Source organism: Talpa occidentalis, unplaced genomic scaffold, assembly GCF_014898055.3.
Source record: "Talpa occidentalis isolate TD23 unplaced genomic scaffold, MPIMG_talOcc4v2.1 talOcc4.5, whole genome shotgun sequence".
NCBI lineage: Eukaryota > Metazoa > Chordata > Mammalia > Eulipotyphla > Talpidae > Talpa > Talpa occidentalis.
The window spans coordinates 135,078,814-135,143,189 of NW_023604861.1; the positions used below are offsets into that span (position 1 = coordinate 135,078,814).

At 49.3% G+C, this 64,376-nt stretch overlaps 1 protein-coding gene across 2 annotated transcripts; it reads right to left on the reverse strand.

The window, feature by feature from the left end:
- Positions 1-21,434: 21,434 nt before the first annotated feature.
- TRIB2 (tribbles pseudokinase 2) lies at positions 21,435-60,729 on the reverse strand. 2 transcript variants are annotated; one of them, XM_037528502.2, is made up of 3 exons: positions 45,984-47,027; positions 41,037-41,329; positions 21,435-23,871 (listed from the first exon to the last, which is right to left on the reverse strand). In XM_037528502.2, the coding sequence occupies exons 1-3, from the start codon at positions 46,251-46,253 to the stop codon at positions 23,403-23,405; spliced, it is 1,032 nt and encodes a 343-aa protein (XP_037384399.1). In that variant the 5' UTR covers positions 46,254-47,027; the 3' UTR covers positions 21,435-23,402. The 2 variants fall into 2 exon arrangements, with proteins under 2 accessions (XP_037384399.1, XP_054557340.1); XM_054701365.1 differs by lacking the exon at positions 45,984-47,027 and adding an exon at positions 60,711-60,729 and having other exon boundaries at positions 21,436-23,871.
- Between the last annotated feature and the right edge of the window lie 3,647 nt (positions 60,730-64,376).

The following is a 64,376-nucleotide window of genomic DNA, read 5'->3' on the forward strand; positions in this document are numbered from 1 at the left end:
CGGTGGGCAGCGGCGGGAGCTGCCTCCCCAGCTGTCTGTTCAGTGGAAAGAGCAGCCCCAGCTCCGGCAGCCACAGCAAGTCGCAGGCGGGTCTCCATCTGGCCCAGCATCCTCCGTCTGGGCCGCGCCGCCCACGCGTCCTCTGCAGACCCAGGAGTCGGCTCGCAGTGACTCAGGTCTGCGGCCCACTCACGAGGCCCGTGTGATGGGTGAGCCGGGGGTGCGGCCTGCGGTGCTCCCAGGGGTGCGGTGCCCTCACACCTGGGTGCCCAGGTCTCCAGCCTTGCCAGTTTCTCAGGAGCTTCGCATGAAGTGCAGGAGGAAGCAGAGCAGGCCGGGGAGGGCGGGCGCAGACAGCCCCGGCCAGGTCCAGCGCTGCCCCTGGGCACGGCGCGGGGCTGTGTTGGGGAGGTCATTGACCTTGGGGGTCTCCATGTCCTTGCTTCTGTCATGAGTAGGATGACAGGGACTTAGCAGATAGTGAGGGAAATTAGGAAGGACAAGCAGAGTCCCACCGCTGCCCACCGCCCCTCCAGGGGTCCCTCTGCACAGGGGGGACGTGCGCTGCACCCCTTCCCGCAGAGGCTGTGGCTACGCTGAGAAGGTGGGGGTGGCCGTGAGAGCTCACTGTGTTATAGGACAGCCCTGATACAAAACGGGGTGCCTGGCTGTGGGCCCTCACCCGCGCGCTTAAAAGGACTTATCAATGCTCTGCTGCAGGCACACGCAAAAGGTTAATAAAAGGTTTATTTACAAGGGCAGGGGAAATGAGGAAATGGACAGCTCAGGGAGAAATGTGGGAGACAGAGTTTTAAATGCGTCCTACCCGATCCGCCGACCTGGAATCCCAAATGGCGCTCTGAGAGCTGGCCCCGAGCCAGGGGCCATGAAGCCAGGAGGCGAGCAAGAGAGCGAGCCCCAAGGCCCATGTGTTTGGTTTTTATACCAACCCTGGCTGCTGAACCCCACCCTCAGGTCCCAGCCGCCTTCCCTTTGGTGGTGACGGGATGTGTCTTTCCCAATGTCCTGATGGCTTTGGTCTGGAGTGGGAGTGGAGTCCACAAAGCCTGCATGGGATTAGGGCAGGACATCATTTCCCCCTAACAACTGCTGGCAGCAAACCGCCATCACACAGTTGTTGCAACCTTGCGGCGCCTTTGTTGGGTGGGGGGGGGGTGCTGGGGGCGCGGAGGCTGCGGGGGGGTGCTCGGATCCCACGTCGCCTCTCTACCTGGGCAGCCCGCGAGAATGAGCCTCTCCTCAGGCAGACACGGGTGCTACAGACCAGCGATGCGAAGTCTCCGGCGCCAAGAGAGTGAAAAGGGAGACAGAAGTAAGAAATAAACGCAGATATGGCGTGGGAGGCCGCCCGATCAGGGAGCCGAGGAGCTGGGCGGCCACAGGGCCCGCGGGGACCACCTGGCAGCTGTTCTGCGAGGCTGGGTCGCATGGACCGACAGGTGTGGAAGCTGAACCCAAAGGTAGGAGACTTGCTTTAGGTCAGAAATCACTAGTGGGACAGCCTGGACGCAACTTCCCCGGGCGTGGGCCAAATACTGTTCTCTCTCCACTGCATGGCCTTGAGCAACTACTGGAGGAGCTGATGGATTTTAAAAAACAGCAACAACAACACAACAAGGAAGCCTTGGTTCTTGGAGTGAGGAGGCCGTGCTCTTCCTCATATGCAAAGCCCTGCACTCCCGGCTCCTCCCTGTGGGAGACTTCATCTTCCACACAAGACTCCAGCTCTGCCCGGGAGGCCTTCCCGGGGCTAACCTCGCCTCTGCCAATGCAGGTACATTCTGAAGATGCCCTCAGCTCAGCTCTCCTGGATGGAGTGCAAGCTCTTCAGGCTTCTTCGGGGTCTTCTAGACCCTCTCCTTTCACTCCACTCTCTCTAGCCTTCCCCAACTTTCTCCTAAGTTCTCCCAACCAAACTTGACCTCTGTTCTTATCCACTCAGGGGCCTTGTTCAAGGTACAAGGAATAAAAACACATTGTCCTTGGAACCACAAGATCCGGGCTCACCACCCACCTCTGCCTTGCGACCTTGTATGTCAACTCCAACACGGTCACTGAGGTCTTGGGGGCCCTTCTGCTTTGTCCCCAAAATAACATCAACTTCGACTCCATAGGTTTGCTGTAAGCTTAAATGGTGTGATCCATTTCTGAGACCCCAAGGAAAGGTAATGCATCTGATTATTCTCAACACAGCAGTACAGAGGCCTCTGATCCAGAGTTGACTTTTTTTTTTTTTGCTCCAAAATTAATGAGGTGTCGTTGACATAGAACATTGTGTAAATTTAAGGTGTAGGGCGTGTGACAATTAGGATACACACATATGTTGTGAAATGGTTGCCAGACAGGATTAGTTAACTCACCCACAGCTCCCATGGTTCCCTTTTCTTTGGAGGGTGAGGAGAACGTGGAAGAACTTTGACTCTGAGCTCCTTTCAACTCCACAATACGGTGGTGTTAACCGCAGTCACCGCGCTGTGTGTTCGGTCTGTTTAGACTTCCAGTTATAATGGGCTCTTTATCTTTAAGGAAGAACCTTGTTGAGTGTCTTCAATTCTGTCTTCAATTCTGGAACTTTAAAATCATGTCTTCTGCACCCAGCATCTCTCTGGCAGCTGCCCCATGCCCCGTAAGCTCTGAGAGTATAAATCAGTTCGATCTGAGACCAGGCAGCTGGCAACCCATGCCAGGCTTTTCACCTCTTCCCCATCTCCCCTCTGCCTCCTTCCCCACTCGTCTCCATCCTGTCTTCTCTCTCCTTTATCCCTGCAAAATGTGTTTCTCTTTTCTAATGAAGATTCTTGCCTGACATTAGCTGTTTTGAGCCCAAGAATCCAGCACTTGGAATGAGGCTCTGTCAATCCACGCTGGGCCCAATGTCAACATCGCTCGCCTCCAGCTCCGTCTAGACTGCAGCCCAAGGCTCAAGGGGAAGCGATGGCAGCAATGCTGCCTGAGTCACCTCGCTCTGGAGCCGGGACCCAGGCTGGGAGCAGGCAGCATGTGCTGCGGCAGTGTGCTCTCCAGCTGGAGGACCGGCACGGGATGACTTTACCACGGCGAGCTTCTGTCTCCCATGTCTTCGCATCTTCCCCTTGTATCACATTGCTGCTGGCTGAGGTTCCTCAGGGCAGTGCCCCTGGGAGATCTGGACATGGGAGAAGCCAGCCCTTGTCCGGTTCTTCCTGTTGCCTGCCTGTCTTTAAACCCAAGCTCGCAGAGAAGCCTGGAAAGATTGGCGCACAGCTCCACCCTCCAGCTAGAAGTCTGATATCTGCCATAGTTCCCCGAAGCATCCTGGCTCCACTGTGTGTCCTGAGCAGCTAGTCTGTGGAATTTTCTTTCAGCACGAGGCTAGTAGAAGGTCAGGAAGATTGGTTTAATTACAGTGTCTGCCACCTCGAGCTGGAGATCAGACTTCCCTGAGCTTATTTCCTTGGCTGCAAAAAATGCATAATAACGTTGCTTTTAATTGAATCCAAGATGTCAATGTTTCATGCAGTTCTGAGAAAGAAAATAAAATGCTGCCAATTAGCCTGACACACTATTGACAATACAATACACCTGAAATCAGAGACAGTAAAGTGTTAAAAAAAAAAAGTGTCTTAGAACAAATGTAATGTGACACCTATCTCACAGGGTTCCTGTGAAGATTAATTAAGATCATGCATCTGAAAGTGTCTTGAAAACTGTCAAGTACCTGAGATACACTGTGAAAAGAGAAACCCTTGGTGGTGGGAACACGAGGTTGGAGGTCCGCCCTTCCCGCCGCTCAATCCCAGCAATGTCGCTTCCTCGCTGTGTCTCCCTGGACAGTTTCTTCACCCCTTGTGGACCTCAGTCTTCAGCCTATAGAATGGAAATAGTGGTTCCTGCCTGCAAATGCAGGATCCCAAGTAAATGCAGGACATACTTTCACAAGACATCATGTATTTATCAGAAATGTATAGTGAAGCTGGTATCCAGTGTTTTTAGTTGCTAAATTTGGTAACTGCGTAAACGAGAGGGATCAAGAAGGGTAAAGTATATGTTGCTTTGAGTCAAGACCCGGATGTTGCTTTGGAACAAGACCTGGGAATTGTCAGTAGACAGAGGTCAAGGCAAAGGAAAGATGACCGCAGGCTAGGAATTCCCCTAGGCATTCTGAGGAGGGCTGGAGGCAGCGTGGGTTGGGGACAGGCTGGGAGGGACCGTCTGGGCGTCCAACAGGCAGTAGGGGGTTCTGATACATAGCAAAGGCAAGTGAGCCTGTCCTGAGGGGTCGGGGGCTTAGGTGGCTTGAGTATGCAGGGTGTCTAGGAACAGTCAGGAGCAGCTGACTCCAAAGAGATGTCTTTGAAAAAAATGGTGACGAAGTGAGTAATGGCTGTAGGAAGAGAACTCAAGACTCGCATTGAGTAAGAGCATGTTCCAGTGTTTTTCAATAAGTGAAGGAAAAGCTGTAAATTATTCATTTGTTATTTTTGTAAGATTTTCAAATCTCGGATTTTTTCCCTGTTTGTCTCCAAATTTTGTATCCACAAAAATGTTTCTCCTCCACCGTAAGTAACCCTTTTTTCAAATGGAGTCTCAAACCACACCAAATTTGCAAGTGTAAAGTTTGCTTCTCCTGCTCAGTCCTCACTGGATAGAATCCTAGGTACCTGGGCCTTAATACTGAGCCCTTGTTCCCGCAGAAGGCAGAGTCTGTGTGGCTGGGGTGTGTTTTGACTTGAGCAGTTGCTAAATGCAGGTCTTTGATATTTGACCACGTTTCTGAGCTATTGAAATACACTTGGGTTTTAGTCAATGAGAAATGAATGGCATTTGTGTTTTCTGAGAACACATAACTACCTGTGAATTAGGAAGACGAGTTATGGTTGCCTGCTTAGCGGCGGGGAGGCAGTCCCAGGATATAAAGGGCCTGCCCTGCCTTTGGCGCCTCCTCAACAGCTGTCTTAGCCCTGGAGTTAGACCCTCCCTCCGCCCCTGGTGCTTCCTCCAGGAACCTACTGAGCACTGCCTATTTGCAGAGGTATTTGTGAAGATCATCAGAAATAATCTGTATGCAGGATATTGCAAATTTCAAAATGATATGGTATTAGCAAGTCTTATATACTTGGTTTTACTGGCAGAACTGGGAGAAGAATCTCAATCTTTACACAGGAACTCATTGTGCCCCATCTTCAACAACTGCACCCCCATGTGGGAGGCAGAACCAACATCCCAGTGGTTCCCCCGACCCTACCGTCCTCATGTAGGGTCTCTCCCATTTTCTCTGGAGGTGAGGCAAGTCAACCTTGACTCTGGGGTGCCCTCTTCAAGGCAGAATGGGGTAGAACAAGTCTCCCTGGTGACTGACACATCCAAGTTCACATCCCAAAGATAAGTTAGAGTTAGAGGATCTTTAAGAAAAATTTGAATTTTCTTTTTTGTACATTGAGGATTTGGGTTATTCATTCAGAGCAAACTAGAAAGAAGGAGCTATTTAAACTTGTTGTCAGCAAAATATAAGTCTCGAAAAGAAAAACAAAAGTATTTTAGAACTACAACAGCTTGCTGCCAATTAACAAGACCAATTTCCGAAAACTACTTATGGAAAAAACATTGGGCACTTAATACTCAGTGGGGCATAGTTTTCTAGAACCTGTCGTATTAAAAAATACATTGTACATATGGATATTTAGAGGCAGAAGCGACCTTTGTAACTCTATGAACTGAGAGTTACACTTTCAGAGTTTGAAAATAAAGTCCAAATAAGCAAGAATTTTGAGAGTACCACATAACAAATTAGGACAGAGCCAGACATGGAATTGAGATTCCCTGGCTCGACAGGCCATCTGTGCTTGGGTGCACCAGGCCCTTTTTGCCTTACTTTAGAATTTGCATGTCTTCTCCTACCTGGAAATCCATGGTTTCTTATTTTCCTTTCTCATCCCCAGCATGGGAAGGCAGCAACAATGCACCCAGCATTAGTCCTGCCAATGTCAAACTTTTCTGGACATCAGTGACTTTCTCAATGAAAGCGCCTTTACTTACAGTGAGCGCTAAGGCCCCCCATAGTCTCACTGAGACAGAAAGGAAACAATTCCCTTTGAAAAATAGAGGGTTGCAGCTGGTCCTTCTGGTGCCTCTGAGCCATCTCAATTGACCTTTGACCCTCAGTGTAGCCATCCCTTCTCCTCACACTCAGTTTCCCCAAGTAGCACAGCACATCTTTAAAAAGTACTGGCTCTATTTATTTTTCACCAAAAAAGACATCCAAGGTTGTACAGACTGGGTAGAAGAATTAGCTGCGGGCCTTTTTCTTGTTAATATTACATGAACCCCCATAACCAAGTGTCTATACCAAATTAAACTCAGATTGCAGTGTCAGAAAAAAGTGTGTTACCCCTTGGAAACTAGATTCTAACATTAGACAGCGACAGCTGTGGGCCTGCTCTTCCTTTTTCTTGGCTGAGAACCCAAGGCTAAGATTTTGTTTGATGCTTATAGCTTCTCTCAGACGGGGATCTGGGGATAGACCTTTTGACCTTTACGTTGAGTTGAGAGGTGGAGTTTCATCTTGCCTACACTTTATTTTGAACTGCCTGGAATCATCTTTGCAATGAGTCAACATTAAAGAGAACATGTTAAATAGAGGAAGGTGCTAGGCCCCTGAGGACGCATCTATATGAACTTCACAAGAAAGGAAGGGTCTGCCATAGTTGGGTCTTCTCGTCTGGAAAGTCTTATTCTTTCTACGAAAGAATTCGGCCTTCCTCTGTGATACTGATGGGACTGTCAGCCAGGCACCCTTCTTAGCATCGGCACTGGTTGAGCAGCAGTGATATCACTATGCCACTGGCTCTGCCGATTTGTCCCAAGACAAGCAAAAGACCCAAACAGAACCAACAATATTCTTCCCTGGGGTGGCTATATGAATATAGGGGGGAAATATTTCTTTCTGCTGGAATGTTGTAAGTCACATCACATCATCTAGAGTTATTACCTGGAGGTAGATTATGATGAGTGAAGTCAAAGAGATATAAACAGAGTAGAGAGAACAAATACTGAGACCCTTATTTAAGTTCTCGACTCTAGGCTTATCTGAAGTCAAAAAGAGGGCGCGACACTGTCGTGACCTGAATGAACCTAAAACTGGATGTATCCAGAGTTCCCATAAAGTCGATGGTTACCAAGAAAATGTATGTTATGTTTGGTGCTTATGGTTGAAGTTTTTCTGAATGGAAGCCGATGGGAATCAGCTTGGTGGATTAATCAAAGGAATCCTACCTTCGAATGAAGTCGCAGTCTAGAGAGAAATAACTTGGCATTGCTATAGTCGATGTGGGGTAGGAGGAGTCGATGATGCTATAGTTGATGTGGGGATGGGTAGGAGGAGTGAGGCGGAGCTCATCTCACCCCCTTTTATGCCCTATAGTAGACCTCAAGGCACCCCTGTACCACTCTTGTGTTCAAGCAGCCAGCCTTCAAACCACCCGTGTAGAGCATACTCCAGAACTTGCTAGACCACTAGACCATAAACTCAGTGAGAGCAGGGGCCATGTTTGTCATTCTCCACCACATCCCAGTGCCTAGTACAGTGGCTGGGGAGCACACACAGAAATAATTTTGATACAGAATGAATGATAGAGTTATGTTTACTTGTATCTAGCTAAACACCATATTCCCCTCCTTAAATATGAGTGTCTTCCAGAGCTTCTGAGAGGTTTAATTGGAACATGATGTGCATGGCTGCCCCAGAACTCTGCAGGCATCTGTTGCATTGAGCAGAATCCACATCAGACTTGGAACAGGGGGCCTGCGTTTTAGGCCCAGGTCCAGGGTGGTATGATTAGAGGTAAGCCCTCTTCTTGGGGCCTCCATCACCCCACTGGAAAGTGAGGGGGCTGGACAAGATGAGCCCGTGGTCCTTCCAAATCTGCCATGCATGGCTCGGTGTGGAGCAGGGCACTGATGACTCACTTAGCAGGATAAACAAGTTCTCTCAATGTGCAGTCTGCTGAAGTAATGAGCAATGAGCGGGACTCTTTCTAAACAGAAAAAAAATTTCACACCAGACAGAGTCCAAAACCTCTGAGGGTTAAATGAGGAGAACTATAATACTAAGCAGATGGATCCTCTAAGATAATATTGCGACACCTCCTGGCACCCACAGCCCTGTTTCCATAGGATCTCTCCTGAGTGATTGAACTGCTATGCACGGGGACACCTGAGGTCACCTCCAGCCCCAGCCCTGACCCCACCCAGCCCAGCACACCCTGTGCACTCTGCTGGGTCCGTGGAACACACAGACTCTCTTCCAAAGGCCTCCCAGGGAGCCACAGCTCCTCGCTGCCAGTGGGCAATCGTGCTGCTTTCCCTTTCCTGTAAGCAAATGTTTGTCCCAGAGGTTCCTAGGGTTCCCAGGAAGCAGAGTAAGACAGAGAGGCTAGCACTGCTTAATTAATAAGAAGGCCTGCCTACATCTCTCGCATGCACTATTCACATAAATATCACGGTAGATCTCATGAGGTAGGTAATCTCATCCCCAAATTACAGACAAAGTAGAGGAACCTCAGAGACCTGGAGTTTACCCGACATCATTCTGCTTCAAAGAGAGGCCAGAATTCAGATCAGGAACATCTTACTCTGTTCTTCTGTTTTCAGCTTCTAGTACATCTTCAGGCAAATGGAGCTAATAAGCTTTTGGGGAAATAAGAATGAGCTGTTTTCTCCATGTGGTACAATACTGCTGATGTAAACTGGGAGTCTTGGTGACATGGGGTCATTATGGTCATTTAGGGGTACAGAAGGAAAAGGGGTACAAGTGGACAAGGTCTGAGCCAGAACTCTGTCCGACACTCCTGCTTTGATTGTGCCCAGTTTGGCCTGTCAACCTGGGTTGCTGTGCAGCAGGAGGACCCCAAACCCAGCTGCAAGAGCCACTGCCAGTCCCTCTGGTAGAGACTGTGATCCTAGAACTTCAGTCAAGGTTCAGCCCTAGAGGCGTCCTTCCAGGAGCCTTCTGGGATGGCGTTGGTGGCTGCAGAGCTGTCTCATATCTCAAGGCTTCTGTGTCCTCTGGGAGGCGGGCCACCCACCTCAGTGACATGTGCACACTCCTAGGGCCTTGGACTGAGGAATGGTAAAATGTAACCTGACGCCATCTGCATCTATACGTGACAAAAAGGGACCCTGAAACTTTGTTCCTCATGTCACTGTCATTGCTGTCAATGCTCTTTCTAACACCTGAGAAAAGAAGTATTTCAGCATTTGATCACAGAAAATGTGTCTTTGCTGATTAATTACTAATGCTTTTTATTATTTTTAGGCAGACACAGTGCATTTGCTAAACATTCATGTTTACTTCTGGGTGTAATATAGCTCATCTCCTCCTGACAGGCTCTCGAAACTTCTACCTAACTTACCTACCTTTACTTCACAAATCCTTATTTATCCTTCATGAGTCAGTCTGGTTAAATTTGTTCCCAGTGATTCCTGCTGCTTCTCCCTGTAGATTAGATCAAGTGACCCCCTAACTCCTGTAACTCACCTGCATCCTGGGGAGTCTCTCAGGGCACGGTGCTTCTCTCCTTTCTTGTCATCTCCCGCCCTGCCCCCTGAGTTCCTTAGGGGCAGAAAGAACACATCCTTTTTCACATATGCATCTCTGAACAATGCAGGATGGAGAAATAGTCATCAGGAATATTTGCTGGTCTAATATCTGACTGAATAAAGACACAAAGGGAAGGAGGGAAAGGAGAGAGGATGGAATGAAAAAGAGAAAGAGAGAGAGAGAGGACTAGATTCATGTCAAAGCCTCAAGATTATCATCTTAGAGTTTTAAGCTATTAACTTCTTCCTCCTTTATCCTTGGTTGGTTGATTTCTATCCTTAGAGTTGCATAGTAATATCTTTTCAAGAAAGAGAGTGACATAAGTAAAGAAAAATTATAAAATGTGTAGTACCTCTATGAAATGACTTGACTGTATTCAAACCAATATGACTGACCAGATCCTGGGACTCAGCACAGCCCAGAATCACACAGAAGGGAACTGTTTGTGCACATATGTCACAGAGGTAAATAGGGCACAATCAATAGCCTTCATGGGTAAGAACTATAAAACCGTATGTTAGATCAAAGATGCAACTTCCAGACCCTTCTTCCCTGGGAAAGCAATATGTAAGCCGGTGGGAATGCTGTTGTCTTTGAGACTGTCCCTTGGGACAGTCTGCAAGGAAACAGCTCGAGCCAAAGAACCAGGGAGGCTGCTTGTCAGTCTGACCCTCCCCCATCCTGCTGTCTGCAGTTCCCACCACCACCGCCCCCAGGCCAGCTCCATCACAGGGTAGTTTAGAAATCAGCACAAAGTTGCCAATATTCCAACTTTATAAATCAAATATAGACTCCAAGGGTCTGAGCAATTTGACCAAATTCTCATCTTGAATGAGTAGCAGCATTGGAATTTGAGTTGTGATTGTCTATTTCCCCGCCATCCTACTGCCTTGTAATTGCTAAGGTCGCTGAGATATCTGTGGAACTTAGTGGTATGGGTCGTTGGGTCGGGGGTCTGTTCTGTGACCTGATGAGTGAAGACTTGCAGGAACACATCCACAGGGGGATGTCAGAATCCCATTTGGGGCGGATGATCCATATGTGCCTTTAAAAAGCATCTTAATGGCATAGCAAGTTTATACTTAGAAAATGATAGTCATTCTAAAAAAAAAAAAATCACTACGGAATATAAAGTTTAACAAAATTTTCTTCATCATGAAAATAAAGTGGAGATAAACTCAGAGAAAACATCCAGACTTCCAGGTGAACGGCTGGGATGGAGCGACGGCCAGACTCATGGCAGGCGCCCACCGACGTCACTTCCGGAAAGTGAAGCAGGCGCCATGTTGACGGCTCCGGAAGTGACAGCCGGCAAGATGGCGCCCTGGGCTTGGCTGGGTCTGGAGATGGGTTGGGCTGTAAGAGCCGCAAAGCCTGCTGAGGTCGCCTACGAGCTGACGCCGTCCTCACACGCATGTTTCAGGGCGCTCTTGAGACCCAGAAGCCCCCCAAATCAGGATGGAAGAAAAAGAAGGGATCATGCTTAGGAAAATAAGCCAGGAAGTAAAAGAAAAATACCGGATGGTCTCACCCATAGCTGGAATGTAGAAAACCTAAATAAGGGACCAGGAAAAAGACAAAGAAAAAAGGAAAAATCACAAGCAACAAGCGACTATAAACCAGAGACACCAACTGGGGGGAGGGAGGGAAGAGAGGAGGGTTAGGGCCAAAATAAGGGGCATGAGAATTGTACGGGGAATATAACCAAAGTGAAAATGCATACATTGTGCAAAAATGAAAAATGATGTAAGAATTACATAAAATGAAATATTAAAAAAGAAGAAGTAGCGCTGCTTCCGCCTGAAGTTTGACGGGTTGTAGGAGACAATGGCACAGCAAGGATCTTACTCTGCAGCCACTGGGCTGTCCTTGGGGTTCCAGTAGGGAGGCCATCTCTGCCCCCAGGGTACAACTCTGCCACTGAAATTGCCCAGAACCAGGAAAGCTGTGGTAAAGCATTTTATACCAATGTTCAGGACACAGAAGTGGAGGAAGGATGCAACAGTGCAAGAAAAAAAGCAGCTGAGGGTGGAGGAGAAAGAAAGGAGCCAGCAGAGAAGGAGAAAAAGAAACTCTACAAAAGAGGAGAAAAAGAACGAACTCAACAAAAGCGGTGCCACAGCTCTGTCAGGTAGACCAGGAACAGCTCTCCAGAAGCTGGGACGGAGCTGAGCTCCCAGCAAAGAGCCTGTCGCTAAGCAGTGTCGTGTGCCCTTGAGGGACGTGCAGGGGACATTTTCCAGCCTCATCCTCAGGAGCTGCTGGGGTTGTTCTCTTCATGAACTGGCCCAAAGAATATGCACAGTGTCTCAGTTGATTATTTCTTGCTGTTTTGTTTCTTGGTTCTCACCACCCACCAAGTGAGAAATTTTGTAAATACAATTCTTTTGGTTCTTAAAAAAAAGGGGGGAAAGAAAAAGCACTGTCGCTTGGAGCTTCATGTACCAGGGCTTGAATTTATACTGGAAAGGACATTCCCAGGTCATCCCCCTAAGTATCTTGACAGATTCCATATGGACAGTGGTGCACACAAGAATAAACGACGTTAGCGCACATTGGACCATGTGAGTGACTCTCTTCTAAGTTGAGCTATAGAATCACATCCCTGGAAGAAAGGTATCAAACTCGTCATGGAGTTCATGAGGGTTCAGCTGTCGGGGGAACATCATTGATTCTTCCCGTGAATGTGAAGGCCATCATTTACCAGATCTGGTAGAAGGCTCAAGAATAAGCAACGTGGTGCCTGCTCAGGAGGCCGGATAGTCTAGATCTCAGGCCTTCATGTGATGCGGGGTGCAGACCTCCCTGAATGTGGTTGTACTTGAGGCAGCACAACGTGCGCGCCACCCCAGCTGCCAGCTGGATTCAATCTATTAAAAACTACAAAGCTTCCTGTGTAATGAGGAAAATTGCCGGCAGTCTTGAGAAAGGGAACTTCCTCTAACTCGCCAGTTGCTCCTCGCTGTCCTCCCCACGGGCTCTCTTCCCCGCCCTGGCCTGCCCAGCTCAGCTGGGAGAATCCTGGCAGGCTGCCGAGCCTGGAAGCCACCTTGGCCTGGTTTCTCTGATCTCACCCTGAGGACGCCTCTGTCTCTCTTCCTTTATTCAACACATGTTCCAGGAGCACCGACTGCTCTGGGGGCCACCGGGACTGTGGAGGTGTAGGAGACTGAATTCTGCCCTCTAGCAAACTGCCGTCCAGGGTGGAGGCAAGGCCCCGGGGAGGGTGCCAGGTGTTCCAGTCTCAGCTTTCTGGCACAGGCAACCCCAGGGTCTTGAAGGTTGACGTGAGAACTGCTGTTTTTTTCTTTCCCTCCCTGACCTTCAGTGTCCCCATCCACGTAAATGGCGAGCCGAGCTGGATGTTCTTAATTTCTTTGCCATCCATGTCGAAAATATTTAAGGACAGTAGCTGTGCAGGGTTAGGCACAGAGATGACTTAGGATAAGTGTTGGGATTTATAGTTAATAAAGATCTTATTTTAAGGTTTCTCTTCACGCCCTTGGTCTGGTGAGGTTTGATGGGCAGTATACCGGGAGTCCAGAGACCTGGGCCTGGGCTTGGCTCCGTGTCTTACCAGAAAGGGGTGATAATCAGTCTCTGACAGCTGGCCCCACGGGGCAAATCTCTTCACCTCCCCACTCTGCTTCCCTGAGCACCGTGGTAATGGCAGTGCTGGCAGCAGAAGATACGCGGTGGGTGGGTCTCCTGCAACACCACCCCCCACCCATGCCACCTTCTCAGCTTCCTCCAAGGCCCCGAGTCTTGGCCTCCACAGCCAGGGAGGAGGGAGGGTCTGGGGCTTCACATTCCTGCCAGGCCCTGTCGATCTCCACTTCCTTACTGGAAGAGGAAAAGCTGGAGTAAGGATGTAACCTCGTTGTTTTTGCTTCTTCTGGACCGGCTTGTTCCAGAGATGTGACTTCCTTTTGAAGTCTGAATTTATTCCTTTTTCATAAGAAATGATCAGAGGACTGAGAGTCCCCCGGCTTCAGACATGGACTGCCTCTAACGTGTGTCTCTCCAACAAGCTGCTCAGCTCCTTCAGAGTAGGAGGCACAGCTCATGCCAGGCTCACACAGTGATCAGGGCATATTTAACTGGAAAGACTAAGAGTTCAGAGTGAAATTTCTCTTTTTCTGAGGGTTATATGTATGATCTCCCCCAAGAATGGGGTGGACAGAGGCTGGGGACCCAGGAAGGTTCGATTCAGACCCCCCTCTGGAAAGGATCACTTGAGTTGCTAGTTGGTGACCAGCAGCTGTTAATTCTTTCAGAGTCTTGCTTTTCTCTGGGTGGCCCAGTGAATGACTAACCAAGATGATGACACAAAGGTCCAGACTCTAAGGGCAGACATCGCCCTATGCCGCCTCCCGAGTTAGGCTCTGGGATTTTCTCCCAGAACCTCCAGATAGGAAGGCAGCCCTGCCGACACCTGTGAGGCCTGGGATTGACTTCTCCACACAGAGAAGATGATACATTTGTATTATTTTAGATCAGTAGGTTTGTAATTTGTTAGCAGCAGTAGAAAGCTATTCTGTGTCACAGCGAGGACCTTATAGGATGGGACATCATGCGGTTAGGGTGGTCTCTAAGGGCCTGAAGTAAGCGGTGCTCAACACAGATGCAAGATTAAGTGCCTTATTACTAAGGCAAATAGTAGAGAAAGGGGTTAATGCTCAGGGGAGAGAGCATGCTAGAATGGGTGTAGTGCAGGAAGCCAGGAGACCCACCAGAGGGTTATGTTTCATCGTGGCGCCTCCAAATCTCCAAGGTCACCAGGGAGGTGCTGGTGATAGATGTCACTGGGAAGTTCCTGGATGTCACAGCTAAGGAAGGGAGGCTGTCATGGAGATGACTTGTGGATAACAATAGGGATGGCGGTGCCCTGAAGCAGTGAGGTCAAGTGTGGACAACAAATTGTCGAAATTCAAAAGGTCACAATTACCATGATGTTTGTAAAGCATCGGAAGGAAAGTAAGAATGATACTCAGGAGCCTGAGCACAATAAAATGACTCTAATAAAATCTCATTTACTTTGTCCAGTGTCCAAACAACACCGGGGAACTGAAGTTTTCAGATCCAGACCCGCTGACATGAAAGAAGTTGGATCCTTGGCAGAATCACCCAGTCACCCCACAACAGGTAGAGTCTCATGATCTCAGCTGTTTCCTAGATGGAACTAAAGCCATTCATCGATGGGGTGACTATAACTGAGAATGCAGAAATCTAGACATTTGAAAGACCTCTGGACACAAAGTAAGACTGACACTGATAACCAGAGACCCTGGTGTCATTGAGGCTTGATTTTCGATTTTTTTTTAAATAATAAATTTTATTTTTATATTCCCCCATACAATTGCAAACCCCCCATTCTGACCCCAATCCCTCCCCTCCCAGCCCCCACCCCCCAAAAAGTGTCTCTGGTTCATAGTTTTTTGTTGATTTTGATTTTCACTTTCTTATAGTTATTCATTTTCCTGGTCCCTTATTTAAGTTTTCTAGATTCCTGCTATGAGTGAGACCATCCGGTAGTTTTCTTTTTCTTTCTGGCTTATTTCGCTGAGCATGATCCCTTCCAGCGCCATCCATGTTGCTGCAAATGGCATGTGTTTATCTTTTTTGAATGCTGAGTAATATTCCATGGTATATATGAACCACATCTTCTTGATCCAGTCATCTATTTGGGGGCATTTGGGCTGTTTCCAAAGCTTAGCTATTGTAAACAGTGCTGCTATAAACATAGGGGTGCAGGTGCTCTTTGGAATGGATGTTTCTGTGTCCTTTGGGTAAATACCTAGGAGTGGAATTGCTGGATCCTATGGAAGCTCTATGTTTAGTAGGTCCAGAAATCTCCACACAGCTCTCCATAGTGGTTGGACCAGTTTGCACTCCCACCAGCAGTGCAGGAGAGTTCCTTTTTCTCCACAACCTCACCAACATTTGCTGTTGCTAGTTTTTTTTAATATGTGCCATTCTCACTGGTGTAAGATGGTATCTCATGGTAGTCTTGATTTGCATTTCCCTGATTGCAAGTGATGTTGAACATTTTTTCATATGTCTGTTGGCCATTTGCATTTCCTCTTCAGAGAAGTTTCTTTTTAGCTCTTCTGCCCATTTTTTGACTGGATTATTTTCTTTGTTGTTGCTGAGTCTCATCAGCTCTTTGCAGATTTTTGTGATCAGTCCTTTATCATTAGTGTTGGGTGCAAAAATGTTCTCCCAGTTGGTGGGGTTTCTCTTTGTTTTTGTTATTGTCTCTTTTGCTGTGCAGAAGCTCTTTAATTTGATGTAGTCCCAGCTGTTTATCTTTGCCTTCACTATCACTGCTTTGGGTGATGTGTCTGTAAAGATGTCTTTGATATGCAAATCACGTAGTGTTTCGCCTATATTTCCTTCTATGTATTTTATGGTTTCAGGTCTTATGTCTAGTTCTTTAATCCATTTTGAGTTGATTTTTGTATATGGTGTGAGGTAGTGGTCAAGCTTCATTCTTTTGCATGTAGCAACCCAGTTTTCCCAGCACCATTTATTGAACAAACTTTCTTTGCTCCAATGCATAGTCTTTGCTCCTTTGTCAAAGATTAGTTGACCATAAATCTGTGGGTTTATTTCTGGATTTTCTATTCGATTCCATTGGTCTGTGTGTCTGTTCTTGTTCCAATACCATGCAGTTTTGATGATTATGGCTTTGTAGTATAGTTTGAAGTCTGGGAGTGTGATGCCTCCATTTCCTTTTTTTTTTTTTTCAGTAGAGCTTTGGCTATTCGGGGTTTTTGGTGATTCCATATGAATTTCATCAATAATTGTTCTATTTCTTTGAAGAATGACATTGAAATTTTGATTGGAATAGCATTGAATCTGTATATTGCTTTTGGAAGAATGGCCATTTTAATAATGTTTATTCTTCCAATCCATGAGCAGGGAATGTCTTTCCATTTCTTTGTGTCTTCTTCTATTTCTTTTAACAGTGTTTTATAGTTTTCTTTGTATAGGTCCTTTACCTCTTTTGTTAGATTTATTCCCAAATATTTGATTTTTTTTGTTTCGATAATAAAAGGGATGTTTTTTTTTATTTCTTCTTCTTCAGATTTATTGTTTGTGTATAGGAAGGGGTCAAGTAGTAAAGTCCTTGCTCACCTCATGCTGGGTCCACTGAGTCTGCAGATAGCAGACCATCATGTCCTCTTTATCCAAAAGTATAATTGGGTTTGACATACTCAGCATAAGCAATGACTCCCACTTTGGGCCTTCGCCCATGGGATAAAAGTTGCCATAGTCATGAATTTAAAAGGAGCCCTGGAAACTAGTGCTCCCTCCCCCTTACTGGTAAGATAAGTAAATAAAAAACAGCATCACATCCTCAGTCAGATGGTGGAAATCAAGGCATGCAAAGACATCTAAAGGATGAACGAGTGATGGTCCCTCTTACATATCCATTTAATGCAGAAATTTACTTCTTACTGAGCCAAATAGATGCTGGAGAATGCATTCATACTGCCCCAAGGTAGACCAGGAGCCTCAAGATGCTTTAGTAGATATGGTATCATGGCTAGAGTCTATTAATAAAGAAGATCTGAAAGCTGTTTGTATTGACATGGAATAGACAGCATTATGCATTTTCTGCTTCACCTGGAGCTGCATCAGTACCATTTTTTTTTTCCACAATCAAGTCTCTGAATAGAGCTGAACCAACTGGGAATCCCCCAGAACACCACGTTAATCCGTGACATTGATAACGTTATGATGATCAGGAAGGAAGAGCAAGGATGGGCTGGCATTATTAACATGCCCCTACATCAAGGGTGGGGAGAAAAGCCTCGTGAACATCCAGGGCCCTGACACTTCACCAAAGTTTTGAAAGATCCAGTGATCAAGGAGATCATCTTCAGATTAAAGAATAAATGACTACACAATTCATTCCCTGCTTGAAAGAAGACTGCACAGTGGCTATTAGGTCGAGGTAAGGTATTGACAGCCCATCATGGGATGGATGGAGAAGGGCTGGGACATCTTGGAGCTTCTGACAGGAATGGTCTGGTTTGTGAACTCAAGACCGGAAATAGTATCATAGGGGGAGGCAGCCTGATGATCAGCCTCCTTCTTCTGGAGCTTTCCATCAATCTCTGCTACTTCTCTTAGAGATCCTGGATATTTCTTGAGGCGCTATCAAGGGACCTTGAAGGAGTAACACATCGCTGGTGCAGCAGCTGCACCCTGGGGTGCGGCGCCGAGGGCCCATCCCCCACCATGGCTGATTCGCCCCAGTTGAGTCCTATTTTGCCTTCACCCTTGAATCCAACTTAGAATTTTAATTTTAGTGCCTAAAAGTTATCGCATTTCTCAGGCCATCTGTCCTGGTAAAAGCGTTTGTAGACTACTTTACAGTTTACATAGCATGTAACGTATAAGAGATTTGTTATCGTCATAATATCCCTTTGTTTCCACCTCACATATGAGAAAACCGAGATGAGTGAAGGAATCTGCCACTGATCACAGAGGAAACCAGTGGCAGGATGGGCACGTGGACTGAGATCTGCTCGTTCCAAACCCTCTTGTCTTTTCATTACGTCTGGATGCCCACACTGAAAAAAGGCAATAATCTGGGTGAAGAGAAACTTCTCTTTAGGGAAAAAAGGGAGACTCCTGCATACAAAGGCTTTAGTCCAAATCTGATTTAATTGTGATTAAGTTCAAAGACAAGTAAAATGTGCATTTAGCGTCGACTGTGCTTTCAACTCTTCATCCCTTGCTGTGGGAGCTGCAGAGAGACTTAATCGTTGAAAATTTCAGAGTGGGTGTGAGACAGGGAGAGAGTCCTGGTCAGAGCGGCCAGGTTTCCCCGTCCACACAGGTCTCTGCATGGGGAGACATCAGCGTTTATTTGGAGGCATGACAGGGATTGGAGGATTGCGAAGCGGAGTCAAAGAGAAGATTCAGTGTTAACCAGCTGGGTGACATCTTTCGAGTGATTTCCCGGGAAGGCCCTTCACGCTTTTACAAATTTGCTGCCTGCTTTGAAAGGTTGACCAGTAGAATAAGTAGATGTTTTCCTCTTTCCCTTCACCTCCTAGACCGGACCTAAGATTCAAAATTTCACTCCTGCAGCAACACCACAATTCCTGGGGTGCGAGGGACTCGTATCTCCAAAGTTGAGCTATTTGCCTGCTCTCGGGACACGAGTCAAATGTCCAACTTGGATGAGTGGAACCATCTAACAGGAATAGATAATGAGTAAAAAGCCTTTAGTTTAGACATTTCATTTATTTCTATAACTAATAATTTATAATCCTTGCAGATTATTAGATCATCTAAAGACTAGTCACTGGGCCAAGTCGTCTGGGTGGGGGCAGGGAAGAAGGTCGCTGTGGAAAGGGCCTGATCAGACAGCAGGTGGGTGAGCAGCAAAACCACTGAAGTTCCTTAGAGACACCCACCCGCCGCCCCCCGCGCCCCGGCCTTCCAGCTCCGGGTCCTTGACCTGTTCTGGGACTAGGCTTGATTTCGCTGGGTCTCTGGGGCTTGTCTATGCCTTATCGAGGGTGGGACTTCATCGTCTTCAAATTTCTCTAGCAGCTAGATTTTTCTCTTCCCTATAACTGCATTAGCACAACACACAGCAAAACAGTAGAAATGAAGTTTCTTCAATGAAGGAGGAGAGGGGAGGGCGCTCAGTGTATCCCTCTCACCTCTCCCTGATGGTTCTGGATAAATCCTCAGTTCCACGACCATCCTTCAGCCAAAAGAACTCTGCCCTGTTACATCCTTGGCTCGTAACAGGAAGTCTATTTTCCAGTCCACCTGAGCTAAGGTCTTAACATCCCCTGACACAACTGATCCCCACAAAACTCTTGGCTCTCATCAAAGTTGAGTATCACGGTTTATTTTATTTTTTATTTATTTATTTTTTTGTGTGTGGGACCCTCGCCGGTGGCCGGGTAATGAACCGGCTCTGCAGAGGCTGTGGGCAGCCCCGCAGCCCAGCGCTCAACTGCTGCGCCACCAGGGGAGGCCCCACAGTTTTTTTTTTTAAGATTTTCATTTTTATATAGAAGAACTGGGTGTACAGGCCAGAGGTGTGGGGTGTGAGAGGATTCACCAGAGTGGGGAACAGTACAGGCAGATCTACTGAAATACATTGCTGAGGGGAGCAGTGGGGAGACCCAAGGGTTCTGCTGCGCCATGTGGGTAGCTCCCTGACCAGGGATTAAACTCAGGCCGTAGAGGTGATAATGCTAAGATTTAACACCTAGGCCTCTAGGAAGGCCCGAGCATCACAGTTTATATGATAGTCAGGACTCATAGACCTGGCCTGCTCCCAACCCCTACCCCCATCCCAGTACCCCTGACCCTGGTCCAGAATAGGTAGCAGAGGGGTGAAGAAGCCCTTTGTCCCCCAAGGACTAGAGAATGTAAGATTTCTGCTGGCTAAGCTCAGAGACATTCAGGGGGATGAGCCTGCTGATTCTGGTTCCACACCAAGGTGGAAGCTCCACACAGAGGCTGGGAGTGTTCGAGCCAACGGCTCCCTCCCCCTGTGAGCCGCATGGAAGGTTTGACAGAACACAATTCAAGCAGGCATTCATTAGGCAGCAGGCCCATTTCTGCTTAATCACAGGCAGTGAAAGAGCAAAGAAATTGGATCAGCCTATCTGAGCCCGAGCAAAAGCACCGGTAGCTTCAAGACATGCAAAGGCTGTTTCTTAATGATGTACCTCTCAGGAGCCTGGGCTTGGAAGGGACTCGAGCAGCATATCATGTGGCCCTGGATCAAATTATACATCAATTAACTGTTATTTACTGAACACCTCCTGCATGCCGGGCACCGGGTCAGGCGCTGCTGGGGAGGCAGGTGATGTCTGCCGATGAAGAAGCACTTTGTGAATTTAAAGACTGGCCCATTGGCTGGACAGGTTCTGCTTCGGCCACGGTCCCTGTCACCACAGTCCTGCCCTGGCGAGGACTTTGATGAGCCCTCCGCACCCCCCCAGCTTGGCACTGATCTGCTCACTTGGCCGGGTCTCTAGCTACCTCGCACATAAGGCTCCCCTTGCTTGGAGAGCTCCGGTGTTTCTCTGCCTTCAGTGCCTAAGGCCATTTCTCTCTGGGATCTGATCCAGATGCCACCGCCTCCAGGAAGCCTCCTGAAGGGCAGGTGGGTGCCTATCTTAGGGGCACCCATGCTTATCCTGGCACTTGATTCTTCCCACTGCCTTGTCTGTTTCCAAGTGTGTCTCCTCAACCTGAATTGACCCCCTCTGGGCTTAATTACTGTGGCAAAGTGAGATGCATGGGGATGGCACCACTGCAGCACCCAGCTAGCTCTGGTGTCCGGGATCTGGAGTGGAGAGGGGAGCTGCTGGGCCGAGGGCATTTCTGGGAGGCCAGGAAACATCCTCCTTGGGTATTTCCAACAAGCTTGGCAGCAGATGCTGCTTTTGCTGAGGATTCATGTGGAAGCCCAGATTACTTAAGCCCTCGGGTAAATCTGGTCACTTCAGAGCTCTCACTAGACTTGTGATGTGACCCTCTGGGCTCTGACGCTGTAGAAAAAGGGAGGTCACTTCTGACTCTATCACCTAAGGTTGCTTAACCTTGGCAAGTCTCACACCTTTATGGCTTATTTCCCAATTGCTGATAGGAATGTGACTCACAACGGTGAAGGTGGTGGTGACCAAGGACTCGGTGAGGCCTGGCATCTATATCGGTGGCCATTGACCCAAAACATGATGGCAGGGTCTGTTGTTTGTACCAAGAGTGGACATGGTCACGCCAACCACAGAGCCTCTGGGGTCCTGGTGGGCGGGCAGGCGCTACCAGCCACAGGTGGAGGAAATCAGCACTCTCCAGACCCTGGCACTTTAGTTAAATACGCACAATTTTATTGATTGAAGAGATTAGGACAAAAACATTGAACCAAATACAGGACAAAGCACCAGAGGCCATAGATCCCCGCCATGCATGTCGTCAACCTTTCCTCCCGCCCAGCACTTAAAAAATAGGGGAGAGGGAAGAAAAAAAGGTCCTTCTTGACACAGCACCATCTTCAGAATGTAAAAAAACCTCTCTCCTCCATGTCTTCCTTTATCAAAATAGAATCAAGGGAAAAATCCATGGCCGCCTTGTCTCCTGACTCTGAATGGTTAAGCCGCCCTCCAGGGAACGTGAGGACGGGTCCTGCTGAGCAGGGTAAGCATTCAAGGTCTGCACACACATGCCACATACGCTAATGAAGCACAGATTCAAGTACATTTACATACTAAAGTCCATGTGTTAGCTACCCCAAAACATGACCATTTCACAAAACGTATACAGGCAGGAAAATCGAAACAACTGAGGTACTGAAACACAAATGTTTATGCCAAAAGGGTTCTGTATCATACAGCAATAGAAAAGCCGTAATAAAAAACATTTGCCACTCGAAATCAAATAAAGCTATCTAGAAAAGCCAAATAAAAAGTTATTTTGGGGACAGAAATACTCAAAACAAGGAAAAAAAAATATAAATGTTAACTACAGCATGTAACATGTCATCCCAAGTCAACCCGTAATTGAAGTACTGGCTTAATACATCACAATGTGACATTTTCCTTAATAAATAGAAGAGTTCTCGAAAATACAAAGGTGCGTCATTGGGATAGAGAGCTGTTCTTATTTATATCATCCTAGCTTTCAGCTTCTCCTTCCTGCTTGTCTCCACCGAGGGTTTTCGTCCAAACCAGAGGGCGTCTCAAGCCAGAAGGATCATTCTTCATAAAGAAAACTATAAATAGCTGCCCTGTATTTTATACACGTGGGACAACCTGCTTGGTTTCACCAGTTTCCAATGAAACAAAGACAAAATGTTAAGTCGAGATCAGAGTGTTGCCAAAGCTTCCGACTCCAAGAGCTTTAGGCTCACGCACACCCTCATTTCATCCCGGCGCGGGGACGCCTGCCACGCAGCCCTCCTGCTGCCAAAGCAAAGATCCAGAAGGCGTCGAATTTCTCTTTTGCCTTTTTCTCCTTCTTTAAATGACGATCGCAGTACTGCATCTGGAAGTCTGACTTCTAGTAGCTTCCTGCCGTGGCCCATCGGACACCAAACAGAAGAGCTTGTTGAAAGAACAGATTTTTTTTTTCCCCCCTTCAGGGAGCAAAGCACGCACATGTCTTTCCTGACCAGGCTATTAAATCGTTTACTTAGAAGAAATGAGTTGAAGAGAGTGATAAAGAGACACAAACTGGACTTTTATTTTCTTTTTGATTTAGCACCCAGGTTTGATGTCAGTCTGTGTGCACCGAATTTTTTTTTTTTTTTTAAGTGAATTCCATTAGTTATCAGATAGGTGGTTGGCTTGTTGAAAAAGAAAAAGAAAAAAAAAAAAAAGATAAGGAAACCCTTGGCCAATTGTACCTTCCCTGAATTGTGACAAGAAGTTAAATGCTAACAGTGCGATGCCGAGATGTGAGTTGGAGGCAGAGTTTCGATTCTGTCGGGATCTGCAACTATTTTTGAACAAAATGAAAAGTGGGCAAAGGGGGGTAGGTGGAAGTGCTCAACCGACCGGGTGGTCTGGGGGAGCTACCTCTTGGGGGCACCTCCCTTGTGGCCGACCCCACCCAGAGCCCTCCCCCTGGCCCCCCTCCTGCCCCCATGCTACATGTTTGGTCAGCTCCTTGAAGGTCTTCCTTCTTTGAAAAAGAAACCTGTGAGTGTGAGAGTCTTTCTTGCCACCAAGCCAAGCGATGTGTGTTCCCTGGAAGAACTTTCCACTGCTCTCTCTCGCTTCTGGTACCTGCTAAGTCTCTGCGGGGCATGAGCTCAGTTAAAGAAAGGGTCCAAGTTTTCTTCCATGTTGACATCCGGCACCAGCTGATCCGACGCCTCCTTAGCACCATATCCTGAATTTGAGACGCTAAAATCTGTAGAAAACCAAGGGTGGTCCAGAATTTCCTGGGAGGTCAGCCGCTCTGAGGGCTCCCGCCGCAGGATGCTGCGGATGAGGCACTTGGCCTTGGGTGACAGAGTCTCAGGAATGTTGAACTGGCCACGCCGGATCTTGCTGAAGAGGGAACTGGGCTCAATGTCATGGAAAGGGTACCGGCCTACCAACATGGTGTAGAGCATCACGCCCAAGCTCCACACGTCGGCGGCTTTGCCCGAGTAGCTGCCACTGGTGTTCAAGATCTCGGGGCTCACGTACGCGGGGCAGCCGTGCTTGTCGGAGAGGGAGTCATCGTCTCCCCGCAGAATGTAGGCGTCTTCCAGGCTCTCCAGCTTGACCCGAGTCCTGCAAGAAAAGCAGGAAAACGTGAGTTCCCGAGGGTGCTTAAAGACACGTGAGTCTTCCTGCTCTAACGTAGCTCTAAGATCCAACTCCTGCTGTGAGTCCTCATTCATTCACTCACTCATTCCTTCACTCAGCCAACCAAAGATTACTGCATGAGCACCTCCTGGATGTCAGTGGCTACTCCACGACCACGGACTCAGGAGGGAACAGACCTCCTTGAGAAGCTCATAACTTAGCAAGGGACTCGCACCTTCAGCCGGGAAGCAAGTCACATCACATCACTATCAGCCCCTTTTAGTGACAAGAGATTAAGTCATTTTTCTCAAGCTCACAGCTGAGTCATGACAGGGGCTCACAGGACTTGAACTCAAACCTAGTCAACAACAGCACTTTTGTTAAACATGGAGGATTTTACTATCCTGTTGTACAGATCCAAACATCGAGGCTCAAAAAAAGTAAACTTTCCCAGAGTCTTTTAGCTGGAAAATAAAGGACTCTTGACTCTGCATCTTCCCAAGTCAACACTGTTACTCCTTCTACTCTACCAATCTGCCTCTTTACGACAAAGGAGAAGTCCCGGACTGTTCCCTCGAGAGTGGACTCTCAGCACCTTGTCCTTTTTAGGCAGACATCCTCATAAGTAACCCAGTTCTCACTGAGACTTCCTGTTCAAGTTGCCTCCTGTCCTGGCCATCACACTCCCAGGGCCTGACCCTTGAGGTGAAACTTATTAGATTACTTGTTTCCTCCAACTGTGCCAACACATCTCAGATTCTGATTTCTCATGTGGGCACCTGGGTGTATGGACGTGTTTGTGTGCATGAAGGAGAGAGTGTGTGTGTGTGTGTGTATGTGTATGTAAATAGTGGCACAAGCCCAAGGTCATCCTCCAATGCATCACATTGTTCCCAGTCTTCTCCATGCCATTTTAAGTATGACTGTTCTGGCTGATGAATGTACAGGACTCTGTTGGGTGCTCTGGGAGGAAAACAGCCAAAAAATTCCAAATTAAATGAGTCCCTGGAACCTAGCATTCAGCTTTTCATGGCAGGGTGGATATCATCATTGGGTATAAAACAAATATTCAGTAAATACTTTTGGAAGAGAGGTGAATTCTTAGAATTATAAATTACTAGTGAACCAAGTTGAGAATCAGGAGTTCCAAGTTCAGTAATCAAGACTGAAGACTTAGCCCCAAGCTCCAGGCTAAGTGTTCTCTCCTTAGCCCAGGAGCCTCCTGGGACTCCCCTGCGCTGCTGGTCTTTGAGTGGAAAGTTAGCAATCGCTGCCCTTTCGGCCTTTGAAACTGAAATCCTCCTCCTGCTCCTCTCCTGGCAGAACACTCCCATGGGGAGGAGCTCCAGGCATTCTCAGGCCCCATGGATCCAGCTAATCCCACAGCATCACACTGACAGAAGGTTTGGCAGGAAAGTGGCATGGGACAGGAGGAGGGGCAGGAGTTGGGGGTCAGGACCTCACAGTTGAGTACCCACAAAGTCGGTCCTTCATCTCAGAAGCACACACCAAAGCATCCACCCCATGTCCTGAGGTAGAGGATGAGCTAATGAGTGGAGAACAGGAATGTGCTGGGAAAAACCACGATTTGGCCTTAGTCCTAAATTAGGGATTGTGACCCTGCCTCTTTCTCTTCCAACTGGCCTTTCAGTGCTATCCCCACAGAGAGCCAAAAGGGAAGGGAGGCTCAAGTTAACCAAAGGAGAGTGACCGGAAGCCCAAATTACAACAGACTACTAGGCTGATTCTCAAATCTCATTTTGGATGCAGAGATTTCAAAGACCGAAAAATAATTACTTCCTTCTACTCATTCCCACCAATGAACAAGAAATATATGTGAACCAGAGACTCCAGATAACACATACAAGAAAAGGGTTCACTCCTCCACAGTTTTAATAATACCTGTAAGTTTCTAAAGGAAAGGGCTTAGCTTTAGGCTGATCATTCCCAACTACTCCTATGGCCAGAGGCAAAGACATTCTCTTGATCTCAACATGAAGAAACTTGACGCAGCAGGACAACAGCTGATGGCAGTTCCATTACACAGCCCGACTAAATCCAGGAATTAAAACTCGAAATGCAGGCACATTTCCTCCTGAATAATTCCTGAATGAGATGCCTTTTTATTTCCAGTACCTAGCAGAGTGCTAGTTCAAAACATTGAAGAACAAAGCAAAACAGGTGGACAATCCATCACTCGGGACATATAGCAAAAATGGATCTAAAATCTGTATTCACAAAGGACTCTGACTTTGCACTGTCGGAATTTAAGAGTGGAAGAAAAAGAGATATAGTCTTCCCAAGGAAATAAAAGACAATGCATTTGAGATAACACTCAAAAAGAAAGAAATGTTTGTAGGCTCTAGAAAAGGGGCTAGACAGGGAGGGGTAGGAAAGTGACTTCTCGGTCACACTGCATCTGACCTGCTGTGTAGCTACACGTGAGTCACCCAACCTCCCTGTGTCTCACTGTCTTTGGATAAGGAGGCCTTTTCTTCTTTTAAGTTTTATTTTTGTTGCTGTGGCAAAATTAACATGACTTAAAATCGATTTATTGTTTAAGTGTACAGTCCAGAGGCATTAAGGACATCCACATTGCTGTGCTGCAGCTGAATGAAAGGCTTTGATATTCTGCCACTTTTAATATCTTTGGATTCTATAAAATATAGCAGCACATCTTCTCTACTGGCTCAACCACTTTCTGTATGTTTTCTATACACACCCATTTTCTATATACACACATTCTCCTCTCTTTATAGCAAATGCTCTATAAAAACAGGAAGGAGCTAGAAGCACTAATCTGGAATTCAACTGATTAAAAAGAAATCCTCCTTTGGCTTTTGCCAATTGAAGATGGCAGGTGGCGCTAATCACACCAGCCTCCTTGACAGTCTGAGACTGGCGGTGAGGCAGTGACACCCCAGGAGCGGAGGGGTGACAGCTACCTGCAGGCACGGTGGGTGCTGTCTGCAGCTCCTGCCTGGCCAGACTCTCCACTTCCAAGTTCACCGTCTGGGCAGCAGAGCAGCCATGGGAATTGGTACAGTGAAAATAATAATAAAGTTGAGCCCTCCCCCAAGATGTGAGACAAGGTTGGGGAACCAAGGGATCGAACAAGGACCTGGAATCTGAGGATAATGTTTGGGGCTGGGTTCCTCTGCCAATCCCCTGTAGGGAGCCTCAGCTCAGCCATGTGGGGGCTCTGCGTTCCCCAATGAGGCAGACTGAATCCCTCGCCGCTCAACCACATCTGTAGCCCCACTCCCGGACTCTGTTGCAGCCTCTTCGTGGTTTCTCAAGTAGGAGGACTGACCACAGGTTGTCCCGACACCCCAGCTCAGAACAGCATGACCTCCCCATCTCACCCCTGCTTCCCTCCTTCAGGGCTCTGCTGCCAAGAACTTTAGTAAAGAGATCTTCCCTGAGCATCCCACATAAAGGGATCCTTCCATCCCCAAGAGGCCCCGTCCACCTTTGGGTGGTCTGTGTGATTCCTGGGGTCATTTCAGGGTGACAGCCTCATTCCCCACATGCAGGAGCTAGTGGGAGGTGGCAGAGGTCAGGCTGTGAAGAGAAGCTGATCACATCACTGGTGTAGCCCCGGCACCCAGGCTAGTTCCCGGCGCAGGGCAGACACCCAACCCAGAACACTGCTACACTCTTGGGGTTTCAGGATGCTCGCCCTTTAGAGAACAATGACCCCAGCTTGCAGACCTGGCCAGGAGGTCACGCGTAGGAGCTTTGTAAATTGCAATGTGCTTGAGGGTGGGCGACAGACGTGGTTTTAGGGACTTGAACTACGACTGGCTTGGCCCTTTCGGAGACAGACTTCATTCTCTATGCTAAGCCAATCTAAAGCCCCTTTTCATTCTTATCCCTTCCAGGTCACAATCCTAATCTCTGACTTTGTCCTTCAACCTGCTAACTACAGCCACCAACCACCTGCAGGTAGGGTGACCGCACCTTCCTCCCAACTCCTCTGCACTGGATCCTTGAAAAGTGCCTTAAAAATGGTTAATGACCCCCCCCTTGCAAAGTTCACCTCTCCCCCAACCCCAAGACAGGACTCGGTAGCTGTGCAAACACTTGGTGCATGCCAGGGTGAAAGGCAGAGACCCCGCCCACCTGCCTGCCTCTCAGCTGATCTGTCTGGGTTTGGCCTCCTTCTCCCCCAGAGGCGGGGCTGCCAGCAGGCGGGGCTGGAGCTGCTCACACCCCTCAGCCTCAGTGGGCGGCCACCCAGGAGGCCGGCTCCAGCCTTGAAGTCAGAAACCTGTGTTCAAACTCTGACTTTGAAAATTACTGAGCACCGAATACATCACCGCTGTTGCCCCTGTGCTAGGTATTTATAGACTATTTTCTCTTTCAAGTCTGTAAGGCCTATGTCCGAAGCAGGAATCGGTCTTCTGTTGCGTGGATGCTGAGGCTAAGGATCAGCGAGGGCGAGCAGCTCACAAGCCAGGGGACTCAGCTCCCGGGACTGGTGCAGGGAGCACTGTCCGCTGCAGGCTGTGAGCAGCCAGCCTCAGGCCCGCCCCACCCACCCAAGCACCCAAGGAGGAAACCACACCCAGGGTGTCTCGGTCAACTAGGTTTCATCAAAATAGGGTGCACATGTGGCCCAAGGTCAGGGAGTGGGTTTGGGGGGCAGGAGCCTGCTTCAGCTTAGGAGTTTATGCATCCCTGGCCAGGGACAGAAGGAGGGGAAAAGCATCTAAAGAAAGAGCTGGGGAGGATGTGCAGGGTTTGCTCTCAGAACATCCTGAGCTTGTTTACATCACTGCAGGGGTCAAGGCCAGCACCAGATTGCTTCCTCAGGCAAGGACCCTGGGGGCAGGGAGGGCACAGCACATCCCTGGGGACCTGAGGGAGGTCAGACAGGCAGCTGGAGTTGCAGGCAGGTCCCCAGGGATAAGCTCCGGGCAGGGCTCCCTCCCCTGGGAAAAGAGGACCTTGGCCTGGCCGCCCTCTCCTCTGTGGCTGTGCAGGGGCGCCGGCGGGGCATGGGTATGTCAGGAGGAGAGGAAATGAATGGTCTTTCCCCTTGCAATGTCCCCTTAACAGTCCAGGGATTATGAATTTTCTAGGCAAAGAAATCAATTTTTATTAAAAAAAAAAAAATCAAAGCCTCAGTGGCCCCAATCATTCAAATGCCCCACTCATTATCCAGGCACCCGGAATGGCGTGGGGGAACAGACGTGACAGGACAGCCATCTTCTCAGGTTCTGTGAGGACTAAATGAAACAGGGTAAGTGCAGCACCTGTCGCAGAGCCTAGCACAATAGAGCTATACAAAATGGTGGACATTCTCATTGATCTTATTAAGACCTCCACCCCCCAACCAGACAGATGAACAAGGATGAAGAAACACCAGCCTCAAGCGGATGCAAGTGGAGGTGATTTCTGTGACCATATGTCTTCCGGGCCCTTGGCAATTGTTTTTCCCTCTGTCTGGAATGTTCTTCCTCCAGCTATGTGCCCAGCTCACTCCTGCTCACTTTATTCAGTCCTGAGGTAATCGGAATGGGCTTCATGGAGGTGGTGGTATTAGAGATTGCTGGAAGTGACAAGTCAGGGGCAGGTGGAGACTTTTCTCACCAAGAAGCTGTAAATGATGGTGGTTATCTCCTGCAGCTTCTCAGAAGAGCGAGCCAGGAGGTGGAAGCTGGACTAATTTGGCCCAGAAGCTGCATCCCTGCGGGTATTTTGCAACCTGTCCCTGGCCTGCAGCACAGCCTGCTCTGCTTTCCACCTGTGAATGAACAGACTCCACCGGGGGCAGCTTGTGTGCTCACGGCCGGCTCAGCCCCTCGCCAGGCCTGTGTCATGGGATGTGGGGCCAGGAGAGAAAGCCAGGGACAGCAGGACTGGCTCCACTCCAGCCTCCCTCTGTGAAGCCACCACACGCCCAGGGGCCTCGCAGCATGATGACAACCCACCCACCCTCGTCAGGGGCAGGAGTGGCATCCTCGCCCTGTGGGCCTGTGGGCCACGAGGTCTAAGAGGTGAGACCACAGGCTCCCTCCGCCTCAGTTTCCCTCTGAAGAATGAGAACAAATAGTTGCATGGTCTCCAGGGGACTCTTCTAGCTTCTAAATTCCTGCAGGATTTTAAGTTTCCTTTCAATCTTTAGCTAGATGCCCCTTGATGTCTTAGCATTTTGTAAAGATTTGTTAAAGGGAACTGATTCCGCTAAAAGGTTGAAAAATAAAGTCTGCACAACAACAACAACTTGAGCTATAGAAATGGCAACATTTCTTACCTGACATCCACATAATCATAATACTCTAGAGTAACAACAAAAGCCACCAGGAATGTAGCAGCTACTAAATGCCCAGCCCAGCCTCTAACAAAATGGAAAGGTGTGTACAGACTTCCTGAAGAAGAAGGAAACTGAGGCAAACAGAAGTGAGCGTCCTAGGAAGGGGGAGTGAAAACACAGAGATGGAGCCCATGTCGAGAGGATTCTGATGCGCTCTGAGAGACACCCTGCCACCGATGTCACAGATTTAACTTAATGTGAGAAACAGAGAAACTTCTAAAGGGAGGCCCTGGGTTTACAGACACAAGTCTGCCCACGCCACATGTGCTCTACTGAGCTGGTGACATGGAGACAGGTGACTGCACCCGCCCACTTACTAGACGAAGAAACTGAGGCACAGAGGCAGACGGGACTTGTCCGGAGCGCTCCGCGAGCTGGCGGAGCCGGGGGCCCGGGTTCCACCCCAGAACTGCGCTCACCAAATGGAGAGCGCCCTCCAAAATATCAAAACAGCTACACCAGCAAATCATGCTTTGCTTTAAACCTCTAACCACAGCAGGAAGAGATCAGGACAGGGTGGGCCGGGGCGGGGCCCACCGGGAGTTCAGCCAGAAGATGTGGGCCTGGCCGGGACGGGAAGTCCGGTGGCCCGAGGTCAGTGAAACCGAGAAGTCACTGACGGCGTCCCGTGGGGCGGGTCCCAGCAGGCAAAGGGTCAAGCGAGCAAGGTCAGCGGCAGCCAGGCCTGGCCTGGCCCTGCGCTCCTGCGAGCTGCCCTTGTACAAGCCGGAGTCCCACCTGGGCCACGGCTGGTGGGGCCAGGGAAGAGTAGCCCCAGCCCCAGGGGGCCACGTTATCCCGCCCTGGCCATCCCAGACTGCCAGTGACCGTGGCTCCTCTCATTCTGTCCTGCATGCACAGTTACCCGCAGGTCAGCTCTGACAGCCACGGATGCCCTGGGCCCTCCAGACACAAACACACCCAGCTCCTGGCTCAGGCTGGTCAGGCTGCAGGCAGGCAGGCAGCTGGTAGAAACCAGCAGGGCACGCACTGAGCGTGGGGTCACAACAGACTGTTTGGGGGCCCAAGGAGAGGGGCTCAGGACTCCCGCAAGGAGCGCTCCTCTCATTACCTTGCCACAATCCGGGTGATGAGGGTCTCAGCCTCGGCTTGTGATGGGGAGAACAGCGGCTTAGAAAGACGGAGCAACTTGTGAAGGAGATGGCGCGGCTAGCGGGAGAAGCCCGGTCCAGCTCCGGCACCAGGGGATTCTCCGGCTGCTTCCCCCAGCAGCGGCCCCCAGCCTGGAAAGGTCTGTGCTGCCTGCGTGCAGATGCACATCCGTGCCTGACTCATCGAGGCCGCTGGGAGAAGGGGAAGCCATTCCACCTCAGACACCTTGGCGGGAAGGCACCGCAGGAGAGCAGCGCCGTCTCCATAGGAACAGACAGGGAAACCCGAGAACTGGGATGCGGCTCTGCCTCCCCATCCATACCCCATCCCCCTCGCGCCTCCCCTGCATTTAGACCTGGCTCCAGAGGATCCCCCGACTCCAATCAATCAAGTCAGCCTTGCAGAAATGCTTCCGAAGGTAACCTACTGTTCTGCTGGACAGCCCTGCCCCGAGGGCCCACCCAGTCCTGATTCCGCCAAGGTTACTGCTGTAACCTACTGCTGACTGACTGCGGAGGCTGACTAGGGTTCCAGAACATTCCTATCCGTACACCACTGGCGAGGGAAGAGCAGAGCTCAGGCCAGGTCCCCCACCAACCAGGGGGCCCTGGGAGCTGTCTGTCCACACTGGGCCAGACGGATGCTCCTGGGCTGGGGCTCCCCGAGATGGCCCAAGTCGCTCCCTGAAGCATTCGGGGGATTTGAAAACCCTGGCTCTGTTTTGGTCCTGCCACTAACACACCACAGGAAGAACATGCACCCCACCCCTTTCTGCATCTGTATCTTTAAAGATAAAGCTGTTAGGCATAAATCCCCCCTTCCACCCCCGCCCCCAATCCCACTGCCTCCCCTTGGTTCCAGCCTCCTCTGTCCTGGAGTAGATGTCCCTCCTCAGCCACGGAGCACTTCTAGGATACAAGCTGACCCTGTCCTGCCCTGTCTAGAAAAACTCTTCAGTGGCACTTTCTGGATTTTGGGTCAAATTTGAGGTCACAGACATGTATACAAAGTGCTAGGCCTCATCTCTGCCCCCCTGTACCCTGCAGCAGCAAGTCCTCCCCAGACACTCTCTCACCTTTGTTACACCTTCTGGCCCCTTCTCCTTCCCTACCCCATCACGCAGACCAGCCAGCCCTGTGATGGAGCCCACCTCCTCCCTGGCACACCCATTCTCTGCTGGAATTCTGCTCCTCCTGCCCCCAGACTAGAGCATCAGAAAAATATTCCCATCAGGCAAGTACTCTCCAGAATCAATTCTTACACCTCCACTGTGAGTTCTTATACTAGTGTAACAGGGTGCCTCCCCTCCCTGCCCTGCAACACTAGCACTGAGTTGTGCACGGCAGGTGCTTCATCAACAATTTCAAGATAGTCAGGTCTCCTGGGCACACACCCCAGGCCCACCACCGTTTAGTTCTAAGACCCTCAACTGTAACATGGTTGTAACAACAGTGACTTACTTATTGGGTTTAAATTGGTAGATTTAAATATAGTAGTAGGGCCTCCCCGGTGGCGCAGCAGTTGAGCGCTGGGTGCAAAGCTGCCCACAGCCTCTGCAGTGCCTGTTCGATCCCCGACCAACGAGCAAGCGTCCCACATGGTGCACAGACCTCTCCTGCCACCCGCTGCTCCCCTCAGCAGTGTACTTCGTCAGTCTGCCTGTTCTGTTCTCCGCTCTGGCTCTGGTGAATTCTCTCACCCTCCCGCGCTTCTGACTGTACCCAGTGCTTGTATAAATAAATAAATCAATCTCTAAAAATAAATAAATAAAAAAATATAGTAGTGATTAGAATTACAGGAGTTAAGTGTCTCACTGAGATCAGGCTGGTCCATGGCAGACCCTGGATGCTACTTCACCGAACACAAGTCCCTGCGGGCTGGCCTTCCGTCTCCCTTGGGCTGGCACTGTTCTGTCCCCCTGGAAAAGCACTGGCACAGAACATGTGCTCAACGACTATTTGTTGGACAAAGAAATGGATGTACTGGGGCTGACAGGAAGCTGAGCTTATCAGCTGGTGCGCCACAGCAGCCTGACACCCACTTCTTTAAGTCCAGGGAGGGCACCAGGGTGGATGCACTGTGCTGGACGCGCCAGGCTGATTCTCTCCAATCCACATCCGAGAAGGAAGGTCAAGGCCAGACGGCTAAATGGAGGAATCAAAAATCTTACGCTGCTCCCTTTGGGCTCAGGGTCCCACTGCAGCCATCAGCGTATTTATTACACATAAATATTAATAGTAAACAGCCCAGCAGACATCCTGCAGAGATACCTACAGTCTAGTCTGTTTCTATGCACACAGAACCCCTAGGATGTCCTCCCTGCTCGCTGTGATTCAAGACTCCTTCATAGACAAAACCACTCGCCCTTTAGACACTGCTGAGGGGGTCTTAAATAACGTCACTCTGCAAAATTCTTGAAATCAAAATGGAAAGGTTGGGTGCACTTCTCACTCGATGTGAAACTTGGAAAGTCTTGAAATGTGTCTAGGTGGGAGAGACATGATGTCTTCAGGGCTTCCTTTCTGGGCACCACCTAGTGCCAAGGCGGTGTTCTTACGCCTGCCTCTCTCATCTGCCCTTACAGTCCACTCTGAAGAGCTAGGTCATTCGTGCAAGGTCCACCATGGCCTGGGAGCAGTGGGCAGATGACAGCCTCTGCCCCCAAGAAGCTTCCAGCCCAGCAGGAGAGGAAAACAGTCTAGATACATGCACGATTACAACAGAGGGGAGGGGGCCTCCCCGGTGGCACAGCGGTTGAGTGCTGGGTTGCAAAGCTGCCCGCAGCCTCTGCAGCGCCAGTTCAATCCCCGGCCATCGGGCGAGGGTCCCACATGGTGCACAGACCTCTCCTGCCGCCTGCTGCTCCCTTCAGCAGCGTACCTTGTCAGTCTGCCTGCTCTGCTCTCCCCTCTGGCTCTGGTGAATTCTCTCACCCTCCCGCGCTTCTGGCTGTACCCAGTGCATGTATAAATAAATAAATCTTTAAAAATAAAATAAAATAAAACAGAGGGGAGGGGCATGGCATGAAGTCGCAGCACTGTGAAGCTATCTGCAGCCACTACAGCACAAATTCCATCCCCGGTCAGGGAGCTGACCCACATGGTACAGCAGATCTCTCCTGCTGCCCCCCTCGGCAGTGTATTTCAGCAGATCCGCCTGTTCTGCCCCCCACTCTGTCTCTGATGAATCTTCTCACCATCCCCCCACCTCTGGCCTGTACCGCAGTTCTTGTATGCATAGATCAATAAAAAATAAATCTTTTGAAAAAAGAAATAAAACAGAGGAGAGACGCACTGTGAGTGGAAGGGGGTCATACATACACCATCCTGGCAAGAATGGGGGGTGAGCACTCCCCTGGGGTGGGCTGTGCCTGCAGTACCAGCAGTACATGAAAGGGATCTCAAAGAAATGAGGGCATTTCAGGAACTGTCTCCTTCAAAGCAAAGAGGTGTTTTCCTAAAATACAACGAGCCACAGCTTAAAATAACATAAATGGCTATTAATGAAAGAAAAGCAAAATCGCACCTCTAGGGTTCCTGGGCCTGCCCACTGCACTTGGTTAGGTCTGAAGCCTCCAGAGAGGCAGGAGCGGCTTGCAGCGCAAAGGGAAGAGCCAACACAGGTGCAAACACCTGCGCAAGAGCGCTGACCTCAGTGAGTGGCAGAGGGAGGGGAAGACACTCCCGCCCCACGGGGACACGGGTCTGTGCCCGGGCAGATGGCATTCATTACACTGAACTCCCCAGGGCACCGGGTCCCTACAAAGACTCCCAGCTCCTCTCCTGCAGCAGCAGGCACCGCTCGGCTTCCACAAAGCAGAGGAAATGAAACCTATGACGTCAAGAGATAAAGATCTTTTCACCAAAGAAGAAACACATACAGAGGCAAGTTGCTCAGTTCACATGGGGTATTTTTGTGCAATGAAATGTCAACACTGAACCATGATGAGGGGCGGGGAGGGAGGGGGGCTTTGTTCCAAGGGGAAGAGCTATCAAGAAGCCCTGGGCAGGGCTGCTGCTCCAACAAGGCACTTTCTTTAAGCAGGGGGTCTGCAGCCCCAGGGTGTCTGCAGCTCTGCAGTGCAGCAGCCTGAGGGCGCTTCACAGCCTTACCCAGCAAGCTGGCCAGGGCCCAGGAGGCCACACCAGGCCCTACTAATGCGGTGCCAAGCTAGGTGCCTACTAGCATGGGCGCCCATTATGAGGCAAGTCTTCTTGCTATTTCCACATTGCAGATGGAGCAATCTGGGCAGGAGAGGGGACTAGGCCAGGGTAAGCTGAGTGTAGGAGTAGCCTCTGCCTATTCTCAGGAGTAAACGGTTCTCCCCAGCGCTGCCCTCCCCTTGGCTCAGGTGGAAGCCCGGCATCCGGGACGAGCGCCCAGGCACAGCGTCACTCCGGTGCCACGAAGATAGGGCTGGGGAGTGGGCTCAGCTTTTGGGGTTTGGGCTTTGCCCGCTACCCAATTCAGGGCCCCAACCCACCCCCACTCCCAGGGCCATCTGGGACCTCACTGTAGAGACGTGAGGTGAGGGTATGTCAGCGTGACTTAGGGTCGGAGCTTAACTTCCTCAAAATGCTGCTCAAGACCTGTGGGATTTAGATTTTTCCCTTTCATTAGTGCAAACAAAAGGACTGAGGCTGGGCCCTGCAGAAGCATCCCAGGGGACAGAGAAGGAGCGGAGCGGGGCGGGGACAGTGTGGGGAGGCCCCAGGCCGGGTCCCTCAAATGCCTGGTGTCCCTAGCGTCCCTTCCTCACATATATTTCATGCACCTTAAGTCTGTGCTCCAGGATGACCTTGCACCCACCCCAGCACCGATGCAGGGTCGCCGTTCCACAGAAGAGGAAGACGTGGCTGCATCTGGACTCACCCATGGACTTGGCTGAGAAAGGGGCCACATGCTGCCCGCATCCCCAGCCCTCGCCACCCCCTCGGCTACAGTGATGCTGTTAGCATTTCTTTTCTCAGGAAACTGCAGCTGAGAAATCTTACCTGACTTATCCCCAGTGGCAGCCTCTGAATTTGCAGCTAAAACAAAATTAAAGCGAGTAGCACAAGCAGAAAGAACGGAAGGTGCCGCTAATTCCCAGGCGGGAGGCACGTCACGTGCGATCCTCACAGGAGTGGGGTGTCACTGGGTGTCATAACTGAAAGGCGCCAGTGCGAAGCTGTACTTACAGTGCTGACAGTCCCACGAGTCCCCGCAGATATGGATTTGGGGTTCCGGACAGCCCAGAGTGAGAGGAGGTGTGAGCCCACAGCACAGGCAGGTCACATTCTGGACCAGGTGGGGATGAGCCAACTTCAATCCCTTTCCTGAGCATCAAAGGAGAAGCAGCCCCGTGGGGGAGAAGGCGGACGTGCAGCTGTCTGGACCGGAAGCTCAGTGAGCAGCACTTCCAGAAGTCTCTTCCGTGCTCCCCCTATGCTTCCCCTGCCTAAGGAGCCAGGACAGACCCAGACCCCACGGCTTCTCGACCCCAAAGCCCTTCCAGCTCCACACACTGAGCCGCATACCTTGGGCATTGTCAGAAGAGGCCTGTAGGGTAAGCTAAAAAAGCATCAGGCTTTTCTGCCCTCCCGTCATCAGGATAGATGAGGGAACCCTGTGGTCCCGAATGCATGCCTGATGGCGGGCACCTGGAGCAGGGTGTGGGCTGATGCAGATGGGATTCACCTGGGCTGAGACTGGGCTTTTTAAGGGTGGTGTCATGGAGATGCCACAAGAACAGAACTACCAGAAGGAGCAGAGCCACGAGAGAAGTGTAGACCACTAGAGAAGGCCGGAGAGCCCAGAGAGAGTGAAGACTTGCTGGGTGCCCCCCAGCACCCCTGCCTGCTGTGTACCTGGTAAATCCCAATAAGAGCCTGAAAAGCCACCAAGGACTCCAGGACTCCTTTACCCCGTCTGCTCAGGTCATAGAGATCCTGCTCCGTGTCTTCCTGCCTGCAGGGTAAGGTAAAAAATCAGGCTTCTCTGCCCTCCTGCCATCAGGATAGATGAGGGAACCCTGTGATCCTGAATGCATGCCTGAGGGCGGGCACCTGGAGTGGGTACACCTGGGCTAAGACTGTGCTTTTAATGGCGGCGTCACGGGGACGCCAGGAGAAGCCAAAGCAGAAGCTGAAAGAGAAGCCGAGAAGCAGCAGAACGAACGCCAGAGAGCCCAGATAGAGTGAAGATTTGCTGGGGGCTGGGAGGCCTGCCAGCCTCCCAGCCCCCCAGCACCCCTGCCTGCCATATGTCTGGTGAACCCCAATAAAAGACCTGCAAAAAACCACTGAGGACTCTGACTCCTCCTTTACCCGGTCTGCATGGGATCAGAGAACCTGCTCAGTGGTCCAGTCCTGCCCTTACACTGCCGCTACAAGGAGGAAGCACTGGTCTTCCTGAAATACCTGTCCATGGGCTCCTGTGCATGGGGATGGACATGAGGGTGACCACGAAGTGCTGTACAGAGGCCACTGAGCAGGCCAGAGCCAGGGACTGTGCCAGAAACTCACTGGCAGAGGGGAGCAGAGGGCGGAAGGAGAACTCTGAGTGATAAAACCAGGGCCTCACAATTTACAGTCAAATAAATGCTCAAGGAAAAAGGTAACCTGGCAAAAAAATCGATAGCTGGGTGGAAAAAAGTTCCTCTCACCTAGGAATTGGGGGGGAACATTCACCACATCCTTGCAAGGGGAAGCAACTTCTCAGAGCCGCCCAGAGACACTTGGCACATCTGGGGACGGTCCGTTCACTGGGATTTTGGCAGAGAAAGTGCTGGAGTGAATTGATAGGTTTCCAAGCTGTGTGACCTTGAGTAAGGTCACTTAACTCCTGTGGCCCAGCAGCTCACCAGCCAGCTGGTCCCTGGGGAAGCGGGTGACACGCATGGACTCCGGTGCTCAGAGTCCAATCACATGATGAGTGGTTGCTACACATCACTGACATTTTCATTTTCAGAAGGAAAGCCTCTTGGACGTGCAAAGGCTTGAGCACGGACATGCTGGCTAGAGTGACGTGTTCTGGCCTCACATCCACATCTCTGCGTTTCTGAAAGGGTCACGATCTCTCATAAAAGTCAAATATAACTGGTGCTGTGGGCGCTGGGGACCCTCCTCCTTCCTGGGATCTGCTTCCGGGGAGCAGAGCCAGGGAATGGGAAGCAGGGACCCTCGGCCCCTCAGGCGCCCCCTCCTGCTTCCACCTTCTTCCACCCAGGGGCGTCCACCCGACCCCTGGTACTCTCACACATCCTTTGGTCCACCCCACAAACAGGCATTACTGGGGCAGAGCTATGCGGGACCTACCAGCCCTGAATTCTTCTCTGAAAAGACACAATCAAAATGCTCAGAACCACTGAGCACTTGGCAAGAGCATCCACTGTCCTCACACCCGCCCCCGCCCCAAGCAAAGACATCTCTTAGGACTCATTTAATGGGAAATACACCCTCCCTTCTGCTCCTTCCTAACATCTGAGGTATTACCAAGCTGTGCCTGAGCGTCCTCATCTACAAAATGGGCGTGAGAGGATTCCTTTCCAGTCAGTGGAGAGACTGAGGTTAATGAATTAAGTGATAAGTGTGTAGGAGGACGTCAGAGAGGTCACCACCTATGACCTCTCATTTTTATAGTTTATAGTTATTCGAGCACCCAGAAGCTGGACCACAGAAAAGCAAGTGGGTAATTTTGATGGGGGGCTGGGTGCATATTTATCTTCCAAATGAGAGTACTCAAAGCACACACCTGAATGTTATAATTCAGAAAAGCCTTAGTCAATAGAACAGAGCCAGGACAGTAAGGATGAGGAACACAAGGCTGGGTCATGACCCCATCTAAGGTTGCCACGGGTATTACAGGCAAAACCAGGAACTAGGGGCTCCAGGCTCCAAGGACAGAAGCATCTGGCCTTAGGATAGCCCTCTGCTTCAGTGTCATAAAAGTCACCCTTAATCAGGATGGTCAGTGCCACCCAGGCAGATAACACCCTTCACTGGTGAACCCACCTCTGTGGGTCTAGGACACCCAGCAGGCATCTGGGCTTCGTATATTCAGCCGCGTTATAAACACTCATGAAATGTGTTCCATTGGGGTAAGTAACAACTGGTCCTTTATCTTGGCTAACCCTGACCACTTCCCAGACATTTACTCCCCAATTAGCTCAAATCCCGAAGGTGAAAAAACCAAAGCGCCCTCCACTGGATCTCGCTTGTTTGGATACCAGCTCTAAAAACAGCCTAAAACTGGGCCTCCCGGGTGGCCGAGGGGTCAAGTCTCAGCAATATCACCGCTATGGCCTGAGTTTGATCCCCAGCCAGGGTGCTGACCCACATGGCGCAACAGACCTCTCCTGACTCCCTGCTGCTCCCCTCAGCAGTGGATTTCAGTGGATCCACCTGTTCTGCTCCCCACTCTGTCTCTGGTGAATCCTCTCACCCCTCAGACCTCTGGCCTGCACCCCAGTTCTATGCAAAAACAAATAAATAAATAATATTTTTAAAAATCTTAAAAAAATAAACTATCACCAGTCAGTGGGATCAAAAGCTAACTAGAAGTCAGGTGCCTTGCTAGCAAGAGCCGTGCCAGACACGGACAAGGCACTTGAGACATGTCTGTTGAGTGGAAGCACAACATGCACTCGCCGTGTGCTCAGATGGTCCTGAATAGCGCTGTCAGCCACACTCCTAGTGGGCCAGGAGGATGCCAGGCAGCTCGAGAAACCCGTGACAACGTGTTTGTAGAAACACTAGAACAATTCTTAGTACACAGTCAGCGATGAATATAAATCAGTTGCCTCCACTCCTCTAAAAAAGCACATTCTTAAAAAGCAAAAATTGTCTTGGATGAGTTTCCACAAATGAAGTAGCTGGAGAAGGTGGGACCCTCCTGGGGGTCACTGAGCAGAATGAAATGATTTAATGGAAGAATAATGAAGGGGACCCAGATGCCAAGCATCCTGTCCAGCTGTGTCCTAAAATGACTGAGACCCTCATGTGGCCAAGGTTTGCATTGGCAGTTTCCTCACCTGGGATGCTGGTCCTTCCAAGGGCCTGAAACATAGACCTTTCAAGTCTTGGCTCCAAAATCATCTCTCCTATAAAGCTTCTTAACTCTCCCAGTCTTCGTTAGAACTGACATCCCAGCCCCCAGTTTCCATGGTACCCAGAGCATAACTTCGCGTAGGGCCTGTAACTCTTCCTTGACAGGTGAACTGACTAGCCAAGTCACCTTGCAACCCAGAGTACTAAGCATCGTGATCACAACACATGAAATATACTTAGGAGATACCTATTACCTATGAATACAACATCTGTATTTCTGTATATATCTTGAAATAAAATCTCTAATTTTGCAGGTAAGAAATAGCTATACGAATGAATTATAAGTGAGTCATGCCAGGCAGAGAGACTTCTGAAGTTCAGATTTTTAGAATCTGGACTTATTCACATTGAAAATGATGCAGCCACCTTAAGAGTCCATGACGCCAAAGCACAACCAGGTCACAGAAGAGCGAAGCATCTGCCCTTTCTGCATCAGATGACAGCTTTAGAGTCCTGGCAACTGATTTTTCAAAGGGCACTTAGAACATTCCAGTAGTCACCCCCCCTCTGGCCTTCCTTCTTCTCACCAGGACCAGAGGCTGCAAAAAATGCCCACCCCAACCTTTCCAGCCACCAGCTCTGAGCCGCCCACCCCAGGACGCAGTCTGGCCGGGAACGAGACTCACCTTTCTTCATCCTTGAAGATGAATTTCCGCAGCTTGAGATCGCGCAGCACCAGCCCCCCGTCATGGCAGTGGGCCACGGCCGAGGCGATCTGGTAGAACAGTCTGGCCGCCTCCTCCTCCCTCAGCTTCTTGCAGGTGCGCACGAAGGAATGCATGTCCCCATAGCTGCGCTCGAAGAACACGTAGGCTTTGGTCTCTCCCAGGATGATCTCTGTGATTTGGTTGATGTTGCTGTGTGCAGACAGGCAAAAGCATGGGGCCAGGGACTCCTGGTAGCAGCTGATGTCAAACACCTAGAGCAGGATAAGAGATCAGGCGTCAGCGGGGCCTGACACAGCCGAATCTCAGAGGGCACACACCTGGCACAGGTGCCACAGGTACAGGCGCTGCGGCAAGGAGTGTGCTGAACTTGGACCCAGACCTCACTGACCCGGCCTCCCAGAGCTCGGTGGCCTGGAAGAGCAAGCACTTGTCCCTCTGGGCCTCCACATCCCCATGTGTAAAGTGGGTAAATGATACCTGACTCACAGGCTGGGGAGGATTCTACTAGAAAATGAAGGCAAAACTGCTGGGTGGGATTGAATGCACTACACTAATGTAAGTTATTATTTTTTTCTCTCTACACCCTTTGCCTGTTTATAGAAGTAAGGACAAACTTCGAAAAAGTGACCGACCCACACCAAGCCACTGAGCACACCTACTACCTTCCCAACACCCACAAAAATGGACATCAGCCCCGCACGACAGCAGGTATACATGCTTTGTGCTACACATTCTGTTGTACCCCAGCATACAGCAGATGGGCAATTAATAGATTAATTATTTAAACTTTGCCCAGAGGTGACCTTACACAGCACCCTTATTTTATTGATGTGGGAATCAATCGAGGCTCAGAGAACAGGTCACACCCAGCGCCCCCCCCCCCCCTCCGGCGGCAGCACGGGGAATAGGACACACTTCCCTTTAACAGGAAGGCAGCAGACACTCCTTTCTCTACTCCCTGCACAGGCTTGAGCTCAATGAATCTGTTATGTAATGGTTTTCTATGAATCAAAATTAGCCTGTGAAATGCCACCTCATTGTGGAGGCTATTTAAAAAGAATCCACCCTCAATACCTTTTTGTAACAGACCTAAAAGGAATTAACCTGGCAGAGAATTTTTGAGGTTATAAGGGAAAGCTTTCATTCATTTCCAGACCTCCACTAAATCCCAAGCCTGGATTTGGGTGCCGTTTAGCTCTGTGCCTGGGAATGGGGGCGGCTGATGCTCCGCTAGGCCTGCAGGAAGGAGGGGGCTTTGCTAGAAGCATCCACCATCAGGAAAGCTGGCCTGGAAAATCTCCAAATATGAAGTCCGGTCCCTGCTCACCCACCAAGACTGTGGATGAAGCAGATAAAGCCCGGGGGTCCCTGCACCTCCCTCCTCTTCATAAACTGAAGACCTTGATTGAGAATGTCATTAACCTTTGGAGGGTTCTGCCTCCCACAGGAGAATCTGCTGAAAGCTGTCTCCTCTGAGTTGACAGTGCCCCTTTGTGAATAGAGCACTGGCTCTGTTTGCGTGGGCAACTCAGCTTCTAAAAGCCACCCAGCAGCCACAGGCTGCCCTTTAGGAATCCATGAGTTAAATCACTCTTAGTTCGCTTGAAAAAAAAAAAAAAATCTGCGAGTCAAACAGGGAAAGTAAGTAGCTCAGGAGGCTGGTGCTCACAGCCCGGCGAGGAAGCAAGGTAAGGTTGTGAATGAACCATAATGAGGCAGTGCAGGAAAGCCGCACAGCTGCTGCCACTATAACCTAGAATTTAAGAATGAATACTTCACCCTCTCCAGAGACCACAAATCACACTGTGATACTGTCAAATGATGACCTACGAGCGGTGACCTCAGAGGTCCGTTCAATTAGGAATCTGAAATGCTTGAGTCAACTTTAACACCCAGACAGCAGGCAGCAGAAACCCAGGAAAGCCTCAAAAATTTCACAGAGAGAAATAAATGCTGTGCAGAGGCTAATGTAAACACTCCGTGTTATGTAATGAGGGTGATGTGCTCTGAGGCAGCAGGCTGCGGGCTCCGTCGCCAGGGCTGAGGGAGTTGGGGTTATTTATGATGCACTTCCTGCTTCAAGTGGCATTTTTTTCAAAAACAAAATCAAAGGTGATTTTTGCTGAGCGCCTTTAGTCTGTGGTCCTGCCCCACGGCTGAAAAGCTAAATGGACACAGAGTCAAAAGCCAAAAAAGACAACATTGATGGCAGCTTCAAAACGCAGCCACCCCCTTTGCAGAAGAGACCAAATTCCAAGATGGTGGACAGAGTATGAAAAATAAAGCAAGTACTGGTGTTTTCCCAAATGGGCAGCAGCCAAAGTTTTATTAGTAGCTGTAACAGGCATTTATGGGCTTGGATTGGTATTTAAAACCATTACCTTCAAGTGCAAAATCAAGCCATCAGCCTGGTTGCCAGCTTCTTTTAAATGTTCAATTTGGAGCCTTAGTTATATAATGTGACAGTTCAGATAAGACACTAAGATTAGACCATCATTAATAGCATTTGCAAAAAAAAAAAAAAAAAAACAGCCCATTCTACCAAGATAGTAATTATGTCAATCTAAATGGTAGCTACCAGCATTTCCATGAAAGCAATAAACTAAAGCCCCCCTAAATCTCCCTTCCTTCATTTGCCTAGCTAAAAGTAGGCACCTGGAGACAATATACAGGCCTGACTGTTTGAGTTAAATCACCCCTCAAATCTGTCTCCCCACATAGTGTCCTACAGAAATCTCTGTATCAATGGGCATCTTTGCATTTATCTGCTTTTGCAAAGAGCATTTTTTTTTTTTTTTTTGGATCAACCCAGGGCTAGGAAACATGGACTCTACACTCAAAAACATCAAAAGGAACTTGATTTAACGTGTAGATTTCACTGAGCCTTGCAGGCAGCTAAGGAGTCCACAGTACAGATCTGAGGGTAGATCCTAGAAACAGCCTTCTAAAACCACTTAGAGCTTCCCAGGATGTATTCAGCCATGCTTGCATAAGAAGTCACCCACATCACCTCTGCTAAAAAGGCAGGAAAACAGAAGCCTCTGTGTCTTAAAGGGATGACCTCTGTCAAGCAGAACAATGATACTGCACTTAAATCCACTTGCAGCCACACAGTAATTGGTGAGGGCTGATTCAGTCTTTGCAATAACTAAACCAGCAGATTAAGTACAGTTCCAGGCCAGAGAGCAAGTCTACCAATGACATTGTAAGGTCAGCTCAAAGTGAAGTATGTCTTGAAGAATCTGAAGGGAGGAAGAAAGAGTAGGGGCCAGATCACCTCTGCTTTGAGACAAAGAAAAAAAACAGCAAGATGTTCTTGCAGAATTTGGCAACAGAGTTCCTGGACTTCAGCCTTTGAAAAATATTAAAATACTGTAGCCAAGTTGAGCAAAAGGAGTGAAAACACTCACTGCTGGGTGATTGTGCATATTTCCTAGGAGAGTGGCAGCTCTGAGGAATTCATTCATTTCCAAGGATGACTACCCTATTGTATAACACATAGATCTTCTGAGAATTCAATCTGGTTCTGAATAGCCTCGTGAATTTTGGTTAACCAGGCACAGTGGCTCTGGGTCCCCAGTCACTTGGAGAAGATGCAAAATACCAAAAGCGCGTCGTACATGCAGAGAGTGATATTTAAAGAGTCTGCTTTTCCCCTGAGGTCTGAACTGAACAATTGCAAAACTGACGGGAGACATCCACAAAACCCATTTTTTACAATGAAATACTCCAGTGCCCTATGAAAGAAAGCAAGTCCACACAGCAGTCTGTGGTTAGTGGTGAAAGTTCGATGCTTTCTGTGCAGCAGGGCTGTGCACAGGGCCTGCTTCAAAGACAGCAGGGGTCTCCACTCCCCCCACCCACCCCACGAAAAAAAACAACAGCGAGCAAATCTAAAATTAAGTGACAATGAATTCTTGATCTATGTCCAATTCCTGGGTGGCGGTGAGCTCTACGGGCCTTTTTTTTTTTTTTTTTTTTTTTTGCTTTGCAACTATACCCCAGTTCTTTCCCTTGTCTGGAGCGCAGGGGGTGCACACAAAGACACACACACACACCCCAGTCACTGCGCAGGGTCAAAGACAAAAAGGAAACTGAAGTGTCCATGTCTGCAGGGGCGCTGCAAATTCTTGGGGCTCCAAACGCTGGCCTCCAAAAGGGGCAGGCAAAGGTGTGTGCCGGGGCGGGAGGCGGGGCGGGGCGGGTGGCGGGCAGCCAGGGGAAGTCTGGAGACGAGAAAGACCCAAGGAGTCACTATTTCCTACACCCAAAGGTGCCCTCGCGGCTTTGATTTCCACCCCCGGCCCCCTTTTCAAGGCTCCAGGCAGAAGAAAGCGCTTTGTGCACCGCTCCCGCGCGGGCCCGGGGCTCGGCCGCAGGGAACACCTCCGCGCGCCTCCTGCGAAGGGCACCTTGCGAACAAAGGTTTCCCACCTGCGCGCCGCCAAGAACAATGGCCGTGAAGCGAACCAAGTCACCGGCGCCTTAAAACTAGCGGGGGATCCCCTGCTCGGTGCTGGGAGGGGAGGGGCCGGGGCGCCCCGAGGCTGCGGGACCCGGCCGGGCTCTGGGGCGCTCCACCAGCCCCGGCGCGCCCGCGTCCCCGGCCCCGCGCGGTCCCGCCGCCTCCCCGCCCGGGCTCTCCCCAAAACGCCCCCGCCGCGGCGCGCCCCATTGTCTGCAGAGGGCTAAAAACTTCGCAACTCGTCCAACCTGCACAAATAATAAAAAAAAACCCAAACACAAAACCCTCGGAGGAGGCCACGGGCGGTTATCCGGTGACTCTCCCTCCCCCGGGCTCCGGGGACCGGCGACCCCCGCCCGCCCCGGGCCTCTCCAAAGCGCAGGGAAATGTTTCCTAAAAAGACAAAAAAAAAAGCAAACAGCGAGCCCCGGGCTCCTTACCTTGCACACCAGCTGCTCCCCGCTGTGCAGATGCACGGCGCGGAAAACGTGGTCTCCCTCCAGAGGCTCCAACAATAAGTATTTCCCGATGCAAGAAACGCAATGCGACAAGTTGGGAGTCTCGGGCGGGCTCGGGGAGCCGAGGTTCGGGCTGAAACTCTGGTGGGGCTCGGCGGACCTCAGCGACGACAGCTCCTCGAAATCCTGGGTTTTGTTCCGCGCTCGCCCATATCTCGCTATGGTGATGGGGGTGGACCTGTGTATGTTCATGAGTGTGGGGAGCGCACACGACCCACAGGAAAAACCCGCTGGAGAGATGAGCCGCTGGCGAGAGCCGCCGCCGGCGCGCCCGTGCCCCGCGGTGCCCAGGGGCCGAGCGGGGGCGACGCGAAGGGGGCGACGCGGAGAAGGAGTTGGAAGCCCCGGGATGGGCGCCGCCGGGCACCGCGTCCGAGCCCGGCTCCCGGGGGTGCTCGCCCTGCAGCAACTCGGGTCCTTTTGTTACCCCCAGCGGCCGGCGGTCTGCAGACTCTCCACACTTTGTGTCTCGCGCGCTCTCCTCCCGGCGGGGATCTGGGCGCGCGGCCGCGCTGCCAAGGTGGGGAGCCGCAGCGCCGGACCCCCACGCAGGCTTCCGAATCGCAGACGGGGCGACGAGCGCGGCCGGGGCGCGTGCAGGCTTCGGGGAGCGCCCGGCGGCGGCTGGGGCGCAGCGCGGGAGACGCCGAACAAAAAGAAAAAAGGACAGAAGCCCGGGTCTCCGGCTCGCGCCGCACGGCAGGCGGAATCCGCGCTGCACCCCCTTTTTTGGTGGAAAGGGTGGGGGGCGTGGAAGGAGGGGGTGCCGGAGCCGGTCGTTACCTACGTTTTAACTGTAGATGGCGTCTGAGGCTTTTCCAAGCTCGCCAAAGCGCTCCAAAAATTAAACAAACAGACAAAAAAATTGCAAGAGAGCATTTAACTTGGAGCGGTCAGCGCTGCCAACAAAAGACGGCAGCAGCGGGGCGCAGAGCCGGGCGCGGGCCGGGCGCAGGGACCCGGACAAAGCCGGGGCTCGGCCTCGGGCGCGGGTCAGCGCGGGCTCATGCTGGCGCCGCGGCCTCGCGCTCCGCTCGTCCCCGGCCGCGGCGAGAAGGGCGCGCGGGGACCCCGGCGGTCCGCGGTCTCCTGCCCGGCGGGCGCTCCGAGGGTCCTCCGGGCGCTGGAAAGGGGGTGCGCCCCGGGCCGGCCAACGCGCCGCGCTCCTGTCCCGCGGGGGGCCTGGCTCGCGCCTGGGGTAACTGGCGAGCGAGCGCTCGGTGTCCCCAGCCCGAACCCCCAACTGCCCGGCAAGGTTGGCTTTGGAGACAATTGTCGGCTTTTCTTCTTCTCCTTTTAGGCTTTTTTCCTTTGCGCCCTCGGCGGCCGGCGCGGCGAGGGTCTGCAGGGGAAGGGGTGGCCGGCGAGCCCGAGGCCGGTGCCCGAGCGCAGCCTCCCGCACGCCCGGCGCGCGGTATTAATAGTTACTTACGTGGCCGGGATCTCGGGGCGAGCCGGGCCGGGTGTGCGCGGGTGTGCGCGCGCGCGCCTCGCTCGCGCCCGGGCTCCCCATTCAATGTCACCGGCACATTTCCACGAGCCTCCGCCTCCCCCCGCGGCCCCCGCGACTGGCTCAGCCCGGAGCCGGCCCCGCCCCGCCCCCGCGCGGGCCCCCTTCATTGAGCGGGGCGCCCATCAATCAAGCGCGGGCGGCCGGGCCCCGCGCCGCCCCCTGCGCTCGCCCGGGTGCGGGCGGCTGCCGCTGCCGCTGCGCCCCGGCCGCTCCCCCGGCCGCTCCCCCAGGCTGGAAGGACCAGCTGGGTCCTTCCGCGCCCGGGCGCTGGGATCGGGGCGCCCCGCTGCTCCCCGGGACCGCGCGCCCCGCTGCCCAGCCGCTGGGCAGAGGCGCCCCGGGCAGCGGCTGCCTAGCGGTCTCCCCGGGCGGCCTCGCGCTGCCTCCTGCACTTCGCGGTGCGCAGTTTGTCCTCCCCGCGCTGTCCCCGGGCAGCCCGGCATCCCCGGGGCGCCGGCACCGCGGCCCAGAGGTGGCCCCGAACCCCGAGCTCGGCTCTGGTTTGGAAGAAGGAGCTTGCGTCTGGGCTGCTGCAGGAAGTTTCAGAGATTCGTTTCATTACCTCTTGCCAACACCCGCTCCCCTTTTAACAAGAGCCATCGTTTGCGTGTCCTTGGTGTCCCCCTCGGGCGCACCCAGCCCCCCACTTTAGGCGATAGGTGTTTGCCGCGGAAGACCAGCTGAAGGCACCTTTGACTCAGACCAAAAGGAATCACATTCTCCCCCTGCCAGGGCAGTGCCCGGAGGGCCTGGGTGGCTCAAAGAAATGAAGCTCAGCGCTCAGACCTCCCGCCGGGAGCCTGGCTCCAGGCCCGCGCGCAGCCGGGCTCTGACCTCTGGGGTCGGCGAGGCCCCCCCACCCGCGCGCCCACGCGCCGGGGCTGACAGGCATGTCTTCTGGAGACTCGAGTGAGGGCTGCGGTTTCACTCCGGAATTATTCTCTACTTCCTGGGGAGGCTCCAGTCCCCTGGCTTGGGGAGAAGCAGGAAAGGCCCTGGAGCTCAGGCAGAGACTTGACAGGCCTGACCTCACACATCCCGGTGCAGCAGGAGCAAGCCGGCGGGGAGGCAAACTTCAGAAATAACAGAGCTGGGACTTGGGAGACTTTAAAAGCCACTTAGGAGTCTCGGCGCTTGTGCACGCACCCTGCACGGCTGCATAGTTGCTAGTGTGCTGGGGGAGGGGCCCATGATATTTTTTTCCATGCAAGGCTGCATATTTTCTAGTGGGGGAGTCCATGTAATTTATTGCCCACAGTAGGACATTTGAAAAGGAAAGCTATTTATAATTCCCCCCAACACATATGTGACATAATTATGCACCATGGAGTCTCTCCAGTGATTAATAGTGCTTAGGAAGTAGGCACCACAGGGTTACATTTGGAAAAAAACGTCAAGAAGTGGCCCCCAGCCTCCTAGCCTCTGGCCCATGTCACCGTCCTCCTCCTCACAATGCTGCCCAGAACTCAGTCCCTGACCCTAGGGGGCCTGTGTTCCCCTGACTATCACCATGTCTGCTACGTAGGGTCCCCAATCCATTCTGGTCCCCCAGGAAGCTACTGGCATGTTCCTGCCAGCCTCCTGCAGATCTGAGACCAGAAGGAGCTCCTGCCCTCCTCCACGTGGTGGCCACCAACAGTGCTTTGTAATAACCGGGGTGGGCAGATCTTGTCCCAGCCCTGGAGGGGCCTCTGATTTCAAAGGAAAATTGAGTCAAGCTTTTTTTTTTTTTTTTCCCTCCTGGGTCCCAGTTTCTTCAACTGTAAAATGAGAAGCATAACACCCCTCCACCCCACCCTGCTCCGTGCACGTGATTCCTTTAGAATTCTATTTTCAATTCCAGGAAATCTATGAAGGCTTACTATAAGCCGAGCCCTGTGTTGGGTGTTAAGGACCAGAGTATGAGTAAGATTTGGTCTCTGCCACCCAGGAGCTCCGAGCCTGGCCCCAGAGAAAGACACAGAGACACATCATTTCATTGTGTAACAATGCAGCAATTAGACCATGCCGGCATCAAAGGAGCAGGGAGGAGGAAATAAGTTTTCCTGGACTTCAGGGAGTTTTCCCAGAAAATGTGATTTTTTTTTCAACCTTGAATTAACCCAGAGCAAATAGGCATCAAAACCTACTATGTGCCAAACACTGGGTTTGGAAACTCAGTGATTTTAAAAATATGTGTCCTGTCTTCATGGACCTTGAAAATGTTCTATGAGTCATAAAAAAAAAATGAATAAGAGATTGTCATTGGCATTTCAGGCAAAGAGAAAGAATGTGCAAAAGCAAAGGAGTGGGATGTTCTGAAATTTCTAGCAATTTACCATGACTTCAGTATTGGCAGCTTGGGGACAGTGGAAGGCCTGTTGCGATCAACATGAGGAGGGACTGGTCCCGGCTAGGGTAGCCTGAGGAGGAGATGGAGTGGCTGCCACAGATAGCAGGAGTCAGGAAGCGACTTGGTGGGGTTGGGGCTTTACAGATATGGTGCTGGATGGAGGTCAGGTGGAGTGAGTATTCAAGAGAACTTCCAGGGGACAGGCTGTAGCCTGGAGAGATCAAGAAAATGATAAACGTGGGGCCTCCCTGGTGGTGCAGGGGCAAAGTCTCAGCACTGTGAAGCTTCCACAGCCACTGCAGCATGAGTTTGATCCCCGGCCAGGGAACTACCCACAGGGCACTGCAGACCTCTCCTGCCTCGCCTGCTGCTACCCTTAGCAGCGTATTTCGGTGGATCTGCCTGTTCTGCTCCCTGCTCCATCTCTGGTGAATCCTCTCACCCCCTGCACCTCTGGCCTACACCCCAGTTCTTGTATTCATACATAAATAAAAATAAATCTTTAAGAAAATGATAAACTTCTGGTAATGGGTAATTGATGCCACACAGGACTGATAGTTTACCTGCTACTTCTGATGAAATTTTATGATCTCTATCCTGCCCATTCTCAGAAGCCAAATTTATGACCTTTGGGAACTTTTGCATTGTAGGGGAAATGAGAAAATTTTTCAAGCAATGTAAGTTTTATACCTATGCATAGTGACGTTGATCAGGTTGGGGGAAAAAAAAACCCACATCAGAAAAATCTGGGTGGGAATCTCATTCACTTTTTAGCTACACGACATTTCATGAATTTTGAATATCTTGAAAATATTGAATTACAAAGTAGATATAATCTGAAATTTTCCTAACGGTTGAGAATTAGCAAAGACTCACATAAAGCAACTGCTGCAAGATCTTGCCTCTCAGAAATAGTCACCCTTCCCTTGCTGTTGCAGTTCAGCCATAGAGAGCAATTCAACGTGCCATAGGCAATAATGACATTAATGGCACATGAAATAACTTACAGTATCAATAAGAAGTGTGAGAGTTGTTAAGGCTACAGTCGTAGGAATAGTTAAATACAATATGTAGCAATGATAAAATGTGTGGGATCAAAATAAGGCTGATGTAATTACAGGGAGATGCGTTTTAACCAATCTGCCCTATAGGCCTGTCAAATCCAGTTGCCCTCCGTCATCAGTCTGCTGTGCATGTTTTCAGAACATTGTCTTTGTTGAGATGGAACATTCTCTATTCGCTTCATCGATCACTAGTTCATACATTTGGCAAACATACAGTTTGGGTATCTGTTAGGTGTGAAACCCTAAGCTAAGTGCTGTGCTTGTCGACCAAATAAATGACTTTTGGTTTTTGATAACTGCTCTTAAGACTAAACAACTTGAATAATGAACCATGCCTAGGCTCAAAAGTCTATGACATGTTTCCAGGACAAGCTGTGGAGTATGCCACCTCTGGCTGATGTGCAGGCTATGGACCACGTGACTCCAGAACATTCCATTCACACTGAGATCTCTATGAATGGCACCCCAGGAGTCATACAGCCTTTCTGGTCATGCATGAACTCCTGGGCATAGGCAGGTTGGCCTGAAATTCAATAACTGCTCAACAATTTCATCTCCCACTCTTCTTGGACACATGTCCACCAGCTGCTCACCACCCATGGACTCCAGGTCCCACCTCTGTACCTAGGACTGAGCCCTTCCTCCTCCATGATCAGTGTGCCCTGCTGTGCTAGGACGAACCCTGGCCAAATCTTTTCCTCAGCTGCTCAGCTTTCAACTCTCTGCTTCCCAGTTTGAAGTGGCTTGTTTAAAATCCAGGAGTCTGGGTGCAGTTGGCCAGTAATGGGGAGGTTTGTGGTGCTAACATGTAAGTTGCAACCTAGGTACTCCTCTTGATAGAATCTGCAGATTGTTTAGCATCAGAGTTAGTAAAAGTAGCCAAGGAAAAAAAATGGCCCTCATTACTCTGTGCAAGATTTAAAACCATGTAGGGGAAACCAAATCCAGATACTTTTCTACTGTCCTGCTTTGTAACAGTTCTAAGAGGTTCTCTATCTTAAAGGGAAACCCAGGTTTCCATTAATCTTGTGTTACTTTGCCCTCAGCTATCCCCTGGTTGCCTTCCTTGAGTAGTCTGTTAAGCCTAGAGAGGATTTGTGTCATCCTTGTGTGTAAGGAGAAAGGAAGAAGCCAGGGAAGTTGGCTCACACCTTTGCAGCTGCTGCAGCCCCTAGAGAGGCATTCAGTCAGGTCACCACCATCCTGGGGTTTGCATCTGGTCACGACAGGGATACCGTTTCTAGTGGCCATGAGACCTGGGCTTGTGTCCAGGCTGCTTATCATATATTGCACTATTTTTAACTTAGTTTGTTACACATTAATTATGCCTCTGAGTGCTAGACCAGTCGCTTTCTCTCTGGTTCTTATATAGTCCTTCCAAATAGGTATTATTATCTGCACTTGACAGATGTGGGAACCAGACTCCAAAAAGATTAATAAGTGATTTTTTTCCATGGTGGCCCATTGCTCCATGTCTGTTCAGATTGTGTGTGTGTGTGTGTGTGTGTGTGTGTGTGTGTGTAGGGAGGGAAGTGGCAAGGGATGAGTTTCCTCTAAAACTATATGGTGTTTTACAATATCATAGTCCTTTCTAGAGAGGTCTATCCATTGAGATTGTAAGATCAATTTTACGTTCGTCCTTAACAATGATTTCTTTTCTCAAATTTCTTTTTGTTCAAAACAGCTTGTGTTCAAAGAACAATAGCTCTAATAGTACCTATGAAAATTAGTGATTCCTAGTAGTGCCTCTGAGTCCTAAAAGTAAAACAAACTTTTGCTTGCTTTTAGCATGACTACACTAAGGATGTGTTTTTCTCTTTGAATAAATGAGCCACGTGGAAAAGTCCAATGTAAAAAACACAGAAGAAATTTTTCCCCAGGCCCCATTTTGTGGCTCTATAGTTGTTGAATGCTCACAAATGAAATGAATACAGGCACATTCTGGTGGTTACTCTTAAATCAGAAGAGGGTGGGAAACCAGCAGATGGGAATATTCTGGGTATTAGAAATTGTCTGCCTCCCTGTGATGTCCCGCTGAGCAGCTAAAAGAGGTAAGTGAACATAGAAAAAGTAGCCAGCCAGTCCAGCACCAGCTATATCCCCCACCCCTGGGTTCCTGTGAAAAGAGCTGCTCGGACAGGGACTCTGGTCAGACCAGAGTGGGGTTCCACAGTGGCCCCCAGACAGACTGCAGGAGACACAGACCCCACGTTCCCTTCCTGTTATGGTTCTTTCTTCCTCTCACTGCCAGTTCCCTGCCGCTTGTCCTCACCCCCTTCCCTCCTCGCTGCCTCTCCTCTAGTTCCATCTGCAGCCAGATACATTTATAACCATATTTTAATTTTTTTAAGATTTATTTATTTATGCATACAAGAGCTGGGGTACAGGCCGGAGATGTGGGGGGTGAGAGGATCCCCCAGAGGCAGAGTGGGGAACAGAACAGGCAGACTGACTGAAACACACTGCTGAGGGGAGCAGCGGGTGAGACAGGAGAGGTCTGCCTCGCCATGTGGGTTTCTCCCTGGCCGGTCAGGGATCAATCTCATGCTGCAGAGGCTGTGGATTGCTTCAAGTGTGGTGCTTAACCCCTTACGTCACCAGGGAGGCCCTATAACCATTTTGGGGGTAACACATGGGGGCACAGCATTTCATTTGACTACAATAATAAAAGTTGCAAACCAGAAAGCTTGTCTGAAAAACAAAAAGGAGGTTGTAGGGTAAAGAAAATATCAGGCTTTTCTGCCCTTCCGCCATCAGGATAGATGGTGGATCCTTGTCCTGAATGCATGCCTGATGGCGGGCACCTGGAGTAGGGTGTGGGCCTAGGTAGATGGGATTCAGCTGAGCTAAGACTGTGCTTTTAAGGGCGGCGTCACGGGGACGCCAGCAGCAGCAGTAGAAGCCGAAGCCGAAAGAGAAGCCGAGAAGCAGCAGAACAAACTCCAGAGAGTTCAGATAGTGAAGATTTGCTGGGGGCTGGGAGGCCTGCCAGCCTCCCAGCTCCACAGCCAGCACCCCTGCCTGCCATATGCCTGGTGAACCCCAATAAAAGACCTGCAAAACCACTGAGGACTCTGACTCCTCCTTTACCCGGTCTGCTGGATCGGAGGACCTGCACTGTGCCCAGTCCTGCCCTTACAGAGGTATATACAGAACAGCAGTCTCCCAGTTAGAAGCCCTGGATCTCCAGATGGGCATGGAGCAGAGAACAGGGCCCCCCACCCCACCCCACAGCTGTGTGGGAAAGTCTGCTGAGTAGACTTTCAGTGGAATAAATATGTCTCACCCCTATCTTGCAATTCACTTTCAAATATGCCTGTGTTTTGTGGTTAATAAAATACAAACATGTAAACAAATAACCAATTTCATAATATTGGTTTTCTTTCCTTTCAGGCAACTGAAACATACATCCAAGTATAATTGCAATCTCTAAAGACAATATGAGATTTTATATCCTTCAGATTGGGTCCCAGCACTCAGATAGACTGAGGCTTGCTTTGATTGGGTGGTTGGCCCCTAGCAATTAAGTTGGCCCTTTAGAAACTGGGTCCTTCTCTCTGTGTGGTGGGGGTGGGGTGGCGGGAGGGCAGGAGAGGGCTGGGAAAAGGATTCCTGGTCCTGGATGTGCAAACTGTAGTAATACTCAGAGTATTTGAGGAGCTAGGTATTTCTGGCAATTAATAAAAAAATTTTTAAGTCATAACATAGAAATGTTATAATATAAAATTGTTTAATAACCTCCAGAGGCATCAACACTATTAGAATGTATTATTTCCCCCCAGACTGAAAGTAATCGTCTCTCTACCAACTTGACTAAGTCATTAAGAAATAGTAAACAGGTGAACCAAGTCCATTCCCAAAATCTGTGTGTGGGCCTGCTCCCCTGACGCGTGTTGGAAGGACATGACACCCACTTTTTAAAGCTTGTTTCTGAAGTTTGGATTTTTTTTAACTTACATTTTGAATATCTCATTTGATGAAATATTCAAACAGTGTTTAAATAGCAAACAAACAAACCAAAAAAACCCCAGAAGACCGATGAAGTAAAGCTCCTTGTTCTAAATGGGAGGTCTGTCTCAGAGCCCACTTCCTTCTCTTCGTTTGCATAATAAAAGAGTCTGCTAGCAAATCTGACCTGTAGGGGACTTTGACTCCAGGAAGGAAGCTACTTTCTACCTCCCACAGCTGCTCAGTGCCCACAGGGACTGAGCCTTGATGGAAGCAGGGAAACTGAGACTAGAAAGCAGAGCTAAAACCAAACATCAAGCAAGCATCATTCCACAGGTGGAGAAAATGTTGCTGGAGCACTGACTCAGCAGTTCAGCAGCTCCGTGACCTCAGGCAATGATGGAAAAGCCCTAAACCCGCTTTTCTGCTGTTTCACATGTGGGGTGTGTAGGGTAAGTAAATGTTATCAGGCTTTTCTGCCCTCCCGCCATTAGGATGGATGATGGATCCTTGCTGTCCTGAATGCATGCCTGATGGCAGCACCTGGAGCAGGGTGTGGGCCTAGGTAGATGGGATTCACCTGGGCTGAGACTGGGCTTTTAAGGGCGGCGTCACGGGGACGCCAGCAGAAGCTGAGAAGCCAAGAACGAACAGAAGCAGGAGAGCAGAGAGAACACAAGAGAAGGCCGGAGAGCCCAGATAGAGTGAAGCACCCCTACCTGCCATGTGCCTGGTAAATCTAAATAAAAGCCTACAAAAGCCACTGAGGTCTCTGACTCCTCTTTTACCCGGTCTGCTGGATCAGAAAACCTGCCCAGTGCCTTGTTCCTGCCCCTACAGGGTAACAGTCCAGACCTCAGGCACCTTGAGGGTGAAGAGGGGGAGGAGGGCGCAGAGCTTGTGCCTGGAGAGTGGGGAGGGCTAGTCTTCCTGTAACAGGGTGGTCCCCAGGAAAGGGGGAGGTTCCAGGTTTCCAACCTCCCCCTTTTCTGGGGACCACCCTGTTACATTCCTACCACCTGCACCCCAGCACTGCCAGTGTCATTTTCTCCTCCCTGACTCCATTTCCCCCCACATATCTCCCCGTCTCTTCCAGATGACCCTCTGCCACACAGTAAGTTCAAGGTGATTTAAGGCCTCCTGCCCCCCTGAAGCCACTCTCCCCCTGGCATGGTGGGAGATACCGGTGCCCCAGGCACAGGTGCCCCAGCAGAAGGCTCAGCTGGGGGCGCGGCTACAGTGAGGCTCCCTCAGGAGCTTACAAAGCCTCAGCAGGTCAGACCCCTGTTCCCACATACAGAAAGTCCTCAGGGGAACATGCGTGTGAAACTGGCAGCCAATCACATTTGGAAGGTTCTTCCCTTTGTTCATCTCCCCTCCTGCCTGGACTTCTTCCTGGGTCTCCGCAAAAAATGTTACCCTGAAGTCTGTAAGAATCCCTAAGTTCCCAGCTGGTGAGAGAATCTCCCCACAACGCAGACCAGAGAGCTCCCCACGGAGCCTGCCGGGGTCTGGGGTGCAGGCCATGTCAGAGTTGGGGTACTCACCAAGAATCAGGGTGGGCCTCCTCAGAGGAGGGGAGGAGAGCAAAGCCCTTGTTTCAGCCTCCACACTTAAAGGGTCACCCCAAAACACAATCATCAAGAGATAATACTTGAATGTAACATGTAAGATATAAAATAAAAATTAAAGCCGAAAAGAATTTGCGATGGAGCATGTCCAGATCTTAAATAATGAGTAGTTCCTCTGGTTTATGGTTCCATTGCATATTCTTTTCTGCTTTGTCAAAGATTAGTTGACCATAAATCTGGGGGGGGGGCGGGTAGGAGGGAGTAGGATCAAAACAAGGGGGGTGGCCAATGGTCACTACATTATGATTAAGGGGACAATACTTCAAGAAGAAATAACACTCATTAACATATACTCACCAAACGAAAGAGCACCAAAATATATCAGACAACTGTTGTCCTCTCTGAAAACAGACATCAGAGAAAACACATATGTAGTGGGAGACTTCAACACACCACTATCAACAATGGATAGATCAACAAGACAAAAAATAAGTAAAGAAACTAAAGCTCTAAATAAGGACCTAGAGCATTTGGGCTTAACAGACATCTATAGAACACTAAACCCAAAAAAAACGGAGTACACATTTTTCTCAAGCGCACACGGATCATTCTCCAGGATCGATCACATACTGGGGCACAAGACAAACATCAACAGATACACCAAGATTGAAATCATACCAACCATCTTTTCTGACCACGAAGGCATCAAACTAGAAATAAATCATAAAAAGAAGGCAAGGAACTATCCTACCTCATGGAGATTAAAAGCCACACTACTGGAAGACCACTGGACTAACGAGGAGATCAAAGAAGAAATTAAAAAATTCTTTGAATTGAATGACAAGGAGGACACCAATATCCTAAATGTATGGGATGCAGCAAAAGCAGTAATAAGAGGAAAATATATAGCAATAGAAGCTCACATCAAAAAACAAGAAAGAACTCAAAGAAACAACCTAATCTCGAAGCTCAAAGATCTAGAAAAAGAACAACAAAAAAACCCCAGAACCAGTAGAAGAAAAGAAATAATAAAAACCAAAGCAGAAATAAATGAAATTGAAACTAAAAAAACAATCCAAAAGATCAATGAAACCAAGAGCTGGTTCTTTGAAAAAATAAATAAAATAGACAAACCCCTAGCCAGGCTCACAAAGGAAAAAAGGGAGAAAGCACAAATACACAGAATCATAAATGAAAGAGGAGAAATCACAACGGACACAGCAGAAATCAAAAGAATAATCAGTAACTACTATGAACAGTTATATGGAAACAAGTTCAACAATCTAGAGGAGATGGACAAATTCCTACAACTCTACAATCACCCAAAGCTAGATAAAGAAGAAATAGAACACCTAAACAGACCAATTACAAGCAGCGAAATTGAAATGGTAATTAAAAACCTCCCCAAAAACAAAAGCCCAGGACCTGATGGATTTACAAATGAATTCTACCAAACATTCAGAGACGAATTAGTGCCTATCCTTCACAAACTCTTCCAAAAAATTGAGAAGGAAGGGACAATACCAAACACGTTCTATGAAGCCAATATTACACTAATACCAAAACCGAATAAGGACAACACAAAAAAGGAAAACTATAGGCCAATCTCCCTAATGAACACTGATGCAAAAATCCTCAATAAAATTTTAGCTATCAGAATCCAACAATGTATCCATAAGATAATTCACCACGACCAAGTTGGATTCATTCCAGGGGCACAAGGATGGTTTAACATCCGAAAATCAATCAACGTTATCCAACACATCAACAAAAAGAAATATAAAAACCATATGATAATATCAATAGATGCTGAGAAAGCTTTCGACAAAGTGCAACACCCATTCATGATAAAAGCCCTTGAAATTCTTGGGATACAAGGAACATACCTCAACATCATAAAGGCCATCTATGACAAGCCAACAGCCAGTATCATTCTCAATGGTGAAAAGCTGAAAGCAATTCCATTAAGATCTGGAACAAGACAAGGATGTCCACTCTCACCACTGCTTTTCAATATAATACTGGAAGTCCTAGCCAGAGCAATAAGACAAGAGAAAGACATCCAAGGAATCCAAATAGGAAAAGAAGAAGTCAAACTATCACTATTTGCAGATGATATGATAATATACATAGAGAACCCCAAAATCTCCACAGAAAAACTAATTCAACTCATCAATCAATTCAGTAAAGTGGCAGGATACAAAATCAACACGCAAAAGTCAGTAGCCTTCCTATACACAAACAATAAATCTGAAGAAGAAGAAATCAAAAAAACCACCCCTTTTATTATCGAAACAAAAAAAATCAAATATTTGGGAATAAATCTAACAAAAGAGGTAAAGGACCTATACAAAGAAAACTATAAAACACTGTTAAAAGAAATAGAAGAAGACACAAAGAAATGGAAAGACATCCCCTGCTCATGGATTGGAAGAATAAACATTATTAAAATGGCCATCCTACCAAAAGCAATATACAGATTCAATGCTATTCCAATCAAAATCTCAATGGCATTCTTCAAAGAAATAGAACAATTATTGATGAAATTCATATGGAATCACCAAAAACCCCGAATAGCCAAAGCTCTACTGAAAAAAAAAGAAGGAAATGGAGGCATCACACTCCCAGACTTCAAACTATACTACAAAGCCATAATCATCAAAACTGCATGGTATTGGAACAAGAACAGACATACAGACCAATGGAATCGAATAGAAAATCCAGAAATAAACCCACAGATTTATGGTCAACTAATCTTTGACAAAGGAGCAAAGACTATGCATTGGAGCAAAGAAAGTTTGTTCAATAAATGGTGCTGGGAAAACTGGGTCGCTACATGCAAAAGAATGAAGCTTGACCACTACCTCACACCATACACAAAAATCAAGTCAAAATGGATAAAAGAACTAGACATAAGACCTGAAACCATAAAATACATAGAAGGAAATATAGGCGAAACACTACAGGATTTGCACATCAAAGACATCTTTACAGACACATCACCCAAAGCAGTGATAGTGAAGAGAAAGATAAACAGCTGGGACTACATCAAATTAAAGAGCTTCTGCACAGCAAAAGAGACAATAACAAAAACAAAGAGAAACCCCACCAACTGGGAGAACATTTTTGCACCCAACACTAATGATAAAGGACTGATCACAAAAATCTGCAAAGAGCTGATGAGACTCAGCAACAACAAAGAAAATAATCCAGTCAAAAAATGGGCAGAAGAGCTAAAAAGAAACTTCTCTGAAGAGGAAATGCAAATGGCCAACAGACATATGAAAAAATGTTCAACATCACTTGTAATCAGGGAAATGCAAATCAAAACTACCATGAGATACCATCTCACACCAGTGAGAATGGCACATATTAAAAAAACTAGCAACAACAAATGTTGGCGAGGATGTGGAGAAAAAGGAACTCTTGTGCACTGTTGGTGGGAGTGCAAACTGGTCCAACCACTATGGAGAGCTGTGTGGAGATTTCTGGACCTACTAAACATAGAGCTTCCATATGATCCAGCAATTCCACTCCTAGGTATTTACCCAAAGGACACAGAAACATCAATTCCAAAGAGCACCTGCACTCCTATGTTTATAGCAGCACTGTTTACAATAGCTAAGCTTTGGAAACAACCCAAATGCCCAAAAATAGATGACTGGATCAAGAAGATGTGGTACATATATACCATGGAATATTACTCAGCATTCAAAAAAGATAAACACATGCAATTTGCAGCAACATGGATGGCACTGGAAGGGATCATGCTCAGCGAAATAAGCCAAAAAGAAAAAGAAAAATACCGGATGGTCTCACTCATAGCAGGAATCTAGAAAACTTAAATAAGGGACCAGGAAAATGAATATAAGAAAGTGAAAATCAAAATCAACAAAAAACTATGAACCAGAGACACTTTTTGGGGGGTGGGGGGCGGGAGGGGAAGGATTGGGGTCAGAATGGGGCGTTTGCAATTGTATGGGGGAATATAAAAATAAAATTTAATATTAAAAAAAAAAAAAAAAAAAAAAAGTTCCGAGAAAGCACATCAAAAAAAAAAAACAAAACAAAACAAGGGGGGTGGGAATTGTGTGGGGACTATAACCAAGATGAAAATGCATACATTGTGCAAAAATGAAAAAAATGATGTAAAAAATATATAAAATAAATACAAATAAAACAAAAATGAAATATCTTTTTGAAAAAATGAGTAGTTCCTACCTCTGAGTTTTTCCCTTTGCCTCAGGCTCCACCTGGCCCACGTGCCTCCCCGTCTTTCCTTGGGAGGAGAAAGAAAAGAAAGGAGGAAACAGAAATTTTTTTTTCTGCATTGTTTCATGCCAAGCCCTGTGCAGACACCACTTCACCTCTTCCTCATGATCACAGCGAGATAGAGGCAAGTCTCACCCCATCCAGCAAGGGGGAGTCTTGATGAGTAGTGCAAGAGAGAGGAAGGGATTTGAACTCAGTGAGTCTGACCCCCTACTCAGTCTCTGGTGGTGGTTGACTGACTCCTTGATGGTCTGCTCGGGCAGCCATAAGGAAATCCCACTGGAGCCTGGAGATCAAGGTCTTAGCAGGTTTCCTTGGTCCTGAGGCCTCTCTCCTTGTCTTGCAGATGGTCACCTCCTCACTCTGTCCTCATATAGCCTTTCCTCATATGGTCACTCCTGGTGTCCTTTCTACTCTTCCGGGGCACAGACCTATTGGATCAGGGCCCCATCCTTATGACCTCATTTATCTGCTACCGCCTTAGAGACCCTGTCTCCAAATGCATCACCTTGGGAGCTAATGGCTTCAGCAGATGAATTTAGGGAGGACACACTTCATAATAAGTTCACAACAATCACTGTGCCCTGGAGATTTTGTTACTATTAACATCACAGAGATTAGTAAGAGAGTACCTCGCCCTCAGAATTTATGGATTTACATAAAGTGACCCAACCTATGGACACTGTAATTATAAAATACAAACTTCCTAAGGATAAGGGATTTTGCTTGTTCCCTTAGAGTTGTCCCTGGCACAAAAGAGGGCCTACACCTCTGTCTGATTACGTTCCCAAGCTCTGGAGAAGAAACAAAGGAATGTCTCCTGTTGGGAGATGAAGCAGGGAAAGTTTCTGCAGGTGAAAATGGAAGACAGTTTCTAGAAGATGCTGCATCAAGTCCTGGAGGAGGGCAGGAAGGGACTGCAGAGGGCTGCCGGGGCAGACACAGCAGTCAGGTTTGCTGGGGCAGAAGCAGAGGCTGTGGAAGGGGAGACGAGCCTGCTAGTCCCTGGGGGAGTGCAACTGCTGTGCTGGAAGGTCAGGACCTCATTCTACTGGCCTCTGGGTGAAATGTCCTTATTGGCCAGAGGTCAGACAGTATAATGGAAAGTGCCCTAGACCAGGCCTGAGCTACTAGCATTTCCTTCTTTTACACAGCTGTATCAGTTATCTATTGCTGCATAACAAATTACACCCCCCCCCCAAGGCTTCCACTTCCAAGGTCATTCATAAAGTTGTTGGTGGAACTCCAGTTCTTGAATGTCCTGGATTGAGGCTCTCACTTCCTCACTGGGTGCTGACTGGGGACCACCTTCCTTTTCCAGAAGCATTGACCTCTCCCTGGTGCAGTCTCATGGCATCTTGCCTCATGAGAGCAACTAGAGACAGTGCCAGCCAGAGGGAAGTCACAGTCCTTCACAGCCTGATCTTGCAGTGACGTCTTGCATCACTCTGCCATATCCTGCTCATTAGACGCAGGCCACAGGGCCATCCTGAACACAGAGTGGGGGCTACAACAGCCTCGAACACCAGATGGTGGGAGCATTTTAGAAGTGGCTGCCCTGGCGTTATGAAATATCAGAATCTTGAGGTGGAGATTATGTTTCTCATGAAGGGGCAGAAGCTAAAATCTGTGGACCTACCTTGAGAGAGTTGCTATGCCTCTAGATTCTTCTAGTGTTGCTCTGGCTTGGCAGCTCCATGATTGGGCAGTGATCACCTCAACCTCTCTGCCCCCACCATCTTGTTCTACCTCATGACACCCACACATTGCCCAGACTCTAATGACTGGCAGAAGTTGCCCTGGAGGGCATGGCTCTGTGCCCTGTGTGCTCTACTTTCCTCTATACCCACAATGTCCGTGCAGTGACGGGCCAGGGTGGGCATCACATTGCTTCCTGACATTCTCTTAGAAGCCTAGTGTTATCAAAGAACCTGACCTTGGAGCAGAGCAGTGAGACCAACACCACCCACACCTCTGCTCCTCAGCCCACCGAGACCCTTGAGTGGAAGGGGCTGTGTTTTGCCATCCACTCTTCAAATGTTTCTTGGATCTTTGTAAGTGATTACTTTCTAAATCCACATTTCACAACAAAAACGGTTCCATTGTGTTCTGAAAAAATCTCCTTAATTGAATGTTCTCTTTGTCAACCCAATAAAATGTCTTGTTTTGCAATAAGATTCCCCTGGCACCTTTCCTGGTGGTTTCCTATGAGAAATTCACTCATATAACAACCAGTATAGTAAAAGGCATCAGTTAGCTTGGTTCTGTCGGAGGGTCACCTTCCGGCGCCAACGCCCTGAGAGGTGGTGTGCACGCAGGGCGAGGTGGAGGATGACCTCGAGGCAGAATGGCAGAGCTCAAGGCTGCTCACACACTGCCCTGCTTCTCAGCTGAGATTTTTCTTTTTATATCCTACCACATTCTTACTTGAGTCCTCAATCTTCAAGAGTTTCTTACACACAAAGTGACCATAGGTAGAGAGGTGGCGTTCATCACCCTTTCCTTGACTGGGCTGGTCCAAAATTGCTTGGGCCAAGAGAAAATGGCAGACTCGAGGTATCACCCATTCTAGGTCTTTCCTTTGAAGGGGCTGGAAGTGCCTGCCTTAGTGACTTGGAATTCTAAGACCACCAGGCAATAAATCCAATCAACTCCCCCGCTGGATAAAGCACAAAGGCCCCACAGCTATATGGAGAGGGAGGGGCCTCAGTGGGGCAGACCTTCCAGCAGAAGCTTGACAAGGCTTTAGGCAAGAAAACGACCCTATCTCGACTCCTCCAGGCCAGACCAGCAGCCAACAGAGTTCTACAGTGATCCCCAAAATACCATCTGCCCAAGTGCCTGCCCTACAAATTCACGATCTAATACAGCGGTGGTTGTTTAATACCATTAAGTGCCAGTTACTTTTTACTCAGCTATTGCTGTTCCACCACTGGAACAGAAACGGATAATTGAAACAATGTAGTATGGTGTCCTTTTTGGTCTTTAAGGTATTTTCTTTAGGGAGTGTTAAGCAGAGGAGTGAAAAAAAAATCCTATGTTAAGATATTTAATACACACAGATTGAGCAAATCTCAAGCCCTCCTTCTGACAAATCTGCTAAGGGAATAATATCTCCTTTTTTTTGATGTGTCTGATATCATTGGACAATAATTTATAATGCATTTTGATTAATCTGTCAATACTGTATAAATTGAGCATTGCCTTTTCTGGATCCAGAGTTCCCTGAGGTCCAGCACCAGTTCTCTGAGGTCTAGAGTTCCCTCCTCTGCCCCCTTTTGCCTAGTATTGGGAACCCATACATGGGGAGAGAGTGAGGCCCCATTGAGAAAACATGACTGCTTTTGGCCCGCAGGCTTCCGAATCCCTCCAACCTTTGGAAGGCCCATGACATTCAGGGCACCTCTACCTGTTCTTGTTAGGCTACTAATTCACCAGGTGCCTGTGAGCGAGTGACTCTCTCTCCCTAGAATTCAGTCACTTCATCTGTAAAATAAGGACATTAGACTAAATGATACTCAGGTTCCTCCCATCTGTGATGCTCAGTATCCCAAGGAGGAGCAGTTGGCTTATGCACTTATTCGTTAAGCACCAGTAGCCCCTCTCTCATAAAGA

Excerpts from the sequence above, each read along its gene's own strand:
- TRIB2 (XM_037528502.2), bottom strand. The coding sequence starts at position 46,253 with ATGAACATACACAGGTCCACCCCCATCACCATAGCGAGATATGGGCGA. Across the intron at positions 41,330-45,983 it reads GGGAGCAGCTGGTGTGCAAG|GTGTTTGACATCAGCTGCTA; the intron begins GTAAGGAGCCCG and ends ATCCTGCTCTAG. Across the intron at positions 23,872-41,036 it reads ATCTTCAAGGATGAAGAAAG|GACTCGGGTCAAGCTGGAGA; the intron begins GTGAGTCTCGTT and ends CTTTTCTTGCAG.